This window comes from Zea mays, chromosome 9 (assembly GCF_902167145.1).
Source record: "Zea mays cultivar B73 chromosome 9, Zm-B73-REFERENCE-NAM-5.0, whole genome shotgun sequence".
NCBI classification, from domain to species: domain Eukaryota; kingdom Viridiplantae; phylum Streptophyta; class Magnoliopsida; order Poales; family Poaceae; genus Zea; species Zea mays.
The window spans coordinates 143,888,968-143,959,886 of record NC_050104.1 but is presented as its reverse complement, the minus strand read 5'-3'; the positions used below and the strand labels follow the sequence as shown (position 1 = coordinate 143,959,886).

Genomic DNA, 70,919 nt, shown 5'->3' with positions numbered 1-70,919 from the left:
ATGTACTATTTTGGGACAATTATAACAGTGTTTTCTATAGCTAGTACATTTAGTTTGTTTATTTGAATTTCTTCGGAAAATTCAGATTTGAACTGCAGGTCACTTGAAACTTGGAAAACCGTGCATGCAAAAATGATATCCATGCTACATAGCACAAGTTACGACCGATTTCAGGAGCGGACCGGAAACTTCGAGCACCATGCTCACTCAACATGGTCGTGAACTTGCCATACAGCTGTTTAAAAAATTTATAAAACACAAACAAACTTAGAAAATCATGAAACTTGTCCACATGTCATGATATCATATGTAGAGTCTGTGATAAAAAATTTAGAATGTTTGGAGAAAGTTGTGAGACACTATGTGAAGAAACCTAAGAGAACCACACATGAAATCATAGAGTTTCAATGTGGATCTCTTAGGTTTGTACACATAGTGTGTTACAGCTTTCTCGAAACTTTTTCAAATTTTTATCACAGCCTCTACATATGATATCATGACACGTGGACAGGGTTCATGATTTTCTAAGTTTGTTTGTGTTTTATACAATTTTTAAACACCTGAATGTCAAGTTTACGGTCATGTTGAGTGAGCATGGTGCTCGAAGTTTCCGGTCCGCTCCTGAAATCGGTCGTAACTTATGCTATGTAGCATGGATATCATTTTTGCATGCACGGTTTTCCAAGTTTCAAGTGACCTGCAGTTCAAATCTAAATTTTCCGAAGAAATTCAAATAAACAAACTAAATGTACTAGCTATAGAAAACACTGTTATAATTGTCCCAAAATGGTACATGTAGGTCTACATAGTGTAGAAACATACCACAAAAATTTTGGTGACCAAAATAAAAAAAATAAAAATATGCTTTGCCGAGTGTCTACAGAGGACACTCGGCAAAGACTATGTTTGCCGAGTGCCAGATATTTGACACTCGGCAAAGACTGACGGCCGTCAGTTGTAGACGGCCGCTAACGGCCCTTTGCCGAGAGCCATGTTTGCCGAGTGCTTGACCCTCGGCAAAGAAGTCTTTGCCGAGTGCTTGAGTATGCCGAGTGTCCTACACTCGGTAAACTAGCTCTTTACCGAGCGCAGGACGTTGCCGAGTGCGGCACTCGGCAAAGTCGGCTTTGCCGAGTGCCCGATAAAAAGCACTCGGCAAAGCCACCGGCACTCGGCAAAGGCGCGAATTTCGGTAGTGATTAATTTGGAAACAACACTTCATCTATATTTTACAAATTACCCCTATCATTTCACGGACCAGTTTTATCTCTTCTTTCCATAAAAAAAACATAAATAGATAAAAAATATATGCTATTTTCTAAACGTCTTTAAAACCCGTTGTTTTGTATATTCTCTCCCGCGGCGCCTGAGACTCGTCGCGTCGCGTACTCCAGCTCGCATGCATCACAATCTCGCTTGGACCACCCCGAGAGCAACGTCACCCGCGGACGGACGGACGGACGGACGGACGGCCGGCTCCAGATGCGCGGTGTCATACTCATAACTCATAACCTAACAGGAAACGGCGCGAGCAAGAACAATGTGTGCCAGATGCGCACCGCCCGATCGCGACGTGAGCCGGTGATGCGACGTCACGTCACGTCACGCGACGTGACCCCTCCCCGCGCCGCTCGCACAGCACGGCCACACCCACGGCACCCGCCGCTCGCGGCGGGAACGCGCGGCCGGTGCTGCACCGACCCTGCACTGGGCGCAATTGCAAGTTGCAACGTTTCGTTACGACGTCGCCATAGATTTTTCTTTGTGGTCAGACTCAGACGACGCCACGTTTCGATCGATCGGAGACCCGCGCGGTAGTTGCGGTGCGTGTGTTAACAGCGCCTATAAACGCGACATGACGTCTAGAAACTACACGTGCCTACCAGCAAATGGGTCGCGGTTATGCTGCAGCTCAGCAGCTATGGAGCTGCTCGCCGACCTAAAAGTTCCTTTTCCCAGCTCGCAACCAACTGTGCGCTGCGACAAAGACGCCATAATATTGCTGTCCGTGATCTTTTTTTATATATATATCCTGCACATGGGAAACGCATCCTGAAAAAAAACAGATAGGTACACGTAAAATGGTCTCATGGGTCACGACTGCATGCGTTTCACTTTTCTTTTGCAGATATCTTTTTCTGATCGCTCGTTTTCAGTCCAGAGACCTCGTGGGTGTACATGTCAATGCATGTGTGTAGATTGTTATTCCAGTCGTTGGCCGCGCTATGGCCTATGGCTGCGTCTTTCAAATTAGAGGAGAGACAGCAACAAGATGCAATTAAGCACAACTGATGTAAAGCGTCGTTGTAACTGTATAATATATATGATGCAAAACGTAATTGAGCATGTGTTCATATAGTCGTAGAATTAAGCACGACTTAAAACTGTTTAACATAAAGAAGTGCCAATTGTTGGAAACGGGTGCAGCATCTAGAATATATAGAGACTATATCATGGTTTGCAATTATCTATGACATAAATACTATGATTTACTTTCACTGCATCCGAGTCATAGTATATATTTTGAATCCGGTGCTTGATTGGTTCCATAGTTTTTGATAGATGGCACAGTCAAAGCAGTTTAAATAATAGTGGTACATGAGCGTCCATACATTACCAAAGTTCAATCTTACGTGATGAAGTTAACTAGCAACTCAAGCACAGGAGCACAATCTGTTACCGTCATACATGTCGGGCCATTCAAGTCATGCCGGAACCAGGCCCAACTCACAAGTCATTGGTTCTCGAGTGGCTACTGGCTAGCCGGCTTGCACACATCGGCCGCTGGGCAGTGCAATCAATCTTTGATCGGAAGTATTGGGAGCAGAGTTATTGGGCCCATGTTAGAGCCCAGATAAGTAGGAAGAAATTCGCTTTGTCTCTCTCGACTATAACAAAAGTTAACATTTTCTCACTCAATTATAAAGTTATATAGTTTTTTTCCTCATTTTCCAAAACTGAAATTATACTGTTTTTCATGTGGTTTTCTTTTATGTTTATTTTGGCTGAATCTTTGAAAAATATAGTAGATCATAGAAAACTATCTCTACTACTATGAAGAATGTAAGGGGGTAGGCTGCCACCCCGTTCTGCCCCTCCCTCACAGGCTCAGGAATTGAACCCTGGATGCCTTGAGCAGAACGCCTAAGCTTCCACCCACTAGCCAACTCGACCCATGTTGGTTTATATTCAACATCAACTACGATATCTAAGTGATGAGATAATTCATGCTTAGTTTTTCATTTGGTGACCCTGGTATGTATAATTTTTTACCCACTCAGGTATTTTTAACAACAACTTACACACTTGCAGGTGATAGACTATTGCATAAATTTAATAAAATCTCAAAAATTACGCATCAGGGGGCATAGTTCACATGGAAAATTGAGCATTATAAAAAATAGTTCACATGACAAACTTGCGCGGCAGGAAAAAAACGTGGATTAGTTCACATGGAAATTTTACTCGAAAAGGTGGTTTAGTTCACATGAAAAAAACGCAGGAGGGAAAATGTGGATTAATTACATGGTAGTTTTATATGTTTAGCCTCCTTCGAAATGCAGAAATTTTAGAGAGAAAAAAATCGATTTATGATAAAGCCAAAAAGATACCCCATTGAAGCTTAATTTTCTGCATTTTATCAAAAATTGTCTGAAATCATCTACTTGGAGGACTGTGTCCTTTGTCATCTATAGTCAATAATGGAGGGCATGTTTTTTCCTTGCCATTCACAACAGTCGAGGAAAAGCTTGAGTTGTATTGCAACATTAGGGTCGTAGTATATGATGTGATATCTGTCTCATAATTGTGATAGGTATTTTTAACAACAACTTACACACTTGCAGGTGATAGACTATTGCATAAATTTAATAAAATCTCAAGATCATCTAAAGTGCCAATCTGAAGGTCGTGTCCACATAGAAAATGCTTTTCAGTTCAACTTTCTAAAGCGAGACGGTGATGTTGAAACTAAAACGGACGAACTATATCCAATTAAAGACATGTCACAAATATGTAGTGCTGAATGAAGGGTTTTACTTTACTTAGACCATGACATGGTAAATATGAGTTTGAAATTTACACGGTTATTGTTTGTCTGTATTTTATTTTTTATGCAATATTTATAATTGTTTTGTAGGTGTATCCAATTAAAGACATGTCACAAATATGTAGTGCCTCCTTGTCTCCCTCTCCTCCTGCGGTGATAGCTTCCTCGAGGAGATGAGCGCACCGCCCCCACGATCGGCCTACCTCCACCGTCCCCGCGTGCACCACCACCATCGGGTGGGAGAGGTAGTAATGACTCGCCCGAGGCCAACCCTCTATGGGAGGGGCAGTTATGACTTGCCCGAGGCAAAGCCAAAATAGGACAGGCAGTCACGACTCTTCCTAGACCACTCTCAGGCGGGAGACACAGTCACGACTCGTCCGAGGCCAAGCCTAGGTGGGACAGGGACAAGCAGTAACGACTCGCCCGAGGTCATCCGCGGGTGGGACAGACAGTCACGACTCGCTCAACGCCAACCCCCGGGTGGGATACACAGTTACAGCTCGCCTGAGGCCAACCCCGGTGGGATACAAAGTTACAACTCGCCTGAGGCCAAGGCAAGACAGAACAGGCAGTCCTCCTGAGGCAACCCTCGGGTGGGAGAGGCAGTCACGACTCGCCCGAGGCCAAGCCTAGGCAGGACAGGCAGCCACGACTAGCCCGAGGCCATCCTCTAGCGAGACAGGCAGTCACGACTCGCCAGAAGCCAACCCCCGACGGGAGACACAGTCACGACTCACCCGAGACCAAGCCCTGGCTGGACAGTTATCCACGACTCACCTAAGGCCATCCTCGGGTGGGATAGGCAGTCACGACTCGCCCGAGGACAACCCAGGGTGGGAGAAGTAGTCGCCCGTGGCCATCATCAGATGGAACAGGTAGTCACCACTCACCCGAGGCCAACCCCCGGCGGGATACGTAGTCACGACTCGCTCGAGGCCATTCTCGGGCGGGAGAGGCTGTCAAGAATCACCCAAGGCCAAGCCCGGATGGGAGATGCAGTCACGACTCGCCCGAAGCCAACCTCGGGCGGGAGACACAATCATGACTCGTCCAAGGCCAAGCCCAGGCAGGAGACGCAGTCACGACTCGCCCGAGGCCACCTTTGGGCGTGAGACACAATCATGACTCGCTCAAGGCCATGCCTAGATGGGATAGGCAGTCACGAGTCGCCCGAGACCAAGCCCAGGCGAGAGACGCAATCACGACTTGGTCGAGGCCACTCTCGGGTGGGAGATGCAGTGACAACTCGCTTGAGGCCAAGCCTACACGGGACAAACAATCACGACTTGTCCTAGGACAGTCTTGGGCAGGAGACATAGGCACGAGTCACCTGAGGCCATGCTCAGGTGGGACAAGCAGCCACGACTCTCCCGTGGCCACCCTCGGGCAGGACAAGCAGACACGACTCGCCCGAGGACAACCCCGTGCGGTACTGGCAGTAATGACTCGCCCGAGGCAACCCTGGGCGAGAAAGGCAGTAATGATTCGCCCGAGGGCAACCCTGGGTGGGAGAGGCAGTCACGATTCACTCGAGGCCATCCTGGGGGGGAGAGGCAGTCACGAATCGCCCGAGGCCACCCTCAGGCGGGAGACACAATCACGGCTCGTCCGAGGCCAAGCCTGAGCGAGACAGGCAACCACGACTCGCCTGAGGCCATTCTCGGGCGAGACAGGCAGTCACGGCTCGCCCGAGGCCAACCCCCAATGGGAGACGCAGTCACGACTCAACCGAGGCCAAGCCCTGGCTAGACAGTCAGTCACGACTCGCCTGAGGTCACCCTCGGGTGGGACATGCAGTCATGACTCGCCCAAGGGCAACCCCTGGCGGGAGACGTAGTCACGACTCGTCCGTGGCCATCCTCAGGTGGGACAGATAGTCACAACTCGCCTGAGGCCATCCGCGGGCGGGACAGGCAGTAATGACTCGCTCGAGGCCATCTGCGAGTGGGATAGATAGTCACGACTGGACCAAGGCCAACCTCTGGTAAGACAAGTAGTCACAACTCGCCCGAGGCCATCCTCCGGTGGGATACGCAGTCATGACTCGCTCGAGACCACTCTCGGGCGGGAGAGGCTGTCAAGAATCGCCCAAGGCCAAGCCCGGCGGGAGACACAGGCATGACTCGCCTGAGGACACCCTCGAGCGGGAGACATAATCACGACTCGTCTGAGGCCAAGCCCGGGCGGGACAGGCAGTCACGACTCATTCGAGGCCAAGCCTGGGCAGCAGACGCAGTCACGACTTATCCGAGGCCAAGCTCGGGTAGCAGACGCAGTCATGACTCGCCTAAGGCCACTTTGGCAGAACTGTCCGCACCCGGCCTCCTCCACCTCTTCCCGCCTCTCGCTCTAATCGCGCCACGTTCCACATGTCGCAGCCTCCATCCACCTAACGCCCTCCAATCTGCCTCCCGACGCAATTCGCGGTCCCACACACCCGACGCCCCGCCCCCCGAGCCTGCCTCCCAATGTCACCTCCCTCGCATGTCGACCCGACGCATGAAGTTTGGTTGATAACATCACTAAACAATGATCTATACATACACAAGTGTCACCCTGCCGGTTGATTACCTCACTAAACAATGACCTATGCTTGCATTAGTATTACCCGTTGCAACGCACGGGCATATACCTAGTATATATATATAATCCAAATGTGTTGAAATCCACATGAGTAGATCTATATAGCAAACATATGATATGATATGGTTTAGTACAAAGTTTTTGTTATAGCTTTAAATATACATTAATTTGTATGTTAATTAATAGGTCAAAGTCAAAATATGGTAAAAATTTTATTAGGAGCTAATCATTGCATGCTTGATTTGCAGTAAAACTTCCATGTTTATTAATGGTGTGTGACTGAACTATAAATTAAACATGAAATTTTAACTATAACTCAAGCATGCAATGGTCGGTCTATAATTAAAAAAACTAACCATAATTGTATCATAGAAATTGTAGCTGTGAATTAATTATAAAATAATATATATTAAAAGCTATATAAAAACCATAGTAAAGTATATTATATCACATGTTTATTGTGTAGATCTACTCATGTGGAGTTCAGAAAAATTGAATTTTCTAGTTTATGCTTTTATGTGATTTGGACATATCCAACGAAGATCTGAAGAGGCACCAGTGCATATCGGAATAATTAGGCGTCCCGAGAATGTGAAGAGAGGTAGAGGTCGACCAACCTTGACGTGGACAGAGGCTGTGAAGAGGGATCTGAAGGAGTGGAATATTGATAAAGAGCTCGCCGTGGATAGGAAGGGGTGGAAGTGTGCAATTCACGTGCCAGAACCTTGATTTATAGTTTCGCTTTTCCTCTTTAATCGTTTGACTCTTTCTTGTGCCCATTTAGATCTTGCTGGTTCTTGTGGATTTTATCTCTTTTATGTGTTTCCCCGTTTCGTCGTTTTTCGGTTCTCCTTTGCCTTTGTTTCCCCTTTTTTTTCTTTGGGGGTTGAGCTCTGAGGTTTTCATACGGGGTTTCATCTCTAGCTATCGGCGTTTCGAGACAGGGGGGTCCCTAAGCCGACGAGTGAGTGTGCTGCGTGCCCCAGCCCAGATGGGTCGAGCGCGTGGGCGAGCGCGAAGGGGGGAGAGGCGAGGCGGCCGGAGCCGAGCGTGAGAGAGGTGGAAGTCCCGCGGCCTTCGTGTTCGTCCCGCGCCCAGGTCAGGTGCGCTTGCAGTAGGGGGGTTACAAGCGTCCACGCGGGTGAGGGAAGCGAGCGGCCCCAAGAGAGCGCCTGTCCCGTCCTCGGTCCCGCGCGGCCAACCTTCTCTGAGAAGGCCCTGGTCCTTCCTTTTATAGTCGTAAGGAGGGGATCCAGGTGTACAATGGGGATGTAGCAGAGTGCTACGTGTCTAGCGGAGGGAGAGCTAGCGCCCTAGGTACATGCCAACGTGGCAGCCGGAGAGATCTGGGCACCCTGCTGGCGTGATGTCGTGGCTGTCGGAGGTACGGCGGAGCCTGATGGAGGGACAGCTGTTGGAGCGGTCGAGTCCCTGCTGACGTTGTCCTGCTTCCGTAAGAGAGCTGGGGGCCGCCGTCGTCATAGAGCTTGTGGAGCGCCATCATTGCCTCTCTGGCGGAGCTGGCCGGATGAGACGTCGGTCTTGTTCTCCGTGACCCGAGTCGATTCGGGGAGGGATGATGATGGCGCCTCCTGTTGACGTGGCGGTCTGTGCCCTAGGCAGGGCGACGTGGGGTTTCCTCCGAAGCCGAGGTTGAGTCTGCCTTCTGTTGCCGTGGCCGAGCCCGAGCCAAGGGGTCGGGCGAGGCGGAAGTCGTTCGGCCGAGGCCAGGGCGGAGTCCGAGCCCTGGGGTCGGGCGAGTCGAAAGTCGTTCGGCCGAGGCCAGGGCGGAGTCCGAGCCCTGGGGTCGGGCGAGGCGGAGTTTCGTCGTCTTCCGGGTCTTAGCCCGAGTCCGAGCCCTGGGGTCGGGCGGAGCGGAGTTCGCCGTCTTCCGGGTCTTAGCCCGATTCCGAGCCCTGGGGTCGGGCGGAGCGGAGTTCGCCGTCTTCCGGGTCTTAGCCCGAGTCCGAGCCCTGGGGTCGGGCGGAGCGGAGTTCGCCGTCTTCCGGGTCTTAGCCCGAGTCCGAGCCCTGGGGTCGGGCGGAGCGGAGTTCGCCGTCTTCCGGGTCTTAGCCCGAGTCCGAGCCCTGGGGTCGGGCGGAGCGGAGTTCGCTGTGGCGCCTTTGGCAAGACCTGACTGCCTGTCAGACTTACTCTGTCGAGTGGCACTGCAGTCGGAGTGGCGCAGGCGGCGCTGTCCTTCTGTCAGACTGGCCAGTGGAGCGGTGGAGTGACGGCGGTCACCTCGGCTCTGCCGGGGGCGCGTGTCAGGATAGAGGTGTCAGGCCACCTTTGCGTTAAATGCCCCTGCAATTTGGTCAGTCGGTGTGGTGATTTAGTCAAGGTTGCTTCTGAGCGAAGCCAAGGCCTTGGGCGAGCCGGTGATGTGTCCGCCATAAAAAGGGGGCCTCGGGCGAGACGGAAGTCTCTCGAGGTCGGCTGCCTTTGGCCGAGGCTAGGCTCGGGTGAAGCGTGATCGAGTCACTCGTGTGGACTGATCCCTGACTTAATCGCGCCCATCAGGCCTTTGCAGCTTTATGCTGATGGGGGTTACCGGCTGAGAATTAGGCGTCTTGAGGGTACCCCTAATTATGGTCCCCGACAGTAGCCCCCGAGCCTCGAAGGGAGTGTTAGCACTCGCTTGGAGGCTTTTGTCGCACTTTTTTGCAAGGGGACCAGCCTTTCTCGGTTGCATTTCGTTCCGGTGGGTGCGCGCGAGCGCACCCGCCGGGTGTAGCCCCCGAGGCCTCGGAGGAGTGGTTACACTCCTTCGAGGTCTTAATACTTCGCTTAACGCTTCGGCTGGTCTGGTCGTTCCCTCATGCGAACTGGCCGTAGCCCGGGTGCACGGTCGGGGCCCAAGCTCTCGGGCTGGTATGTTGACGCTGTCAACGATTTGGCCGGAGCCGGTTTTTGCGAGAGCAGCCCCCGAGCCTCTGCACAGGGCGAGAGGACGATCAGGGACAGACTCGGCTTTTTACATACGCCCCTACGTCGCCTTTCCGCAAGGAGGAGGGGGGGAGTGCGCCATGTTACCCTCGATGGGCACCGAACATGGTGTCTCCGGTGAGCTGCAAGCGGGTAATCCGAGTGGGCGTCCGTGCCCCGTTCGTTGGGGGTCGGCTAGGGGCCCAGAGGCACGCCCAAAAGTACCTGCGGGTGATTTGCCGGACCCGGTCCCCTGGCGACGGGGTCCGAGGGCTCGATGCCTCCCTCCGATGGGATTCCGTTACAAGATCGTTCCCGCTGGTCTCGGAAATGTCCTAGGGTACCTCGGGAGCGCAGCCCGAGCCTCGGTTATGTATCGAACGTACCCCTGGTCATCCCTCGCTCGGTGTCTGAGGCGACTGTGAACCCTTCGGGGGCCAGCCTTCGAACCCCTGATCAGTAATGGGCGCGGAGCCCGAGTAGCCTGAGGCGGCCATGAAGCCCTTCGGGGGGCTGGCCTTCGAACCCCTGACCAGTAGTGGGTGTCGGGCCCACGCGATCTGAGGCGACTGTTGAACCCTCGGGGGGGCCAGCCTTCGAACCCCTGATCAGTAATGGGGGGCTCGGAGCCCGGTTCCTTCGCGGAGAAGGATCCCTTTCGAGGTATCCCCTTTCCCGGTCCCTGTTGCAAGAGATAGAGAAAGAGGAAAACGGAAAAGGATACGAAATCGGACGACGTGGCGTACCTTTTCTGACGCGGTTATTACGGCGAAGGTGAAGCGTCGCGCGCTCCTCCTGCCAGAAGCGCCGCGTGTCCCGCCGCGGAGTTAATGCAACGGGGCGATTGGTTGGTGGAGCGGCCGTTGCGCGCGCGCGATCCGTTCGAGGAACGGGTCACGGGTGCACCGTCTTCACGCCGTGAGAGGAGGCTCTCTTGCTGTCTTAGGATGGGACGTGAGCCTGGCTGACGACGTGACCGCTGCGCCCGCCCGCCTGCCACCGCTATTACTGCCGGCCCACTTTCGGTCGCTTTGACCGATGCGCCAGTCTGGCGCTGTTGGGTCGCCTCGAGTCGTGGCATAGGCTTCGCAACCGAAGAGGCGCGATGGTGGCACAAGTGGCGGTGCGGTTGCTTGCATGCAGCAACTGGCGCGCCGGTTGCTCGACGCGTGGGCCTGGGTTCCAAGCTGGCGTATCAGAAGTCGGAGAAGCGCGTCCATCTGGTGCGGTTGCATGCCGCCTGCATGGCTGCCCGCCCCTTCTGCCCGTTGGTCTGGGCGAAAATGGGGGGTCGCCTGTAACCGCTGGACGGTCGTGCGCACCATGCGCGGCGGTTTGGCTTCTTCTGCCCTGAGCCGGCTTGCATGACGTGCGGGACCCAGCCCCCGAGTCGCAGGGGAGGGCCTTGGAGCGTGTTGGAGAAGACTCGGCCCGCGGCGCCTGGGGGCGCACGCAGGGGAGTTGCCTTTAAAAGGTGGCGGGTGAGGTATCCGTATCCCGGAGGCGTAGGAATCCCTCGGCCCGTTCGGCCTTGTCGTCTGGGGCTCCTCTAGCTTAGTTGAAGAGACCCCTCGGCCGCCCTTCGATGGACCGAGGCCAGGGGTAGCGATATCAGTATGAACAGAGGCGGAGTTGGCTCGAGAATGGGAACCTGGTTGGCCGGAGCCTATCCGTGTTGTCCGTCAGCGGGGCCGACGCCAAAGTCGATCAGTCGAGGCCTCGGATCGGGCTGGCGCCCTTGGGAGCCGGTTGACCGAGGCCCCAGGGGTAACCGGTTGAGCCGCCTGCTCGGGCCGGATTCCCGGAGGAGCCCCTGGACCGCGACGCCGCCCGAGGCTGGGTCGGGCTTTGCTGAAGACGTCGTCGATGCCGAGGGTGCTATGGCTCCCTTCGGCGTGAAGACCTGAGCCTGCAGGATCAGATCATCTTGTAGCGTGTGCTTTCTGCGGCCGCCGAGGTCAGAAGAACACGCCCTCGCCGCGCTCGCGAAGCTGCGTCTTTTTTCCTCCTGTCCCGAGCATCTGGATTCTGTCGGTAACAGGGATGTTTGTGTGAGCGAGAGTTGCTTTTCGCGGAAGGGACGAGTGAGGTATCCGTATCCCAGAGGCGTGGGAATCCCTCGGCTCGGTCGGCCTTGCCGCTTACGCGTACTTTCACCCGTCCATGAGGCCCTGTCCCCGACTTAGTCGAGAAAGCTTGAAGGACTGCTTCGGCAGGAGAGCTTCCGAACGTGATGACTCGTTCGGTCCACGGAGTCGCTTTACCCGAGCGCAAGTTACTTATCGCAGAAAGGGACGAGTGAGGTATCCTTATCCCGGAGGCGTAGGAGTCCCTCGGCTCGGTCAGCCTTGGCTGCTTACGTGTACCTCGTCGTTTCCAGGATCCGCTTTCCGAAGTAGTCAAGAAGCACGAAAGAAATCCTGCTAAAAAGAGATCCTTTTTCGAGGAAAAATTTGACGCAGAGGGGGTCTCCCCCCTTTTAGCCCCCGAGGGAGGGTCGGGCTTTGCCGAGGCTAGGCCGACCCTTCCTTGACAACTAAACTTTGCGCAGGTACGAGGTATATGAACAACTTGAAAACATCTTAAGGGTAGAAGCGACGTAGCTGTTTGATGTTCCAAGCGTTGCCGTAGATCTCGCCTTGATTGCTGGCCAGCTTGTATGTTCCGGGCTTCAGAACTTTGGCGATGACGAATGGCCCTTCCCAGGGGGGCGTGAGCTTGTGCCTCCCTCGGGCGTCTTGTCGCAGCCGAAGCACCAGGTCGCCCACCTGGAGGTCTCGGGACCGGACCCCTCGGGCGTGGTAGCGTCGCAGGGACTGTTGGTACCGCGCCGAGTGTAGCAAGGCCCTGTCCCGAGCTTCCTCCAGCTGGTCCAGCGATTCCTCTCGGCTGGCTTGGTTGCTTTGTTCGGTGTAGGCCCTCGCCCTCGGGGAGCCGTATTCCAGGTCAGTGGGCAAGATAGCTTCAGCCCCGTAGACCAGGAAAAATGGCGTGAAGCCCGTGGCACGACTCGGCGTCATCCTTAGGCTTCAGACCACCGAGGGGAGTTCCTTCATCCATCGCCTGCCGAACTTGTTGAGGTCGTTGTAGATCCGAGGCTTGAGCCCTTGCAGAATCATGCCGTTGGCACGCTCTACTTGCCCGTTCGACATGGGATGAGCCACGGCGGCCCAGTCCACCCGGATATGGTGATCTTCGCAAAAATCCAAGAATTTTTTGCCGGTGAACTGGGTGCCGTTGTCGGTGATGATGGAGTTCGGGACCCCAAAGCGATGGATGATGTTGGTGAAGAATGCCACCGTCTGCTCGGACCTGATGCTGTTCAGAGGTCGGACCTCGATCCACTTGGAGAATTTGTCGATGGCGACCAGCAGGTGCGCGTAGCCCCCGGGCGCCTTCTGCAAGGGGCCGACGAGGTCCAGACCCCATATAGCGGAGGGCCAGGTGATGGGTATTGTCTGCAGAGCCTGAGCGGGCAGGTGTGTCCGCTTCGCATAGAATTGGCACCCTTCGCAGGTGCGGACAATTCTATTGGCGTCAGCCACCGCCGTTGGCCAGTAGAAGCCTTGCCGGAAAGCATTTCCAACAAGGGCTCGGGGCGCTGCGTGGTGGCCGCAAGCCCCCGAGTGTACTTCTTGCAGCAGTTCCCGACCTTCGGCGATGGAGATGCATCGCTGGAGGATGCCCGAGGGGCTGCGATGGGAGAGCTCATCTTCGTCGCCCAGCAAGACGAACGACTTGGCGCGTCGCGCTACCCGCCGAGCCTCGACTTGGTCGAGGGGTAGCTCTCCTTGACGGAGATATTGCAGGTACGGGGCCTGCCAATCTCGGTCCAGCGTGGCCCCGCTCTGCCCTTCCTCGATGTTCAGAGCCCCGCCCTCGGGGGCCGAGGGTACCTCGGGCTGGGCCGAGGGTACCTCGGGCTCGGGCGAGTCGTCGAGCTTGACGGAGGGTTGATGCAGATCCCGGGAGAAGACGTCCGGGGGAACTGTCGTTCGCCCCGAGGCTATCTTGGCCAGCTCGTCTGCGGTTTCGTTGTAGCGCCGAGCGATGTGGTTGAGCTCGAGCCCGAAGAACTTGTTTTCCAGGCGCCGAACCTCGTCGCAGTAGGCCTCCATCTTCGGGGTCGCGGCAGTGGGAGTTCTTCATGACTTGGTCGATGACGAGCTGCGAATCACCGCGGGCGTCGAGGCGTCTGACCCCTAGCTCGATGGCGATCCGTAATCCGTTGACCAGAGCTTCGTACTCGGCCACATTGTTGGACGCCGGGAAGTGGAGGCGCAGCACGTAGCGCAAGTGCTTTCCGAGGGGCGAGATGAAGAGCAGGTCCGCGCCGGCCCCCGTCTTCATCAGCGACCCGTCGAAAAACATGGTCCAGAGCTCCGGTTGGATCGGAGTCGTCGGCAGTTGGGTGTCGACCCATTCGGCCACGAAATCCGCCAACACTTGGGACTTGATGGCCTTCCGAGGGGCGAACGAGATCGTTTCGCCCATGATCTCCACCACCCACTTTGCGATCCTGCCCGAGGCCTCTCGGCACTGGATGATCTCCCCCAGGGGGAAGGATGACACCACAGTTACCGGATGGGACTCGAAGTAGTGTCGTAGCTTCCGCCTTGTCAGAATCACAACATACAGCAGCTTTTGAACTTGTGGGTAGCGGATCTTAGTCTCGGACAGCACTTCGCTGATGAAGTAGGCCGGCCTCTGAACGGGCAATGTATGCCCTTCCTCCTGCCTTTCGACCACAATCGCGGCGCTAACCACCTGAGTGGTCGCGGCGACGTAGACCAAGAGGGTTTCTCCGTCCACCGGCGGCACCAAGACTGGCGCCTTTGTAAGGAGCGCCTTCAGGTTGCCGAGGGCTTCCTCGGCCTCAGGGGTCCAAGCGAAACATTCGGCCTTCCTTAAGAGGCGGTACAGAGGCAGACCTCTTTCGCCGAGGCGTGAGATGAAGCGGCTCAGGGCCGCGAGGCATCCCATGACCCTCTGTACCCCTTTTAAGTCCTTGATGGGTCCCATGCTGGTGATGGCCGCAATCTTCTCCGGGTTGGCTTCGATGCCTCGCTTGGAGACGATGAACCCTAGGAGCATGCCTCGGGGCACCCCGAAGACACACTTCTCAGGGTTAAGCTTGACTCCTTTCGCCTTGAGACACCGGAATGTCACTTCAAGGTCGGAGAGGAGGTCGGAAGCCTTCCGTGTCTTGACTACGATGTCATCGACGTAGGCCTCGACTGTGCGACCGATGTGTTCGCCGAACACATGGTTCATGCACCGCTGGTACGTCGCGCCCGCATTCCTCAAGCCGAACGGCATGGTGACATAGCAGTACATGCCGAACGGCGTGATGAAAGAAGTCGCGAGCTGGTCGGACTCTTTCATCCGGATCTGGTGATACCCCGAGTAGGCATCGAGGAAGGACAGCGTTTCGCACCCAGCAGTGGAATCCACGATTTGGTCGATGCGAGGCAGAGGGTAGGGAACCTTCGGACATGCTTTGTTGAGACCAGTGTAGTCCACACACATCCGCCATTTCCCCCCTTTCTTCCTCACAAGCACAGGGTTGGCAAGCCATTCGGGATGGAATACCTCTTTGATGAACCCTGCCGCCATTAGCTTGTGGATCTCTTCGCCAATCGCTCTGCGCTTCTCCTCGTCGAATCGGCGCAGAGGCTACCTGACGGGTCGGGCTCCGGCCCGAATATCCAGCGAGTGCTCGGCGACATCCCTCGGTATGCCGGGCATGTCCGAGGGACTCCACGCAAAGACGTCGGCGTTTGCGCGGAGAAAGTCGACGAGCACTGCTTCCTATTTGGGGTCGAGCCCGGAACCGATCCGGATCTGCTTGGTGGTGTCGCCGCTGGGGTCGAGGGGGACGGCCTTGACCGTCTCCGCTGGCTCGAAGTTGCCGGCATGGCGCTTCACGTCTGGCACCTCCTTGGAGAGGTTCTCCAGGTCGGCGATGAGGGCCTCGGACTCGGCGAGGGCCTCGGCGTACTCCACGCACTCCACGTCGCATTCGAACGCGTGTTTGTACGTGGGGCCGACGGTGATGACCCCGTTGGGGCCCGGCATCTTGAGCTTCAGGTAGGTGTAGTTGGGGACGGCCATGAACTTCGCGTAGCATGGCCTCCCTAGCACGGCGTGGTAGGTTCCTCGGAACTCGACCACTTCGAACGTCAGGATCTCCCTTCGGAAGTTGGAGGGTGTCCCGAAGCAGACTGGGAGGTCGAGTCGCCCGAGGGGCTGGACGCGCTTCCCAGGGATGATCCCGTGGAAGGGCGCAACGCCTGCTCGAACGGAGGACAGATCGACGCGCAGGAGCTTGAGGGTCTCGGCGTAGATGATGTTGAGGCAGCTGCCCCCATCCATCAGGACCTTGGTGAGCCTGACATTGCCGACAACGGGGTCGACGACGAGCGGGTATTTCCCCGGGCTTGGCACATGGTCGGGGTGGTCGGCCTGGTCGAAGGTGATGGGCTTGTCGGACCAGTCTAGGTAGACTGGCGCCGCCACCTTCACCGAGCAGACCTCCCGGCGCTCTTGCTTGCGATGCCGAGCCGGGGCGTTCGCCGCATGCCCTCCATAGATCATGAAGCAGTCGCGGACCTCGGGGAACTCTCCTGCTTGGTGATCTTCGTTCTTGTCGTCGTCGCGGGCCCTGCCACCCTCGGCGGGTGGCCCGGCCCTGTGGAAGTGACGCCGAAGCATAACGCACTCCTCGAGGGTGTGCTTGATGGGCCCCTGATGGTAGGGGCACGGCTCCTTGAGCATCTTGTCGAAGAGGTTTGCACCTCCGGGGGGCTTCCGAGGGTTCTTATACTCGGCGGCGGCGACAAGGTCCGCGTCGGCGGCGTCGCGTTTCGATTGCGACTTCTTCTTGCCTTTCTTCTTGGCGCCGCGCGGAGCAGACGCCTCGGGAGCTTCTTCCGATGGGCGGCCCTGGGGCTGCTTGTCCTTTCGGAAGATAGCCTCGACCGCCTCCTGGCCGGAGGCGAACTTGGTGGCGATGTCCATCAGCTCGCTCGCCCTGGTGGGGGTTTTGCGACCCAGCCTGCTCACCAGGTCGCGGCAAGTGGTGCCGGCGAGGAACGCGCCGATGACATCCGAGTCGGTGATGTTGGGGAGCTCGGTGCGCTGCTTAGAGAATCGCCGGATGTAGTCCCGGAGCGACTCCCCCGGCTGTTGCCGGCAGCTTCGAAGGTCCCAGGAATTCCCGGGGCGCACGTATGTGCCCTGGAAATTGCCAGCGAAGGCTTGGACCAAGTCGTCCCAGTTGGAAATCTGCCCCGGAGGCAGGTGCTCCAACCAGGCGCGAGCAGTGTCGGAGAGGAACAGGGGGAGGTTGCGGATGATGAGGTTGTCGTCGTCCGTTCCACCCAGTTGGCAGGCAAGGCGGTAGTCCGCGAGCCACAGTTCCGGTCTCGTTTCCCCCGAGTACTTTGTGATAGTAGTCGGGGGTCGGAACCGGGTCGGGAATGGCGCCCGTCGGATGGCCCGACTGAAGGCCTGCGGACCGGGTGGTTCGGGCGAGGGACTCCGATCCTCCCCGCTGTCGTAGCGCCCCCCACGCCTGGGGTGGCGATGTCCATCAGCTCGCTCGCCCTGGTGGGGGTTTTGCGACCCAGCCTGCTCACCAGGTCGCGGCAAGTGGTGTCGGCGAGGAACGCGCCGATGACATCCGAGTCGGTGATGTTGGGGAGCTCGGTGCGCTGCTTAGAGAATCGCTGGATGTAGTCCCGGAGCGACTCCCCCGGCGGTTGCCGGCAGCTTCGAAGGTCCCAGGAATTCCCGGGGCGCACGTATGTGCCCTGGAAATTGCCAGCGAAGGCTTGGACCAAGTCGTCCCAGTTGGAAATCTGCCCCGGAGGCAGGTGCTCCAACCAGGCGCGAGCAGTGTCGGAGAGGAACAGGGGGAGGTTGCGGATGATGAGGTTGTCGTCGTCCGTTCCACCCAGTTGGCAGGCAAGGCGGTAGTCCGCGAGCCACAGTTCCGGTCTCGTTTCCCCCGAGTACTTTGTGATAGTAGTCGGGGGTCGGAACCGGGTCGGGAATGGCGCCCGTCGGATGGCCCGACTGAAGGCCTGCGGACCGGGTGGTTCTGGCGAGGGACTCCGATCCTCCCCGCTGTCGTAGCGCCCCCCACGCCTGGGGTGGTAGCCTCGGCGCACCCTTTCGTCGAGGTGAGCCCGACGGTCGCGTCGATGGTGCTCGTTGCCGAGGTGGCCCGGGGCCGCAGGCGCGGTGTTGCGCGTGCGCCCGGTGTAGACCGAGGCTTCCCGCATGAATCGGGAAGTCGCGGCATGAGGTTCCGAGGGATATCCTTGCCTCCGGGATGCAGTGCTCTCGGCCCGCCGGGCCGCAGCGCCTTCCAGGAGATTCTTGAGTTCTCCCTGGATTCGCCGCCCCTCGGTGGTTGACGGCTCCGGCATCGCGCGGATGAGCATCGCTGCGGTCGCCAGGTTCTGACCGACCCCGCTGGATGCGGGCGGCGGCCTGATCCTGACGTCGTTGGCGACGCGGTGCTGGAGACCTTGGGGCAGATGACGTATTTCTCCGGCCAGGGGTTGGCCCACCCATGCCTGTCCGACGTCCCGACGGATCGGCTCAAGCGCTCCTGTTCCCTCGTTGAGCCTGGCCTGCGCCTCGCGGACTTGCTCGAGTTGTGGGTCGTAACCCCCCGCCGGAGCGGGGACCACAGCTAGCTCCCGTGGGATGTCGGCGCGAGGCACCGGCCTAGGGAGATCACCATCCTCCGGCACGCCAAGATGGTTGCCTTCGGTGGGATCCCCTAGCTCGATGTGGAAACATTCGCGGCTTGGGCCGCAGCTCTCGTCGCCAAGGCTGCGGCTTCCATCGGAACAGTCGGATAGACAGTAGTCACATGCGGTCATGAAGTCCCGCACGGCACTGGGGTTGCCGAGTCCGGAGAAATCCCAACCAATGCTGGGATCGTCATCTTCCTCGGACCCAGAGGGCCCGTAGGTCGAGACGTCCGTCAGTTGGTCCCAAGGCGACCGCATACAGAACCTCAGTGGGGTCGCACTCGCCTCAATGAGAGCGCCCGCCAAAACGAGGTCGTTTGGCGGGTTGAGGCCGAGTCGAAATGACGCAAGATGGGAGTTAGTCGTTACCTTTTGGTCGACGAGGAGCGACGTAGTCACATCGGGGACTGGTTGCGCCGCCATCTCTGGTTCGAGGGCGACGTCCTGCAGGCTTTCCGCGAGCGCGCCGGCGTCGTCTTCTTGCTCGGGGTCAGCGTGCCGCGGGGGGACGGCGCTTGCCTCCGTCTCGAACGCGAGGTCGACGTCCGGCGTGCCTTCCGTCGGGGCGTCGGGGGCGTCGATTCGCTCGACGGCCGGCGAAGCGTGGCCTCCCGTCTGGCCTTGACGGCTCCGCCTCCTCCTCCGTTGGCGGGGGAGAGAACGGAGCGAGCCCGAATGTTGCTCTTCCACCACGCGGGGAAGATGTCGTCGATTCCGCCGCCGGCGGGCGGGTTGTCGGCCGCCATTGTCGTAGTCGCGCGGCGGTGGAAGAAGTGTCATGTCGTAGCTGCCGTCGAAGGACATGAACTCCAGAGTCCCGAAACGAAGCACCGTCCCGGGCCGGAGAGGTTGCTAGAGACTGCCCATCTGGAGCTTGACGGGGAGCTGTTCGTCAGCACGCAGCAGGCCCCTACCTGGCGCGCCAACTGTCGGTGTTTCGAGACAGGGGGGTCCCTAAGCCGACGAGTGAGTGTGCTGCGTGCCCCAGCCCAGATGGGTCGAGCGCGTGGGCGAGCGCGAAGGGGGGAGAGGCGAGGCGGCCGGAGCCGAGCGTGAGAGAGGTGGAAGTCCCGCGGCCTTCGTGTTCGTCCCGCGCCCAGGTCAGGTGCGCTTGCAGTAGGGGGGTTACAAGCGTCCACGCGGGTGAGGGAAGCGAGCGGCCCCAAGAGAGCGCCTGTCCCGTCCTCGGTCCCGCGCGGCCAACCTTCTCTGAGAAGGCCCTGGTCCTTCCTTTTATAGTCGTAAGGAGGGGATCCAGGTGTACAATGGGGATGTAGCAGAGTGCTACGTGTCTAGCGGAGGGAGAGCTAGCGCCCTAGGTACATGCCAACGTGGCAGCCGGAGAGATCTGGGCACCCTGCTGGCGTGATGTCGTGGCTGTCGGAGGTACGGCGGAGCCTGATGGAGGGACAGCTGTTGGAGCGGTCGAGTCCCTGCTGACGTTGTCCTGCTTCCGTAAGAGAGCTGGGGGCCGCCGTCGTCATAGAGCTTGTGGAGCGCCATCATTGCCTCTCTGGCGGAGCTGGCCGGATGAGACGTCGGTCTTGTTCTCCGTGACCCGAGTCGATTCGGGGAGGGATGATGATGGCGCCTCCTGTTGACGTGGCGGTCTGTGCCCTAGGCAGGGCGACGTGGGGTTTCCTCCGAAGCCGAGGTTGAGTCTGCCTTCTGTTGCCGTGGCCGAGCCCGAGCCAAGGGGTCGGGCGAGGCGGAAGTCGTTCGGCCGAGGCCAGGGCGGAGTCCGAGCCCTGGGGTCGGGCGAGTCGGAAGTCGTTCGGCCGAGGCCAGGGCGGAGTCCGAGCCCTGGGGTCGGGCGAGGCGGAGTTTCGTCGTCTTCCGGGTCTTAGCCCGAGTCCGAGCCCTGGGGTCGGGCGGAGCGGAGTTCGCCGTCTTCCGGGTCTTAGTCCGAGTCCGAGCCCTGGGGTCGGGCGGAGCGGAGTTCGCCGTCTTCCGGGTCTTAGCCCGAGTCCGAGCCCTGGGGTCGGGCGGAGCGGAGTTCGCCGTCTTCCGGGTCTTAGCCCGAGTCCGAGCCCTGGGGTCGGGCGGAGCGGAGTTCGCCGTCTTCCGGGTCTTAGCCCGAGTCCGAGCCCTGGGGTCGGGCGGAGCGGAGTTTGCTGTGGCGCCTTTGGCAAGACCTGACTGCCTGTCAGATTACTCTGTCGAGTGGCACTGCAGTCGGAGTGGCGCAGGCGGCGCTGTCCTTCTGTCAGACTGGCCAGTGGAGCGGTGGAGTGACGGCGGTCACCTCGGCTCTGCCGGGGGCGCGTGTCAGGATAGAGGTGTCAGGCTACCTTTGCGTTAAATGCCCCTGCAATTTGGTCAGTCGGTGTGGTGATTTAGTCAAGGTTGCTTCTGAGCGAAGCCAAGGCCTTGGGCGAGCCGGTGATGTGTCCGCCATAAAAAGGGGGCCTCGGGCGAGACGGAAGTCTCTCGAGGTCGGCTGCCTTTGGCCGAGGCTAGGCTCGGGTGAAGCGTGATCGAGTCACTCGTGTGGACTGATCCCTGACTTAATCGCGCCCATCAGGCCTTTGCAGCTTTATGCTGATGGGGGTTACCAGCTGAGAATTAGGCGTCTTGAGGGTACCCCTAATTATGGTCTCCGACACTAGCCTACCCCAACGTGCTTGTGACAAAAAGGCTTTGTTGTTGGTTGTTGGTTGGTATGCTTTTATGTGATTTATTGTGCTTTTTTTAAAAAAATCGACTAAATAAAGAAAAAAGGAAAAAAAAACACCTAGGAAACGAAATGTCATGTGTCCGATTTTAGGAGATTTGAGAGGAACTAATGTCTGGTTTTGTGAGCTGATTTTTTTTGTGTCCGCCTAAAGATTGTGGGAACATACGGGCTGCATTCGGCGCTCTGCCGGTCTGCCCGCGTGCGCGGCCTCCACTCGGCTCCGCTGGAAACTTCCCCGTCTCCTTGGCTCAAGTGCTCAACCAGCTGCCGTCGCCGCTCCCAGTTCTACAGGAGACACAAGGAAACGAACATTTGTATTGTATGTATCGACCACACGTTAAAACAACAGCTTATTACGGGAGGAGCAAGCACGCCGCAAAGAAACGTTCAAACCCAGCACAGTCCTAATGTCAAGGTCCAAAAGTTTTTCGCGGGCGACAAGAAAGGTATTAAGCGCTCGACACAGTGATTCTGATGTTCTTCACACTTTTCAATTCTTCAATTTCTTGTGGTTGGGGGAAAAACTGTTAGGAACGAAAGAATTCAGCAGATCAGAGAAACGATTGCTTTTGTCGGCGCCTTTCTTGCATGTTAGGGATGTGTTCGATACTTCAACTCATTCCCAGCCGGGCGGCGTCGTGCGCGTCGCTCTCAAACTTGCCGTCTTGGCCACACCATGAGGCCTTGTTTGTTTCTGTCGGATTGGTGGGTCGGAATGATTTCTAACCGAATTGCTTCTCTAATTTATATAAACTTTAATTAGAGCTTGTTCGTTTCACCGTTAATCCATATGGATTGAGTGGTATTGAGTCGGTTTAAATTCATAGCAAGTCAAAATACATCCCAATACATTCCAATACACTTCAATTCACATGGAATTAGAATAACCGAATAAGGCCTTAGGTGGAACGATTCCGGGTGCAATCCGACACAAACGAACAAGGCCTGAGGGCCTTGTCCGGTTTAGGCCCTGTTCGATTAGGTCGGATTGTGGTCAGAAATTATTCCAACTAATCAATATTATACAAATAAACTTATTATTCTAACCGGAACAGTTACAATGAAACAGTTCCGGAGTAAGCGAATATGCCCTTAGGCCTTGTTCGTTTGTGTCGGATTAGTGGGTCGGAACGATTTCTAACCGGATTGCTTCTCTAATTTATATAAACTTTGATTAGCCGGAACGATTTCGGGTGCAATCCGACACAAACGAACAAGCCCTTAGGCCTTGTTCGTTTCTGCCGGATTGGTGGGTCAGAACGATTCCTAACCAGATTGTTTCTCTAATTTATATAAACTTTGTTTATGCGGAACGATTCCGGGTGCAATCCGACACAAACGAACAGGGCCTTAAGTGGATTGGAGAGATTTGAGTGAGTATAGCAAATTAAGATCTATATTAATCTCTCTCAATATCCTTCCATCCCTACGAAATGGGGCCAAAGAGGGAGACAGGGACGCTGGATGGGACTCCGACCACGGCCAGTCGTGACAAACGTCAGGAACCCACTTGTATTGGAATGGATCCCACTGGGACTCTCAACAGCAACTGCCACCAGCCCACCACCATTCACGAGGGCAGCAAAAGACAGCTGACAGAAAAACATCGCTTTACTCTCTTTCATTTGCCAAGCGAATGCAATGTTAAAGAAGGCATTTCGCTATCCTATGATCAGGCTCATGTCGCACTCAGGACAGCTGAAACATATAAATAAGATATACTCCTCCGTTCTTTTTATTTATTTATCGCCGTTTAGTTCAAAAATGACCGAGCTGACGACAAAAATATCTGAGAACGGAGGTAGTACGTATAGAGCTCAGAAAGCTTTCTATGTAGCTAACTCTCTCTTTTTTTCACTCTTCACTGTAATAGTATACCTCTTGTCCAAAGAATCGCATGCTGCTACATCGGAAGCAGCATCCGCCTTGGACCATTGGAAAGAATTACATTTAACCCTCTCCATACATACATGGTACTACTTCGCCAGCTTACATTCTTCAGTCGACGTACCCACTCACGCTAATCAGAGGTGGAGGCTGGTCAGGTCTTCAGGCACAGCCCCTCCCCGAGAAAAATGAAGAACACGCTACGCTCTATACTCCCTGTCAATCGGATTTTAGTGCAGAGGTGCTCGTTTTCGACTCAGCTTGGTAGTAGACCACATCTCCGGTATCACTGACATAGTGGTCTTGCTTCAAGCTCTGTGCCAGCACCCGGAATAGGTGCCACGGCAGAGCACCCGACTTCTTCGGCTCTTTGTAGTACTTGCCAAGAACCGGCTTTGCTGCCTCGGTCTGCAGGCCACATCCAAAAAAAAGCAGGTCTTATGATCTAGGCGAAGAAACTTGCTGAAAAGAAAAGAAAAAAGGCAAGAGTAGGGGAAACCCTTACCGCCTCGATGAGATGGTAATGCGGGATCTGAGGGAAGAGGTGATGGATGACATGAGTTCCGATGTCGTGATGGATGTTGTTGATCCATCCGTAGTCCCGGTCGAGCGTCGTCAGTCCTCCACGCAGATAACTCCACTCCTAATATAGAAAAAGAACAATGTGGCATCAGTAACTAGTCTACTTTCAAAAGGAAGAATCTGGATAGAGTACTTTAAAATTAACAGTGGTCGATAATCTGAAAAGTAAAAGGCGAAAGGATAGAACTTTGATTTGCAATATCCACCACTAGGGTTTATATGATTCAAGGTGTCTCAAGTTCTAGCTGCCCGTTTGCAAACAAAGTGAGTCCAGATGTCGAATAACTATCAGTCTACCAAACATATGTGTACCAGCAATAACAGAGAACCTACAGACGCTGAAGTCAAGTGTTGTCGTGGAAAGCAGCCAGTTTTATCCAAAATTCAGGTGACTGAAACGATGAAGGCACTGTGCATCTAACATTTGTGGCATGGTGTGTCCTTAGGCATCTTCCATTTCTAGGACTAGATGTATTATGATTCTACAACTCGCTGCAATTAATAACATCCTGACTTAGCTGATGTAAGCATTCAGAAGCTTATAAGCAACCAAAAAATGGACGACACTAGTTTTTGAAGATTGAAACATCAACAAATTGGAAAACGGCTTTGCTAATGATCACCTTTCCACGGTACCAGGGAAGCTTGTCTTCGTGGCCATGATGGTGCAAGTATGTGACCATATCCAGCCAAGCAACAAATACCTGCACACACCAGCAGGAACATAAATTTACAGCACCACAGACACCACCCATTCAAATTATCTTTTTTTGCAGAAGTTGGGCCGAAGAGGAGGGCATGCCGCTCTTACCAAGTATGGGACTCCGTAGAGCTTTAGCATCGGAACAGGACCCATCAGAAAGGTGAGACCGGCCAGAACACCAACCATGGCCAGCCAGGACGCCGTCGATGTTATGATGTCATTCTTTTCAGTAGGTTGGAACAGATCACTGCCTGGGTTGAAGTGTGATCCTGACTTCCCTGGACTCCTCGCAAACTACATAACACACATGAACCCGCATGGCAGGAATTTAGCACCACTACCACGCTGTAAAACAGAAAACGTCCGATTCATGCGTCATCGATAGACATGTTCTTAGCCTCACCAAGTATAACGGGAACGCGAGCAAGGGGAACGGCATGGTGAACCGCAGTTTCCTAGTCATAAAGTCCAGGCTTTTGTACAGCCTCTCTGGTAGCTGCAAGTAATCGCAATCCGAGAAACCATCATTCATCGACATGCGCCATCAGCAATAACTTGTGAAGCTCCAACAAAAGAGGGAGAGCGACAGGAAACCTACCGGGTGCCAGGACTCGTCCTTCTCAACGTGACCGTGGTTTTGATGGTGCGTCCTGTGGCTAATCCTCCTGAAATTCCATTCACTTACAACATCAACGATGATCCTCGACAGAAACTAACGAGCATAGGAAACATGGGTAATCCTACCATCCGTGGTATGGCACAAGAATGGAGGAATGGAGTATGTGGCCGACGACGCTGTTTAACTTGGGGTTGTTCGAGAAGCTCCCGTGTCCACTGCAAACAGCAGATATGCAGCAGGAGTCAAAGGCCTAAAACTGGCATGAATGAAAATAACAGGACAAAAAAAAGAGTATCCAATGTTGGGCACGGGACCGTGGAGGGCTGGAGGCCTACCAGTCGTGGCCGAGGACGAAGAGCGCCCAGAACATGGTGCCCTGCGCGGCCCAGTAGAGCGGCCAGACGAGCCAGCTGTCGAGGCGCGCGGCCGCTGCGGCGAGGCCCAGGACGACGGCGACGTCGCGCAGCACGTAGCTCATGGAGCGCCAGGGGTCCTTGACCCAGCAGTGCTTGGGGATGGCGGCGCGGATCTCCGCCAGCCCGAACGGCGGCGGCGCCCCCGGGTCGAACTCCCCGCCGGCCGCCGCGCCCTCCTCCTGCCCCGGCGCGGCGCTCGGCTTGTCCTCCTCGACGGCGGCGGAGGCGAGGCGGGTGGGCGCGGAGACGCGGAGCGCCCAGTCGCGGTGGATGGACGCGGACGCGGGACGACGGCGCGGCGCCGCGGAGAGCGCGGGGGGTGACGGCGCCGCAATGGCGCCCCGGCCGGCGCGCAGGCGGCGGAGCGGCGCGAGGCCGCAGCACTCGGAGAGCACGAGCCGGGCCATTGCCGCCGTCAGCGGGGCGGGTGGATGGATGGATGCCTGGATTGATGGCAATTGGTTACAGTCCAGTCCACACACACACACCCCCGCCGCTGCCGCCGGTCTTCTGCGTTCGGGACGGGGGTTTGAGTTGAGCGTGCGGTGGTAGAGTGGCCTGGCTTGTCAGGGCAGGCTGAGAGAATCCAAGTACTTTTATACCGGGCGCGCGAGGCCACCGTAACAGGCGAGCCGGAGATCGGCACGCCGCCGCACGCGGTGCGGTGGACTCGGACCGGAGAACCGGAACGCGGTACCGGACTGGAATGTGGGTCGGGCGCGAATCGAGAGGAGCTGAGGCACGTGTGAATCGTTGCGGGTCGGGTCAGGGGAGCTTCGACGCCGGCGAGCGTGCCTGCTTTTTAATACGTGTTGACTCCCTTGGGTTGGGTTGGGTTGGGTTGGGCCTCGTGTGGAAATCGCATGGTATCATGGTATGCGTAGTGCTCTGCTCATCCATAGCAGCTAGCTAGCAAGAGGAGACAAGTCCATGATCAGTTCTTAGTTGGTCATATCCCCCAACCCCCAACGAAGTACACTGTACACGTACAACAAAAGTACATGTTAATGTCGAAGCGAAGAATGATGCATGGTGGTTTGTAAGCTTTTTTTTTTTTTTGTAGCCAACTGACGCACAAGCTCTATCTAAAGAACATTACGAGCTAGTAACAAGTTGGCCTGTTTTTTTAATGATAAAGTCGTCTCAGTAGCCAACAACTTAGCTCGGTTATAAATGTACGTGTAGCAACTTATCAAGGAGTATATATATTTTGAGTAGTCATGTTCTCACAGCATTATTATATATTTATATTGAACTCTGAGAGACATATACAAAATGCGTCTCCGTTTTCGATGGTCCCTATGTTCCGTACCAGTACAGTACTAGGGCCTGCACTGGTCAAGATATACGACTTCTTTGCAACAAAGCAAACGGGAAAATAAAAAAGAGACGGCTTGTTACCTTACTAGTACGGTGCATGTGAAAGCCTGTAACGTGCCGTGGTGCAGGTGCGCCCACGTAGCCGGGCGCTCTTGGCTGGTGGTGGTGGAACTCGCGGCCCCCGGGCACCGTCGATCGACCAGAGGACGGTGGTGGCGCGCCGAGATATTTTTCCTCTCTCCAAGAGATGGACGGACGTCGGCGCGCGGTGCGATCTGGCTGACACGGCCAGCCCCCGCGCGGGGGAAGGGAATCTTGGGCGGATCCTACCTTTTTTTGGTGCGACGTGGTGTGGACCTGGTGGTGGGGCTCGGCTCGGATCCTAGTCCGTGGCCGGAGCAGGATCTAACGACCGGTAGGGTCAGGTTTTGATTAGGCTTGTCGTTAAATAAAATTAAATAAAAATACTAATATCAGTAGGTCATGGAAGCTTAATTATTATACTAGGTGTGTGCCCGTGCGTTGCCACGGAAGTCAAAATTTAGTTCTAAAATAGTAATCATTTTAGAAAATTAGTGAATTCAAACAATACTGATGTATATGTTTTATAGTTACATACTCGTGCATTGCTATGGTTTCTATATATATCACACAGGTAGACATTATAGTCTTTGATGATTCATTCACGCACTCCATCTACATGCATAAGTTTTAATAAAATATATAAAGACTATCTTAAACTCTTTGATGCAATAGCTCAAAGTATAACAACTTGGATCTCCACGGAGATGCATGCTACATGCAAGCAATAGACCAGGCAACCATCAAAGCAGTTTAATACTGATAATATTTCTCAATTGGAGCTACACAGTGACAGCTACACAGTCCTGCAATAGCGAGCAGCCCAGTAGAACCTTGACCTTACCTAAGATCAAAAGATTAATCACAACCGACCTCACATTTCTATTTGGTTTGAGGAATGGATCAGCACATTCTATCAAATACAAGGTCTTTTTTCATCTTTGTCTATGGAGGAACTCTCCTCGTACGATCAGTCTCATTCTTTTTGAGTCATCCCAGAGCAAGTACCTATTATCCCTTGCCTAATCACAACATTGTTCAAACCATTCCTACATAAGAAAGTAGAGAATCAAATGTAGTGCCAATTTATTAAAAAAACATCATGGAGCACAGTAAGCGAGTGCTCTGTATATGTTTTCCAGATATCCTTGGGCAAGGATGCGTGATAAAGATAATAGTGTGTTTACCTTGCTAGGAAAATCTCCGTATAAGTATGATGGAATCATCTCAACCCTGTTGTAGCCAGTTTGCCTCATATTTTCAGAATTACTAATGTATTGTACATTAATAAAACATAGTAAGCGATGGTTGGTCATGATTCTTACCTGATCTGTGACACTCCAGGACAGCAGGTATATTGTTCAGATGCTTCCTTAGAATAGCTCACCATTCTTGATCAATTGCAAAGGATAGTAGACATCTAAACCTCGCAAAAGAGAAGCGTTCAAAACAAAATTATTGCTGCTCAGATGTCGATTTCATGCAAAAAATGAAAATGAAAATGAATACAGGTCACAAGAGTACAGGTCACTTTGCAAACATAAGCACAAAAACCAAACCATATAGATTGCCTTACATGGTAGTGCTCAATCTAATGATCTTCAGCAGCTAAATTATACTTGTACTCGCTTCTGTAAAAGATCGTGATGTTACATATAAATAACAAGTAGTTAAGAATAGTCCCAGCGAAGGCTAATGTATTCATTTGCAGCTTCCAAAAACAGATAGAGGAGCACTGACAAGATAAACTTACAGAGAAGGTCAGCCAAATCGAATGATCTTGGTCCATGAATCTGCCCTCTTCTTCATGTGTGTCTCATCCAATTTCGGGCGGAAGAATGTCATGTTCTCCTTATGCAAACATGCAAATACCTACTCCTTGGTCCAAACTCCTGCAGCTAACCCGACAGCGTATGCAGGTCCACTTGAATTATTGGCAGGTTTCAGCTTGATCAAGTGTGTACAAAAGCCTAGAATGACTATGTAAGCAAGTTACGGTGACGTGCCAATGCAATGACAATATATAACAGTACACCAAGGTCAAGAGTGTATCCTGATGTTTGCCATTATTCCTTTAGATTGTCTTCTACACTTCCATATAACATACAAGAGAAGTGTACATTTATGTGTGTTTACACTTGTGATCTATTTACAACAAGAAAATTAGTCCATACGATTTGCTCTGGAATGCTCAATTTAATCAAGTTACAGTAACGTGCCAATGCAATGACAGTATATAACAGTACACCAAGGTCAAGAGTGTATCCTGATGTTTGCCATTATTCCTTTAGATTGTCTTCTACACTTCCATATAACATACAGGAGAAGTGTACATTTATGTGTGTTTATACTTGTGATCTATTTACAACAAGACAATTAGTCCAGACGATTTGCTCTGGAATGCTCAATTTAATCTGCAGGTTATACTCTAAGTTGTAAAATTGTATAGGGAATAGTTCATACCTGATCAAAGAGGTGGTAGAGGGCTGGGAAAGTTTTCTTCTTAGCAAGGTAACCAGAAGCCCCAAGTACAACAATAGATAGACCACCTTGCTCTGAAGGAAGGTCTAGATCTTTAGACAAAGAATTAAAGTTGTTTCGCCTAGATGGCAATGAAGATCCACTTGACATGACAAATGGTACGATTCTCTTCTACTTCTACAATAACACACCTATCCAAGTGAGGAAGATACTAATGAACTTGAAGTGACCCAAATTTATCACAAACATGTCCGTATTGTTAATGAAATGTCCAAGAACAGGTAAGGTAGCACAACAAATCAGTTCGTCCTGTTGCATGCAACACCATTTTTATGCTAAAAAGAGCACATCTACTCCGACCTAACTTGAGACAAAAACTGGACATTATCAGAACATGTAACCATGACACCAAAACAATATATGTCAAGTAGGGTAATTATGGCAAGACCGACATGAGCAAACCTGGAAAAATCAATAGCACATGTATGAAGTAGCAGACATAACAACTTTGAATAGACATTTATATTTTTTTACTGTGGCAATGACTTCTAAAAGTTTAAAGTTGGTGTCTTGGAACAAGAGTAACTAATAACAAAAATTACAAACCCTATTTTTTTATTAAAAACAGCAAAGTTGGGCTACACGGGGCTTAATAATACAACTAAATGTGACCAGCTGTGGCTTATAGAAGCATAGCATAAGGCACATATAACAAAAGGAGGATGTAATCCAATAAGCATTCAGTTCAACAGCAGTACCTTTCCAAGGCATGCCCAAGCTTCAGACAATGACATATCGAGATGAAGTGCCCTAATAAATCATAAATGGATGTTGCTTCAAAGCCAGATAACTTGACATTAAACCCAAAGTAACCCCAAAAATCCTTATTAACTGGTTCCAACATCAAGGCATCCAGTGACATTTTCTTTGGCAGCTCCCTGTTGCACAAAAAAGAAAATTTTAATACTCCTAGACAACTCATAAAATACCATCTGAAAAGTAGTATGGTATTATACTATGCAAAGAAGCCTACCAAACATTGGGGTTGAATTTTTTTATCATCCATGGAACAAATTAGATCAAGACAAACGGACATATCATTGTGAACATCAACTTTCGAAGGAGTAAGTTGCAAAGCATGTTGATATGAGAGTTTTGCACCATTTGCTGCTAACAAACACGTATTTCTCCACTCTTGAATAGAATATTTGAACATTTGTGCATCCATGACCCTTTTGATTTTCCCCTCCACCTATGGAAAGCATCTCGCAAGCGCGAGCTGACACGAAGCAGGCAAGGTATATAGTAGAATATAATATTGTAACTCTTCACATTATAAGTAGATGACAAGGAGACTTAATGATGGAAAATCAAATACCTGAACATGTCCATGCAATTTCCAGATGCATGAAAGGTTTCCCGTCAAAGAAGTACAAATTCTAGAAGCTTCTAAAGCTTCATATGAGAAAACAAAATATATGGTGATGCTATACAACTATGGTCTATTCAATGATATTTAAAATGCTAGTATCAAATCAAATTACCTTCAACGGGCTAGCAGACCAACCAAAGGCCCTAGTAGTTACACAATTCCTTGCCCATGCAAGCAATGCAGAAGCAAGGCCAATGTATGCTAAATGATTACATGGAGCTCAGTCAGTTCTTACATTTCTTTTGGAAAGTTACTTTAATTTGTAAAACCTCTAGTGAAACTGTGACTTTGCAGACAACCAACGAAGGCATGGAGTATGTGATGTGAGTAAGGCACTGAAACGTTGATTGGTACCGCGGCCAAAAGGCACCTGCACCACATGCACGAATCTGCCAATCATCCCAAGGCCCCAAGTACCCAAACGCTTGAAAACCTACAACCAATCCCAAAACCTCTAGCATCAGGTTAGATTCGAGTTGGCTTACTCGAGGTAGTTGTCGTTGAAGAGGTCCTCCCCATCCAGGTCCTCGTCGGTGGCCACTGCAGCGGCGGGGTCCTCATCATCGGAGAATGCTATCGACATCTATTGTGGATCAAATCGTTTCTGTACAAAAATGTACTAATTATTAGCAGGGATCACCATCATCCTAAAATATCTAATTGGACCGGGCCACAATTTTAATTGATAGCTTGGTCTGGTCAAGCATGGGAACACCAGATAATCCTAGGTCTGTCGACAAGGGCTTCAAATCAAACAAAAGAAAATAACAGGGCTGCTGGCAAGTGACAATAAGACTGCAACATAATGATCCCGATGCACTCTGTTCTGCAATGCATCACATTATTATCACCAAAATCATCCTAGAACTGTAGGGCAAAATATTTGTTCTAAAAAATTTGTGCCCGTTCAGAACATTAATATTTGTTCTACGAACATTAATATTTGTTCTCCCAAGAACTGTAGGGCATCAACACACCAAGGTGAAGAGATGCTACTCCATAACATCGAATAGGAGCCAGATGGCAGTGGCACCAGCAAGTATCGAGCATGAGATCTTCTTGTTCATCCACAGGACAAGATCGACAGCTGCAATCGCATTTGCAAAGAAATAACCACACCAGTCCAAAAACCCCTAACAAATATTCCAGATCTGTTAAAAAATCCCTAATAAATAGAGCATGTTAGGGTTCAACGGTGAGCACGACTCACATGTAGGTCGGGGTCGGAGAAGAAATCTTTGGCTGGGGGACTGGTTACGGCGGCGTGATGGAATCCTAGGGCTCTCCATCAATCCTATGCTCTCGGAAGACATCCATCACGGTGTAGCAACGCGGAAGGGAGCGGGGACTGCAGTGCACCGGCTCACCGACGCTTGGAGAGGAGGACGAGCGGCTGGGGCGCGCCGGCGTTGGGGAGCAAGCGGAAGGGGGGATGTCGGGAGGAAGTTGATGGCGCGCATTGGGGTGCGGTGGGGATGAGGGGGCGCCGGAGCCGTGCGGTGGGCAAGGTCTAGGGTGCGCGGGCAACACACACGGTCAGTGCAAGCGTCGTGGATGGGGGCATGTGGGGTGAGGATAGTAGGGAAGGCAGGAAGGACCACCATCCTCGGTGATGGGCGAGCGATTTGGGGTGATGCCGAGGCCGCGTGTTGTCGACGGTGTCGGGGCTCACGCGCGCTGGCGATGATGGAAGGCGCCGCACGTTGTCGACGGTGTTGCCCCCCCCCCCCCCCGCGCGCTGGCGATGGTGGAAGGCGCCGCGATCTGGGGAAGGCCAGGGATTACGGTGGAGGCAAACAAGGCAGTGATGGCGGGCCCCACGCGCGCTGGCGACGGTGGAAGGCGCCGCGATCTGGGGAAGGAGCGCGTGGCGGGGGCGGGCCGCGAGATTAGCGGGGGCGGAGGGAGGGCGGAGCCACGGTGAAGTGGTGGACGCTGACACTCCGTTCTTAATAGAGTAGTATAGATGAGAATGCGGTGTTCTACCAAAACCAAACTACAAAAATAAGCTGGATCTTATATTGCAACACATGTCCTACAAAAAATTTGAAAACAATGCATGCATAATCTGTTCAACCGAAGATAGCAAAAAATAATTTGTAAAATTGCAGGCTACTAAACAAGCCTAAGCATAGTAAGAAGCTTCAACCGCAAAATATGTATCTTCGGAATATGACAAGAGAAATACCATAAGTAATAAATACGCCATATCTATTATTTCTACTTTCCCTCAAAGATGACCATACCAAAAGGACGGATGATATCAAATAAAAAAGAACATTACTAATTATATTCCATGCTAAATAATCTAGCCAAACAGCAAGATGCTATCGGAAGATCAGAAATTCACCCCTAACATCCTAAAAGTTGAATCTTTATGGTGTCCAGCATAAAAATTGCCAACCTTAACTTCGATTCATACACCATATACACCAAAAATATCCAGTAATCGGCTGCTAGCAGGTAGCCATCAGTTCACCGTACCTGTGAGCATTGCGAGAGCAGCTTTGCCCATGGCGCTGCGGGTTGATGTTGCTCCGGCTCCTTTCTCCTCTTCGAACTCTCGGCCACAGCGGAAGAAGGCTTATCCGCTCCTTGATCTGCATCAAAACCCCATGAACGCGATTCCAAACCAGCCCCCACATATAAACATTGAGCATTGGATAAATTACCAAATAAATTACTATTACAGTGATGTTTATATCTTACTATTACATCAAAGAGTTCTCGGAAGAAGGCTTATCCGCTCCTTGATCTGCATCAAATACAACATAACTCTTGTGTGTCACAACAACTCGGGCCTTTTGAAAGAGAGATGTGTACAGGCTACCAAGCGACGGATCGGAGGTTGGAATGTTGCGTACCCTTTGGCGGATCTCGAGCAGCTACTGGTCGAGTAGCTCTTGCTGCCAGAAACAAAACAAAGTGTGTGCTCAGCGTTAGCACTGAGGGTGAGGGATCTCCCAAGACTATTTTTTTCGTCTTCTTTTTAGGATAAAGAACTACAAGAATCTACAAGGCTACTCCATCAATCAATATGTCGGCGCGCTAGTTAAAGTCAGTGCATAGTTACCTTCCTGAGGCGAACTTTGTACAGCGAGAACTCGATCTGCTGCTCAAGGTTGCTCAGATCCTGCACGGAGAACGAGGCCAGGTCCTCCGCCATGTACTGCGCCATGATCATCCTCAGCCTGTTCCTCTCATCCTTCATCCTAGTCATCTCCTGGACGATTTTCTTCATGGGAAAGGAGGGGGCGATTATTAGGTGGTTATACATCACTGGAAAACAGAGATTGCAACATATTGGTTCAAGAGAATCAGCCGCACCTGCTGGATGTCCATCTCCTCGAAACGGGTGCTAGGGGCTTTCAGGTACCTGTCAAAGACGCTTGCTATTCTGCAACCAGAAGCAGCAGTGATATATAGCACGGTATAAAAACGTCGTAAAACCCCTCATGGGTGCTCAGTCATAAATAATAACTATTGAAACTATTAACCGCTGGCAATAAGAATATATGATACCGGTCTTATACCACACACATAATCATCATCTCTTCTTTTTTTACTGAAGGCTTCAAACTGTATATGGTAAGTTAAAAGGTTCCATGATGCATGCCAAGCTATAAGATTGTAGTTGGCAGGAATAATTGCAAATCAGTTCTGAAGCTCTCATGAATTTTTTGAACTCATTACTAAAGTCTAAAACCTTATAGCAGAATAAAGCTGGACCTTATATGTTACTGTACTAAACAAGCTTCAGAAATAAATAAATAAATAAATAAATAAATAAATAAATAAATAAATAAATAAATAAAGAATGCTTCACGCACCTCCATGGAGGGCTGGAGTACTCGTACATCCTGCCACTGCCAGAGAATATGATGACTCCGATTTGCGCATCACAAAGAATGGCTACCTCGTTTGCCTTCTTGAACAACCCCATCCGCCTCTTGGAGAAGGTAACTTGGCGGTTTGTTGGATTCTCAATCTTCTTCAGCTCTACTTTTCCATGCCCCATTGGTACAGCTTGGTGCTTCTACTCTTCTCTTCTATTCAACCTACAAGAACATATGCTGCGAACATTGACAGTCATGATTCAGGACACCAAAGCACAACCATGATAAGAAACAAATAAATAGTTCATATGCGTGAGAGGAGGTAGAAGCAAATGACTTCAAATCACCAAGGCCATGAAATAAAATTAACAGACATTTTCAGTCTTTCAGTTTCATGAAGATCAAATGAATTTAAGAGCTCGAGAAGATGAAAAGATTTGAAAAGCATGAGAAGATGAAAAGATTTCATATGTATGACCAAGAGATGACAACAAATGGCTAAGCCACGAGAGATGAAAGCAAATAGGTTCACATGCATGATACAATAGAAAGTTATCTATACAGGAACAAAATCATCAAAAACATATGGTTGGAGATAGGCAGATGGAGAAAAGATAACGGGGAAAGAGATAGGAAACTTTACTTTCATTGATATCCCCATTAGAAGGAATATTATGATCTCTAAGAGTCATGACAACTGCACCACCTTCCAAAACCTTATCAAGGCCATGAAGAACCTTGACACCAGACAAGTGGTATGTTTCTCGCAAAACAAAAAACAAAGGCACTTGTAACCATTGCAATTCACGACATATTAAAACAAACAATTATATCACTATAGCCGTTATCCATCTATTAACTAAAAAGATTTGTATATCAATACCTCCCACTTATGTATCTTCCTCATCATCGTCATCCCTTGGAGGCGGACATGGTCGATGATGCCAGAGGTGTAGTTCGAGAGGCCCTCGAATTGGTAGAGCTAGATGTACATGAGCAACTCCTAGGTGGTCTCATGGACGTGGGAGTCGACGACGAGGCTGTAGCGCAAATCATAGAACTCTCAGAGCAACAAATAATACAAACTTCGTTATCATTAGACGCAACAAGAAAGACCAAAGCAACAGGGGGATGAAATACCCTTACTAACAACGACCTGATCACCATAAGCTCCTCACCTCCACAGTAATACACTGGTAGATAGAATATGTTGAGATTCATAAAGTCCTGAAGCATCGGCGTGATGGACTGCTCCAGCGGGATCGCCATGCTCATCCGCTGGCTTGTCGCAGCACCCTGCTAATTTAAATAGGACGATTAAGCGAACACCCAAATGTGCGTCGATGGTAGGTCTGCGTCGATTTGGGGCGAGGTTTTGGGCCCTCCTTACATCCTTATAAAAACATGTGTAAGTACAATACAGCAGAAATCATTTTATTCAGGGCAGAATATACCTCCGTTACGACGACGAGGGTTGGGAGGGGTCGTGGGGCACGACGGGGGCTGGGAGCACCCTTCCCTGCAAACGGAGATTCAAAATTGACACATACATTCAAAATTGAAGTGTCCTTGGTTCTAGACTATTCTCAATAACCATCCTAGTGTTCCCAAAAATGGGCATAAAGGAGTGCAATGTAGGTGAAGTACTTGCACAGTAGAACTATGTTCAACACTAATAGCAAACATCAAACTTAAGGATGAGATGAGCAGGATTTTTTTGTCCCTTCTTTAATTATCAAAGGAAGTAAGATGCTAGTCTAAAATAGATTGTTTCATAGGATTAAACCTATGGAAGCTTTTACTATGCTTTTAAATGACTCATATAAAATGATCAACTGAAGTCTAAAAGTGATCAACTGAAGTTGTTAAAATTCAGGTGCCTTAAATTTAGATACCTGAGCACAAACATATTACTTTTCATACACTGTGTCTAAAAGTGACTACTTATCCTCTATTCATTGTTGCTACATATTCCAAAATCAATCCAGTGTCACAGACGGTGCGACGGCGTCGGCGGACGGCGCCGCGGAGGAGAGGAACGAGTGGCCCCACGGCGACACCAGGGAGAGGTCGAGCCGCTCCAGCGCCGGGAAGCAGAAAGTCGGCCTGAGGAAGAGGAACGCGTTTGACCGTGGGTCCCCGCGCAGAGAGAGCGCGGCGCGCGTGGCCCGCTCCGCCGCGAGGAGTCGGTGGCACGCCAGCGCGGCGCGGTGCCGGGACCGCGCGTCGTCGAGGAAGCCCAGGATGTGGAGCAGCAGAGGCTCTAGCAGGTCTAGGATGGGAGAGCCCACCGCGGCCGCCGCGTCGTCCTCAGCCATGCGATGCGACGCGGCGCGACGATGTTGGGGGAGGGGCGGTGGAGGCAAAGGGAGGAGGGGAGGCGGAGAGAGCTCGCGTCGGTGGTGGAGGGTGATCCCGCATCGGGAGAGAACGCATGGAGGTGGGGCGGTTGCGCACGGGGAGTCCGTGGACGGTTGCGCACGGGGAGGCCGACGCACGAAGTGAACGCGGGGGCAGCTCGCGTGGGGGATGTGGGGAGGCAGCGGCTGCAGACGGACAAGCGAGAGGAGGGGCGCTGGGCTGCACGCTGGGCAGCTGGGCCTCACGTCCAATTGCTGGGCTGCACGAACGATAGGACACAGGCGCTCGTATGAGATTTGTTTGATTAGTACCATATCGGCCACTGAGAGAGACAGAACGTGGCTTATAAGTGTTGTTGTGGACCATCCATTGTTCACAACTCTTCCAGCTCTAGTGCTACACTGAGGTGTGTATTTTTGCTTTTGCGTGGGAGGGTGTGTACCGCCGTTGGGGGCCCACTTGGCAGAACAGGTCCGGCCGCTGCGTGGATCGGATGCACGGCAGAATGGACGGCTGAGATCACAAACAGCAGAATGGACGACTGAGATCACAAAACGGTAGAACGGCAGGCTACCCTTACCGTCTTAATAAGTAGTAGAGACTACTATTCCGATGTCTGAAGTTTAAGGATTTTCTTACGGGTAGGTATAGATTGTTTTCTATATTCCGTCTGTTCTTTCCCTTTTCTTTTTTATTACCGGAAACCAAGATAGGCATGTTTGGTTGCATGCGTGACGTGCCAAAAATTACCCAAAAATTATCATATATTTTCTACCACACTAGGGCATGTTTGGTTGCATGAATGACATGCCAAAAATTATCTTATTGCTGACGCCTTTTCGGAGCGCCAAATACTCAAGAAGAACCGGCGGTGGTGCCCTCTGGTCAGGCGCGGACGGTCCGCGGCACAGGGCCGGACGGTCCGCGACCTGGCGTGAGGCGGCGCTGCTCTCTGGTCAAGCGCGGACGGTCCGCGGCGCAGGGCCGGACGGTTCGCGACCTGGTGTAGGAGCTCGGGTTCCCTGTCTGACGGCCGGACGGTCCGCACGTGCGCAGGGGCGGCGGAAGATCGCCGGCGGCGCCTGGATCTCGCTCCCGGGAGGGACCCCGTCGGGGAGGAGAGATCCTAGGAGTTGTCTAGGCTCGGGCAGGCCGACCTAGACTCCTCTAATCGGCGTAGAGTCGAGGAGAGGCGGAGAATTTGGGGATCGAGAGGCTAAACCTAAACTAGACTAGAACTACTCCTAGGATAAAATGCGAAATAGAAGTGTTTGATTCGATTGATTGTTACAAATCGGCCGTATACCTCTCTATAAATAGAAGTGGGGCTGGACCCTTTACAAACTAATTTCCGAGCTTTTCCCGTGATTTTAGCTAACAACCGTAACACAAAACTTGGAACCCTAATCTGCTCTGCGCACGCGCGGACCGTCCGGCCCCCAGGCGCGGACTGTCCGGACCACGGACCGTCCGGCCTCAGGGCCGGACCGTCCGCAGGCTCAATTCGGTGCTCAACATATGCCCCCCTACCTTTTGGTGGAGCTGAGCGAACCGAAAGCAACTAACTCGATGTGATCACATCAGTTTTCTTAGGCATCTTGACACTTACTAGGATGACACGCAGTGGCCTTAGTCCCGATGGTTGACTCAACGGACTTGACCCCTTTAGCTTTAATCGAACTGTTAGTCCCAATACCGCCGAGCGCCATACTGGTCCTGGCCAATTCGTCACCTTGCTTTCCTAATTTTCTAAGTGTTCTGGCGTAGCTTTGTAGTCGACCAGGTCTTCTCCTTGCAGGTCGTCTTCCTCCATGGGTGTTGGTACGTCGTTGCAGGTGTCATGGTGTATTGCGGATGAGTCGGCCTCAGGGGTCGGACGGTCCGCGCCCTGTACGGTTGGTCCGTTCTTTATAGCCGGATTGTCTGCTATACCTGCAAAGAGCTGCACAGTTGTTGTTTTATTTTCTGTCTTTATGGCCGTTTGATTTTCCTCAACAGCCTTTGGTCTCCATCTCTTTTGTGGTGGCGGATACTGTGGATGTGTGTCATTGAATAATTTTTCCGCCTCCTTCTCCTGATTCTCCTTTGCTCTAAGGCGTTGTAATTTTCGCTTTTGCGATCGTGTCAATCCCGATGGGCACCATCGGGGCATGGAGTATTTTGGATCAGCTATTTTATTGACAGTCGTACTTTCTTTTTTGTTTGTGTCGGCCGATTCACCAAAAATCATCGGCCCTTCGTTATTTTGTTGTACGACGACATCTGTCGTTCCTATTTTAATGGCGTCTCCCTTTTTCGTAGTGTTGGAGGTTGTAGCTGTATGCCCCCCTGCCGTATTAGTCAGCCTTTGGGGCCGAGTTGTTCGGCAATCTTGTTGGGCCTGTGCTCGTGGACCAGATTGAGGGGCTCTCAATTGGTCTTGTACTGGAGGTGTCAACCTATTGAATACAGATGTTTGGGGTGCCCCCCAAGCGGGGTATTGTGGCATCCCAAATGGGTATGGTGGCATGCCCCACATTTGATTTGAGACATATGGTGGAGGTATGTATGTGTATGGATATGGCATAGGTGGATATGGTGGTGGAGGTATCCATGCAGGCACGTTAGGTATTTGTCGGGGACCATAATTAGGGGTACCCTCAAGGCTCCTAATTCTCAGCTGGTAACCCCCATCAGCATAAAGCTGCAAAGGCCTGATGGGTGCGATTAAGTCAGGGATCGGTCCATTCGAGGGACTCGATCACGCCTCGCCCGAGCCTAGCCTCGGACAAGGGCAGTCGACCCCGGAGGATCTCCGTCTCGCCCGAGGCCCCCCTCCAGCGACGAACATACTTTCGGCTTGCCCGAGGCCCTGTCTTCGCCAAGAAGCAACCCTGACCAAATCGCTCCGCCGACCGACCAACCAAATCACAGGAGCATTTAATGCAAAGGTGGCCTGACACCTTTATCCTGACGCGCGCCCTTCAGTCAACAGAGTCGAAGTGACCGCAGTCACTTCGCCGCTCCACTGACCGACCTGACAGAAGGACAGTGCCGCCTGCGCCGCACCGACTGCAGTGCCACTTGACAGAGTGAGGCTGACAGGCAGTCAGGCCCGACCTCAGGCACCATAGGAAGCTCCGCACCGCCCGACCCAGGGCTCGGACTCGGGCTAAGCCCCAGAAGATGGCGGACTCCGCTCTGCCCGACCCAGAGCCCGGACTTGGGCTAAGCCCCGGAAGACGGCGAACTCCGCTCCGCCCGACCCAGGGCTCGGACTCGGGCTAAGCCTCGGAAGACGGCGAACTCCGCTCCGCCCAAACCAGGGCTCGGACTCGGGCTAAGCCCCGGAAGACGGTGAACTCCGCTCCGCCCGACCCAGGGCTCGGACTTGGGCTCAGCCCCAGAAGACGACGAACTCCGCTTCGCCCGACCCTAGGGCTCAGACTCAGCCCTGGCCTCAGCCGACGGTCTCCGCCTCGCCCGACCCAGGGGCTCGGACTCGACCACGGCCACGGAAGATAGACTCAACCTCGACCTCGGAGGAGCCTCCACATCACCCAACCTAGGGCGCGGACCGACCACGTCGACAGGAGGCGCCATCATTACCCTACCCCAAGCTGACTCGGGCTACGGGGAACAAGACCGACGTCCCATCTGGCTCGCTCCGCCAGATAGGCAATGATGGCGCCCCGCACGCTCCCTGACGACGGCAGCTCTCTGCCCCCTTACGAAAGCAAGAGGACGTCAGCAAGGACTCGATAGCCCCGACAGCTGTCCTTCCGCCAGGCTCCGGTGCTCCTCCGACGGCCACGACATCACACGAACCGGGTGCCAAAACCTCTCCGGCTGCCACGACGGCATGTACTTAGGGCGCTAGCTCTCCTCCGCTAGACACGTAGCACTCTGCTACACCCCCCATTGTACACCTGGATCCTCTCCTTACGCCTATAAAAGGAAGGACCAGGGCCCTCTTACAGAGGGTTGGCCGCGCGGGGACGAGGACGAGACAGGCGCTCGCGTGAGGCCGCTCGCTCCCTCTCCCGCGTGGACGCTTGTAACCCCCTACTGCAAGCGCACCCGACCTAGGCGCGGGACGAACACGAAGGCCGCAGGATTTCCACCTCTCTCACGCCCGTCTCCGGCCACCTCACTTCCCCCCTTCGCGCTCGGCCTCGCGCCGACCCATCTGGGCTGGGGCACGCGGCGACATTTCACTCGTCGGCCCAGGGACCCCCCGGTCTCGAAACGCCGACAGTTGGCGCGCCAGGTAGGGGCCTGCTGCGTGTTGACGAACAGCTTCCCGTCAAGCTCCAGATGGGCAGTCTCCAGCAACCTCTCCGGCCCGGGACGGTGCTCCGTTTCGGGAGTCTTGAGTTCATGTCCCTCGACGGCAGCTACGACATGATACTCCTTCCACCGCCGTGCGACATCGACAATGGCGGCCGACAGCCCGCCCGCCGGCGGCGGAATCGACGACGTCTTCCCCGCATGGTGGAAGAACAACATTCGAGCTCACCCCGTCCTCTCCCCCGCCGACGGAGGAGGAGGCGGGGCAACCAAGGCCAAGCGGGAGGCAGCGCCTCGTCGGCTGTCGAGCGAGTCGACGGCACCAGCGCCCCAACGGGGGGCGCGTCGGGCATCGACCTCGCGTTTGAGACGAAGACGAGTGCCGTCTCCCCACGACACGCCAATTCCGGGCAAACGGACGACGCCAGCACGCTCGCGAAAGGCTTGCTGGACGTCACCCTCGTACCTGAGACGACGGTGCAGTCAGTCCCCGACGTGACTTCATCACCGCCCGTCGACCAAGAGGTACCGACCGATTCCCATCTCACGCCTTTCGGATTCAGCCTCGACCCGCCAAGCGGCTTCGCTTTGGCGGACGCTCTCGTAGAGGCGAGTCCAAACCCTCTGGGGTATCGTATGCGGTCACCCTGGGACCGGCTGATGGACGTCTCGACCTACGGGCCCTCTGGGTCCGAGGAAGACGACGCGCCCGACTTTTGTTGGGATTTCTCTGGACTTGGCAACCCCAGTGCCATGCGGGACTTTATGACCGCATGCGACTACTGCCTTTCCGACTGTTCCGACGGTAGCCGTAGCCTCGGCGACGAGGACTGTGGCCCGAGCCGCGAATGTTTCCACGTCGATCTAGGGGGTCCCTCTGAAGGCAACCATCTCGGTATGCCGGAGGACGGTGATCTCCCTAGGCCGGTGCCTCGCGTTGACATCCCACGGGAGCTAGATATGGTCCCCGTTTAGGCGGGGGGCCATGACCCACAGCTCGAGCAAATCCGCGGGGTGCAGGCGAGGCTCGACGAGGGAGCAGGAGCGCTTGAGCCGATCCACCGGGACGTCGGGCGGGAATGGGCGGGCCGACCTCTGGCCGGAGAAATGCGTCATCTACCCCAGGGCTTCCAGCACCGCATCGCTGACGATGTCAGGGTCAGGCCACCACCCACATCCAGTGGGGTCGGCCAGAACCTGGCTGTAGCAGCAATGCTTCTCCGTGCGATGCTAGAGCCATCAACCACCGAGGGGCGGCGAATCCAGGGAGAGCTCAAGAATCTCCTGGAAGGTGCCGCGGTCCGACGGGCCGAGAGCTCCGCCTCCCGAAGGCAGGGGTACCCCTCGGAACATCATGTCGCGACTTCCCGATTCATGCGGGAAGCCTCGGTCCACACCAGGCGCACGCGCAACACAGCGCCTACGGCCCCGGGTCGCCTCGGCAACGAGCACCATCATCGCGACCGTCGGGCCCACCTCAACGAGAGGGTGCGCCGAGGCTACCACCCCAGGCGTGGAGGACGCTACGACAACGGGGAGGATCGGAGTCCCTCGCCCGAACCACCCGGTCCGCAGGCTTTCAGCCGGGCCATACGACGGGCGCCGTTCCCGACCCGGTTCCGACCCCCGACTACTATCACAAAGTACTCGGGGGAGACGAGACCGGAATTGTGGCTCGCGGACTACCGGCTGGCCTGCCAACTGGGTGGAACGAACGATGACAACCTCATCATCCGTAACCTCCCCCTGTTCCTCTCTGACACCGCTCGCGCCTGGTTGGAGCACCTGCCTCCGGGGCAGATCTCCAACTGGGACGACCTGGTCCAAGCCTTCGCCGACAATTTCCAGGGCACGTACGTGCGCCCTGGGAATTCCTGGGACCTCCGAAGCTGCCGACAACAGCCGGAAGAGTCTCTCCGGGACTACATCCGGCGATTCTCGAAGCAGCGCACCGAGCTGCCCAACATCACCGACTCGGATGTCATCGGTGCATTCCTCGCCGGCACCACCTACCGCGACCTGGTGAGCAAGCTGGGTCGCAAGACCCCCACCAGGGCCGCCGAGCTGATGGACATCGCCACCAAGTTCGCCTCTGGCCAGGAGGCGGTCGAGGCTATCTTCCGAAAGGACAAGCAGCCCCAGGGCCACCCACCGGAAGATGCCCCCGAGGCGTCAACTCAGCGCGGTGCCAAGAAGAAGGGCAAGAAGAAGTCGCAAGTGAAACACGATGCCGCCGATGCGGATCTTGTCGCCGCTGCCGAGTACAAGAACCCTCGAAAACCCCCCGGAGGTGCCAACCTCTTCGACAAGATGCTCAAGGAGTCGTGCCCCTATCACTAGGGGCCCGTCAAGCACACCCTTGAGGAGTGCGTCATGCTTCGGCGCCACTTCCACAGGGCCGGGCCACCCGCGGAGGGTGGCAGGGCCCGCGACGAAGACAAGAAAGAAGATCACCAGGCAGGAGAGTTCCCCGAGGTCCGCGACTGCTTCATGATCTACGGTGGGCAAACGGTGAACGCCTCGGCTCGGCACCGCAAGCAAGAGCGCCGAGAGGTCTGTTCGGTAAAGGTGGCGGCGCCAGTCTACCTAGACTGGTCCGACAAGCCCATCACCTTCGACCAAGCCAACCACCCCGACCACGTGTCGAGCCCGGGGAAATACCCGCTCGTCGTCGACCCCGTCATCGGCGACGTCAGGCTCACCAAGGTCCTCATGGATGGAGGCAGCAGCCTCAACATCATCTACGCCGAGACCCTCGGGCTTCTGCGTGTTGATCTGTCCTCGGTCCGGGCAGGCGCTGCGCCTTTCCACGGGATCATCCCCGGGAAGCGCGTCCAGCCCCTCGGACAACTCGACCTTCCCGTCTGCTTTGGAACACCCTCCAACTTCCGAAGTGAGACCCTGACGTTCGAGGTGGTCGGGTTCCGAGGAACCTACCACGCGGTACTGGGAAGGCCATGCTACGCGAAATTCATGGCCGTCCCCAACTACACCTGCCTCAAGCTCAAGATGCTGGGCCCCAACGGGGTCATCACCGTCGGCCCCGCGTACAAACACGCGTTCGAGTGCGACATGGAGTGCGTGGAGTACGCCGAGGCCCTCGCCGAGTCCGAGGCCCTCATTGCCGACCTGGAGAGCCTCTCTAAGGAGGTGCCAGACGTGAAGTGTCATGCCGGCAACTTCGAGCCAGCGGAGACGGTTAAGTCCGTCCCCCTCGACCCCAGCAGCGACGCCTCCAAGCAAGTCCGGATCAGCTCCGAGCTCGATCCCAAATAGGAAGCGGTGCTCGTCGACTTTCTCCGCGCGAACGCCGACGTCTTCGCGTGGAGTCCCTCGGACATGCCTGGCATACCGAGGGATGTCGCCGAGCACTCGCTGGATATCCGAGCCGGAGCCCGACCCGTCAAGCAGCCTCTGCGCCGATTCGACGAAGAAAAGCGCAGAGCCATAGGCGAGGAGATCCACAAGCTAATGGCGGCAGGGTTCATCAAAGAGGTATTCCATCCCGAATGGCTAGCCAACCCTGTGCTTGTGAGAAAGAAAGGAGGGAAATGGTGGATGTGTGTAGACTACACTGGTCTAAACAAAGCATGTCCGAAGGTTCCCTACCCTCTGCCTCGCATCGATCAAATCGTGGATTCCACTGCTGGGTGCGAAACCCTGTCTTTCCTCGATGCCTACTCCGGGTATCACCAAATCAGGATGAAAGAGTCCGACCAGCTCGCGACTTCTTTCATCACAGCCTTCGGCATGTACTGCTATGTCACCATGCCGTTCGGCTTGAGGAATGCGGGTGCGACGTACCAGCGGTGCATGAACCATGTGTTCGGTGAACACATTGGCCGGACAGTCGAGGCCTACGTCGATGACATCGTAGTCAAGACGAGGAAAGCCTCTGACCTCCTTTCCGACCTTGAAGTGACATTCTGATGTCTCAAGGCGAAAGGCGTGAAGCTCAATCCCGAAAAGTGTGTCTTCGGGGTACCCCGAGGCATGCTCTTGGGGTTCATCGTCTCCGAGCGGGGCATCGAAGCCAACCCGGAGAAGATCGCAGCCATCACCAGCATGGGACCCATCAAGGACTTGAAGGGCGTATAGAGGGTCATGGGATGTCTCGCGGCTCTGAGCCGCTTCATCTCACGCCTCGGCGAAAGAGGTCTGCCTCTGTACCGCCTCTTAAGGAAGGCCGAGTGCTTCACTTGGACCCCTGAGGCCGAGGAAGCCCTCGGGAACCTGAAGGCGCTCCTCACGAATGCGCCTATCTTGGTGCCCCCAGCTGCCGGAGAAGCCCTCTTGATCTACGTCGTCGCGACCACTCAGGTGGTTAGCGCCGCGATTGTGGTCGAGAGGCAAGAAGAGGGGCATGCATTGCCCGTTCAGAGGCCAGTCTACTTCATCAGCGAGGTACTGTCCGAAACCAAAACCCGCTACCCACAAGTTCAGAAGCTGCTGTACGCGGTGATCCTGACGCGGCGGAAGCTGCGACACTACTTTGAGGCCCATCCAGTAACTGTGGTGTCATCCTTCCCCCTGGGGGAGATCATCCAGTGCCGAGAGGCCTCGGGTAGAATTGCAAAGTGGGCGGTGGAAATTATGGGCGAAACAATCTCGTTCGCCCCTCGGAAGGCCATCAAGTCCCAGGTCTTGGCGGACTTCGTGGCTGAATGGGTCGACACCCAGCTACCAATAGCTCCGATCCAACCGGAGCTCTGGACCATGTTCTTCGACGGATCGCTGATGAAGACAGGAGCTGGCGCAGGCCTACTCTTCATCTTGCCCCTCGGGAAGCACCTACACTACGTGCTACGCCTCCATTTCCCGGCGTCCAACAATGTGGCTGAGTACGAGGCTCTGGTCAACGGGTTGCGGATCGCCATCGAGCTAGGGGTCCGATGCCTCGACGCTCGCGGTGACTCACAGCTCGTCATCGACCAAGTCATGAAGAACTCCCACTACCGCGACCTGAAGATGGAGGCCTACTGCGATGAGGTTCGGCGCCTGGAAGACAAGTTCTACGGGCTCGAGCTCAACCACATCGCTCGGCGCTACAACGAGACTGCAGACGAGCTGGCTAAAATAGCCTTGGGGCGAACAACGGTTCCCCCGGACGTCTTCTCCCGAGACCTGCATCAACCCTCCGTCAAGATCGACGACACGCCCGAGCCCGAGGCACCCTCGGCCCGGCCCGAGGTACCCTCGGCTCAGTCCGAGGCACCCTCGGCTTGGCCCGAGGTACCCTCGATTCAGCCCGAGGTACCCTCGGCCCCCGAGGGCGAGACGCTGCACGTCGAGGGGGGGCGAAACGGGGTCACGTCTGATCAAAATTGGCAGACCCCGTACCTGCAATATCTCCACCGAGGAGAGCTACCCCTCGACCGAGCCAAAGCTCGGCGGTTGGCGCGGCGCGCCAAGTCGTTCGTCTTGCTGGGAGATGGGAAGGAGCTCTACCACCGCAGCCCCTCAGGCATCCTCCAGCGATGCATCTCCATCGCCGAAGGTCAGGAACTCTTACGAGAGATACACTCGGGGGCTTGCGGCCACCACGCAGCACCTCGAGCCCTTGTCGGAAATGCCTTCCGACAAGGTTTCTACTGGCCGACGGCGGTGGCCGACGCCACTAGAATTGTCTGCACCTGTGAAGGGTGTCAGTTCTACGCAAGGCAGACCCACCTGCCCGCTCAGGCTCTGCAGACAATACCCATCACCTGGCCTTTCGCTGTGTGGGGACTGGACCTCGTCGGCCCCTTGTAGAAGGCACCCGGGGGCTACACGCACCTGTTGGTCGCCATCGACAAATTCTCCAAGTGGATCGAGATCCGACCCCTAAACAACATCAGGTCCGAGCAGGCGGTGGCGTTCTTCACCAACATCATCCATCGTTTCGGGGTCCCGAACTCCATCATCACCGACAATGGCACCCAGTTCACCGGCAGAAAGTTCCTGGACTTCTGCGAGGATCACCACATCCGGGTGGACTGGGCCACCGTGGCTCACCCCATGACGAATGGGCAAGTAGAGCGCGCCAACAACATGATTCTACAAGGACTCAAGCCTCGGATCTACAACGGCCTCAACAAGTTCGGCAAGCGATGGATGAAGGAACTCCCCTCGGTGGTCTGGAGCCTGAGGACAACGCCGAGCCGAGCCACGGGCTTCACGCCGTTCTTTCTAGTCTATGGGGTCGTGGCCATCTTGCCCACAGACTTAGAATACGGTTCCCCGAGGACGAGGGCCTATGCTGACCACAGCAACCAAGCTAATCGAGAAGACTCGCTGGACCAGCTGGAAGAGGCTCGGGACAAGGCCTTACTACACTCGGCGCGGTACCAGCAGTCCATGCGACGCTACCACGCCCGAGGGGTCCGGTCCCGAGACCTCCAGGTGGGCGACCTGGTGCTTCGGCTGCGACAAGACGCTCGAGGGCGGCACAAGCTCATGCCCCCCTAGGAGGGGCCATTCGTCATCGCCAAAGTTCTGAAGCCCGGAACGTACAAGCTGGCCAACAGTCAAGGCGAGGTCTACAGCAACGCTTGGAACATCCAACAGCTACGTCGCTTCTACCCTTAAAATGTTTTCAAGTTGTTCATATACCTCGCTCCCACGCAAAGTTTAGTCATCAAGGAAGGGTCGGCCTCGCCTCGGCAAAGCCCGACCCTCCCTCGGGGGCTAAAAGGGGGGAACCCCCTCTGCGTCGAATTTTTTCCTCGAAAAAAGATCCTTTCTGCCAGAATGTCTTTCGTGCTTTTCGACTACTTCGAAAGTGGATCCTGAAAACGACGGAGTACACGTAAGCAGCCAAGGCTGACCGAGCCGAGGGACTCCTACGCCTCCGGGATACGGATACCTCACTCATCACCTTCTGCGATAAGTAACTCACGTTAGGATAAGTGACTCTGCGGACCGAACAAGTCTTCATGTTCGAAAGCTCCTCTGCTGAAGCGATTCTTCGAGCCTCCTCGACTGCGTCGGTGATAGAACCCTATGGACGGGTGAAAGCATCTAGGCCCCTGGTTGGTTTTAGTGATTAATGACAACGTAATATTATATGTGACTAACGTGTGTTTTGCAGAGACAAATGGTAAGTTAGGTCGCATGACAGGTAAAAGCACTACAATGTGAAAGCAATCCCGGAGATAAGAACTCGAAGCGACGGCTAAAACAACGGAACAAAAGGTGAAGGTCTACGGAGTCCGAGTGTCAAGGAGATGTGGACACTCGCGATTTAGTTAGGTCTTTTATTCTCTTTTAGCCGTACTATAAAGAGGGGTTGTCGATGAGTAGTTTGACCAAGGGAGTTCTAGTGTAGTGTTGGTGCTCAATCACACTCATACACAGTGCTAGGTGTCACTCTAGAACTCACACACAAGTTAGAGCGAAAACCGATTTGAAAAACAACTGAAAAACAGGACTTAGGGTTTCTGGCTTAGGGGCACCGGACTGTCCGGTGTGCACCAGACTGTCCGGTGCACCCTCTGCCAGGTGGGCCAGGCTGGTCCACTGCAGGGACTCTCCCAGTCGCAGAAACCCGAGAGCACAGCCTTCGGAAATGAATTTTAGCGGCACACCGGACACCGCACCGGACTGTCCGGTGTGCACCGGACAGTGAACTGTTCAATGTCCGGTGCGCCATGAGTCCAACGGCTAGCTGTCAGAACTAGCCGTTGGAAGTGACCGTTGACGCACCGGTGGCGCACCGTTGGCGCACCGGTGGCGCACCGGACTGTCCGGTGCGCCATCGCACAGCACATTGCCTGTAACGGCTAGTTGGTGGGTGAGGGCTATTTATACCCCCTCCACCCACCATATTCAATGTCTTGCACTCCACATTTATTCCAGCACCTTGGTAGAGTATTGCAAGCACCAAAAGCCTAGTGAGGAGATTAGAGAATCATAATCCGCGCTTGTTCCTCATTAGCGCTAGTGAGAGCCACCTAGAGCACACACCACTTGCATTAGGCTTCTCTTGGTCAAGCGAAAGTCTATGGCTTGTTACTCTTGGTGATCGGCATCACCTAGACGGCTTGGTGGCGTTGGGAGCTCGGTGATCACCGTGAAGATCTTGTTGGTGACCCGGCTCAAGTTTGTAAGCGGTCTCGAGGGATCCACCGCGCCGGAGTGGCAAAGGATCATCTCGTAGTGAGCACTTGGTTCTTGCGAGGATCAAGGGGGAGCGATACCCTTGCGCGGGTGCTCCAACGAGGACTAGTGGAGAGTGCCGACTCTTCGATACCTCGGGAAAAATTGGAGGAGTCTTCTAAACTTTGCTTTACATTCCGCACTTAATTTAAGCACTTTACATTGTGTATTTGTTTAGCAAGTATTTGAAGTATTATCTTAGCGTTGTTACATTTCTAGTATTATATTCTTAGTGCTAGTTGTTGGGGTGAAGTTGGGCTCTTGTTTAGCTCTTGCTTAGGTTTTAATTAGTGTTGATTTTTAGAAAAGCCCAATTCACCCCCCCTCTTGGGCATCGTGATCCTTTCAATTGGTATCGGAGCCTTGTTGCTCATAGATTAGCTTAACCGCTAGAGTTACGATGTCCGGTGGGGATGGACCTCCTCCCGTTTTTGATGGTGACGATTTTCCTTATTGGAAAATTCGTATGGAAGCATACCTAGAGGCTATAGACATTGGTGTCTATAAAGCCGCCACACAAGGGTTTCCCCAACCTAGAGATCCCACAAATCTTGTAGGTGATGAGTTCAATTATGAGAAATGGAATGCGAAGGCCAAAAACACCCTTTTTAGAGGCCTTTGCAAAGATGTGTTCAATAGAGTTCGAAATCATAAAAATGCTCATGATTTGTGGATGGACATTTGTGCTCTACACGAAGGAACTAGAAGTGAACGTGAGGAAAGATATCACATAGCTATGCGAAAGTTAAATTCTTTTGAAATGCTTGCTAATGAAAATGCAAACGCTATGTACTCACGACTTAATATTCTTGTAGAGGAAGTCAATGGATTGGGGCTTACTCAAATCTCACAACCGGATGTTGTGAGGAAGATTCTCAGTGTCCTCCCAATAGACAAATATGGACACATTGTCACTGTGCTACATCAAATGGATCTTTCGGTTACCACACCTACACAAATTTTGGGAAAGATCAATGCCCATGAAATGTACATGCACATCAACGACAAAGAAGAATCATCTTCCAAAAGAAAGGATTTGGCTCTCAAAGCAAATCATGAAAGAAAAGGAAAAGCAAAAATGCAAGTTGAGGAAGAATCCTCAAGTGATGATGACCTTGATGCAAACATTGCCTTGATGGTAAGGAAGACCACCAAGATGTTGAAGAAGCTAAATAGAGAAGGCATCAAATTTGATTCAAGAAAGAAGAAGTTCTTTTCCAACAAAAGAAAGCCCATTTCTGAGATGGACTGCTACAACTGTGGTGAGCTTGGTCATCTTGCTCATCAATGCAACAAGCCCAAGAAGAACAAGTTCAAGGGCAAGAAGGAAGATGACAGCGATGATGAAAAGAAGGAAAAGAAATTCTTCAAGAGAAAGGATGGGAAGCAAAAGAGGTTCCACAAGAAGAAGAATGGAAAGGCATATATTGTTGGCGACTGGCTCACCGACATTGAATCATCAAGTGGGTCTTCTTCAAGTGAAGAAGAAAATGATGAAAAGGTTGCTGCCATCGCCGGGGACTTCTCTTCACCACCACCATCGCCATCATCCACCTCTCACCTATGCCTCATGGCTAGGGGTGAACGGAAGGTACAAAATGATATTAATATTGATGATGATAGTGATAGTGATAGTGATGAAGAATTTGCTTCACCTTCATATGATGAGTTAGCTGACTTACTTAAAGAATATACTCAAATCATTAGAAAGTCAAAAGCTAAATGTGATAGGTTAAAAAATGAAAATGAATCTTTAAATGCCAAGTATGACATAGTTATAAAGGCTAGTGATGAAATAAAAGAAGAAAATAAAACTATGTCATCAACCATAAATGAGCTCACAAACTCCCTAAAAGATGCTAAGGAGAAGTATGACAAATTAAATGAAGCTAATAGGGAGTTGCAAAATAGACTAGTTAAGATCAAGGAAGACTATACTCAAATTAAATTTGATCATGACAATCTTCTTGTTGAAAATGAACTTTTATCTTGCAAAACACATGAGGCTATTAACCCCGTTGTTAAGCTTGATGTAGCAACCTCATGTGATGATTTGATTCAAGAAGAGCAAACTAGTCTACATGCTGAATTGACTGAAAAAGTTGAAGTCCTGACTTTAGACAACCAAAAATTGAAGAATTATTTGACTGATGCAACTACTAGAGGAAAAGTTGCTATTGAGAACAATGATTTCAACAATGAGTTGGCAGTGGATAATCAAAGGCTTAAGAATGAGGTCAAGAAACTAAAAAGTGAAAATGAACATCTTGCAACAAGTGTGCAAAAGTTCAACAAGGGTCAATACCTCCAAAATGAGCTGCTTATGAACACTGTTATGAAAAATAACAAGAGTGGTATTGGATACAATGCTTTTGTGCAAAAGAAAGCTATCACTCAATACAAGCCAAAGCAGACTCACAAGCCTATCAAATGCTTTGAGTGTGGAAATGAAGGTCATTTTGCCCACAACTGCAAAGCTAAACCACCAACTCCCTTGCCTAAGCACTCAAGACCATTTGCTTTCAATGCTCACTATGTTCTAAGAAAGGTTGCAAATGGAAAGATTAAGGTTACATTCCTAGGTCCACCAAATAAGAGTAGACCTAGACAAATCTGGGTGGCAAAGTCCTTAATTGAGAGAGTCACTGGTCCTATGCAATATAGGGCTCTCAAAACTCAAGCTTGAATTGTCTGTGAATGTAGGTGAACTACAAGACCGGTGGGAGCCATTGGGTTATTGACAGTGGATGCACACAACATATGACAGGCAACCCACGGATGTTCACCTCATTAGATGAGAATGTTGATGGTCAAGATAAAATCACTTTTGGAGACAACTCAAAAGGAAAAGTACAAGGACTTGGCAAGGTGGCAATCTCAAATGACTTATCAATATCAAATGTTCTCTTAGTTGCACCTTTGAGCTTCAATTTATTATCAGTGGGACAACTCTGTGATCTTGGACTTCAATGCTTATTCACTCCATTAGAGGTTATTGTAACAAAAATGGATGATGAATCAATGGTATTCAAGGGATTTAGATACAACAACCTCTACTTAGTGGATTTCACTTCAGAAGATGCAGACTTAAGAACTTGCCTCTTCACCAAAGCTTCTCTTGGATGGCTTTGGCATAGGAGGCTTGCACATGTTGGGATGAGCACACTCAAGAAGGTATTAAAGAAAGATATGGTTAGAGGATTAAAGGATGTGGTATTTGAAAAGGACAAGCCATGCAGTGCATGTCAAGCTGGAAAGCAGGTTGCTAATACACATCCCACTAAAGCTTTCATGTCAACATCAAGGCCACTGGAACTACTTCATATGGATTTATTTGGACCTACAAATTATGTCAGTGCCGGTGGCAACCTCTACTGTCTAGTGATCGTTGATGACTTCTCAAGATACACTTGGGTGTTCTTTCTCCATGACAAATCTGAAGTTGCATCTATATTCAAGAAGTTTGCCAAGAAAGCACAAAATGAATTTGATTGCAAGATTAAGAAGATTAGAAGTGACAATGGCAAAGAATTTGACAACACCAACATTCATGAGTACTGTGATGAAATTGGGATCAAGCATGAAGTATCTGCCACATATACACCTCAACAAAATGGAGTTGTTGAAAGGAAAAATAGGACCTTGATCACTCTTGCAAGAACAATGATTGATGAGTATAACACACCGGAGAGGTTTTGGGCCGAAGCTGTCAACACTGCTTGCTATGCATCAAACAGGCTATTTCCTCACCGGCTACTTGCGAAGACTCCTTATGAACTGCTAAATGGGAAAAAGCCAGACGTCTCTTTCTTCCGGGTGTTTGGGTGCAAATGCTATATCTACAAAAAAACGCCATCATCTAGGGAAGTTTCAAAGACGTTGTGATATTGGTTTTCTTTTGGGTTATTCATTAAAGTCCAAAGCATATCGAGTATTCAACCATGCCACTGGCGTGGTAGAAGAAACATATGATGTGGAATTTGATGAGACTAATGGCTCCCAAGGAGCACTTGAAAATCTTGATGATGTAGGTGATGAGCCACTTAGGGAAGCAATGAAGAACATGCCTATTGGAGCTATCAAACCAAAAGAAGATGAAGAAGAGGTGCAAATCATTGACAGGCCTTCTTCATCAAATGTACCACAAGATGATGAAAAAGATGAGAGGCATGCAAATGAAGATACATTTGTCTCTCATGAACAAGCAAGGGTACAAGCCGAAGATGTTGATGCTCCAGGATCTTCTTCCCAAGTGGTTGACAGGAGAAACTCATCACTACTTCAAGCTCATCCTCAAAACCAAATCATCGGGAGTCCTTCACAAGGGGTTATTACTTGATCACATAAACATGCTAATTTTATTGAACATCACTCTTTTGTTTCTTGTGTTGAGCCTACTTGTATAGATGAGGCGCTACAGGATCCGGACTGGGTGAATGCCATGCATGAAGAACTTAACAACTTCACCCGTAACGAAGTTTGGACCCTGGAGAAGCCCCCACAAGATGCAAGAATCATTGGAACAAAGTGGGTGTTCAGAAACAAACAAGATGATCAAGGTGTGATTGTAAGAAACAAGGCAAGACTTGTCGCAAAGGGATTCTCTCAAGTTGAAGGCTTAGATTTTGGAGAGACCTTTGCACCGGTTGCTCGACTGGAAGCCATCCGTATCCTACTTGCATATGCATCATGCTATGATATAAAACTTTATCAAATGGATGTAAAAAGTGCATTTTTAAATGGCTTCATAAATGAACTTGTATATGTTGAGCAACCGCCTGGATTTGAAGACCCTAGATATCCTAACCATGCTTACAGGTTGTCCAAGGCGCTATATGGGCTAAAGCAAGCTCCAAGGGCTTGGTATGAGCGTCTTCGCGACTTCCTCATCGAAAAGGGCTTCAAAATCGGGACCGTCGACACAACTCTCTTCACAAAGAAACATAACGGTGATATTTTCATTTGTCAAGTATATGTTGATGATATAATCTTTGGCTCGACAAATGACTATCATTGCAAGGAATTTGGTGAGTTGATGTCGAAGGAGTTCGAGATGTCAATGATTGGTGAGCTAACATACTTCCTCGGCTTCCAAGTCAAGCAAATGAAAGATGATAACTTTCTCTCTCAAGAGAAGTATACCAAAGACTTGTTGAAAAGATTCAACATGGAGAAGTGCAAACCAATCAAGACCCCCATGCCTACAAATGGACATCTCGACTTAGATGAGGGAGGTAACCCGGTTAATCAAACTCTCTACCGTTCTATGATTGGTAGTTTATTATACCTTACCGCATCTAGGCCCGATATCATGTTTAGTGTCTGCATGTGTGCTAGATTTCAATCTAATCCTAAGAAAGCTCATCTTCGCGCTGTTAAGAGAATTCTTAGGTATCTCAAGCACACCACAAGCGTTGGTCTGTGGTATCCCAAAGGAGCTACTTTTGATTTAATTGGCTATTCCGATTCGGATTATGCCGGTTGCAAAATTGATAGGAAAAGTACTTCTGGGGGATGCCATCTGCTTGGTAGATCACTAGTTTCATGGACATCCAAAAAGCAGAATAGTGTTGCCTTGTCAACTGCCGAAGCGGAATACATTGCCGCAGGTGCTTGTTGCACACAAATTTTATATATGAAACAAACTCTTCTAGACTATGGCGTAGTTCTAGAAAAAGTACCTTTGTTGTGTGATAATGAGAGTGCTGTTAAAATTGCTAATAATCCTGTACAACACTCTCGCACCAAGCACATTGATATCCGTCATCACTTCCTTAGAGATCATGTTGCTAAAGGAGATATTGTTTTAGAAGGAGTGAGGTCGGAAGATCAATTAGCGGATATTTTCACTAAGCCACTTGATAAGACCCGCTTTTGCATGTTGAGGAATGAACTAAATATCCTTGATCTCAGAAATTTTATGTGAAATGTCAAATGGTGTTGTCAAGCTTGCATTGCATATTTAAATTCCTTGTATTGCATCTAGGGCTTGTCTAACCTAGTTGAGATAACCGCCAATAAAGCGAGTGAAAAAGCTTAACTCGGGTCAAACTTGACAAGTCTTAGTTTTAAGCTTTTAGCACTTAAATTCTTACTTTCATGCAATTATTGGTTCTTGAAATATGCATGAGGTACTGCACTTAGGGGGAGTATTCAAAACTCAAATCACTCTTGAAAACCCCCAGTGCAAGCCCAAATGCAAATTTCACCATTTGCCTATTTTCTCTAAAAATTATCTAGCCTATGGCAAAATATTTTGAAAAGTATATGAGGATGCCAATACCTGTCCCAACAAGTGTTATTTTGTGTGATTATAAGTTGGGATTTGGTTTGGTTAAGAGTTAGATAGAAAAATTCAAAATTTTCCAAACTCCCCTCTGTCTGGGCTCACCGGACAGTCCGGTGTGCACCGGACACTGCACTGTGCAATGTCCGGTGCACCGGCAGCCGCGTGTAAAATTCCTTTTTCCTGTGCGCTGTCCGGTGGTTCACCGGACAGCTACTGTGCGCTGTCCGGTGTGCACCGGACAGCCACTGTAGACTGTCCGGTGTGCCCATCTCGCGTTTTAAAAAACAGCCTCCAGCCCGAGCCGAGCCAGAGGCCCTCTGGTTGTTCTTTTCTCCCAGCCGCCCAGTCTCTGTTCTTGGCGATTCCTGGCGCCCGCCGTCGCCTCTGCTCTCCGGCGGCCTCCATCTCCGGCGGCGTCCATCTCCGGCGACCTGCGCACCCCTTCTGCTCCCCCTCCGTGAGCAGCCCCCTGTCCTCCCTCTCTCTCTCTCTCTTTTCTCTGTAAGTGAGGCAGTAAACACCACCTTTTGCAAATCTTCAAATTCCTGTGAATCCAATTGTTGAAATGTGTTTATGTACCTCCATTGTGTATCCCTGCAAACCTTTAGCTCCTTCGGGAGGGCATTCCCACCTCAAATGGCCATTCCCTAAAACCCTAGATCCCCGCACACCAAGTGTTCGGTGAAATGCCCAAACCAGCCAAACTTGCTCCAATTGAACCCAAATTTTTCAGGCACCTTCACAACACTTCCAGTAACCTACTTGCCAAATTTCACGCCAATCCGAGATCCCAGGCTTAAATTTCACCAAAATTCCCGATTTGCGCGATCGTTTCCGAGCCGAGTGCCCCAAACCCTATTTCTTCGCCTAAATTCAAACCAAGCACACACTTCACTCATATTGACCTATATAAACCTATTCGTGAAGTATCGGCTCAATCCCATATCGTTTTGTGCCTCAATTTGAATTCCAATCATCCTATGTCTCTATTTGTCCGTCAAACGTCGTTTTCACGGCTTTTGACTTATCGATCGCCCCGTCTCGTGCCATATCTCTTTGTGTATGTATTTATTCACATTTCATATGCTTATGACTATGTGACTAATACGTGCTCACCTCTTCTGTCATTTCAGTGACCGTGTGTGATCGTGTGCCGTCTCCCGTCCTGCCTGGATCGTCACCTCTCGTGTGAGCCTTCCAGACCTTAGTTCAGGATGCCGCGCACGAAGAATGCGTCGGCGTCAGGGGGTGGCGATGACGAGGACCCTCGTCGCCCCTTCAGGCAGGTGAAAGGGAAGACTGTCTTTTTGGAGCAGCAGGAAGGCCGCAAGAAGCGGCGTTCGGACAGAGAGGCTCGTGCAGCAGCAGCAGCTGCAGCAGCCGCTGCACAGGCAGCACTTGGAGATCAGCCAGATGTTCCATCAGATCAGATTGCTTTCCGTGCTCGTCGTCTCGCCTCCCGGTCCCGCTCCTCCGCTCACACCTCCGCTTCCACTCCGCCACCCACTCTGCCTGCTCCAGTAACTCCTATTGCTCCATCCACCTCCACTGCCATACCCACTACCAGCACTACGCCAGCTTCCACTGCTACCCCTGCACCCGCTCCCGCTTCTGCTCCACCTGTCCCTCCACCTCGCTTCCGGGAGCGTGATGAGACTGAGGTTCGTCCTCTGGCTTCGGATCCTCGTCTGTTTGATCTTCAGCGTGCTACTGCAGCCCGGGTACGTCGGTTCAGGTACGTACCCGTGGAGTCTTGGCTGCCAGCTCAGAGAGACCCAGCAGCAGGAGTTCTTTTCAGCACACGGATTCAGGAGTCGTTCTTCAGGGCTCAGATGTCTGCTCAGATTGCGCTGCGAGTGCACCGCCTATTGGATCTTCCAGCTTTCTTGCTTGCAGCCGGTGCTGAGTCTGAGGCGCATCTCACCTATCTGCCAGGCCTCCTGACCCTTCTGACTATCAGCGGCAGATATGTTGAGGAGTGGGTCCGCGTCTTCTATGCCTCTGTTTGGATTGACCCGGATCATCATTGGATGAGGTTCCGCTTTGAGCGCGAGGATGTCACGATCACTGCCAGTCAGATCAGACAGCTTTTTGGATTCCCTGAGTCGTCTACTCGCCTCCACAGTCTCTGCTACGGCACTTCAGATCCTCCACGTCGCCCTCACGGCGGTGTGGCTCCAGGGACAGCTCACGTCGCGGCTCTGTTCCGCCCGCCTTTCACAGATGGGTCGCGACGTTCTCCAGCAGACTTCACTACTGCAGCGAAGTACTTATATGAGCTCGTCAGACGGACACTCCTGCCTAGGATGGGATACAGGGAGGCTACCACTCATATTCAGCTTTGGCTCCTTGGTGCCCTGGTATCCCACTCTGAGTTTGATGTTGTGGACTTTCTGATCTGTGAGATTGAGGACACTGTTCTGGATGGGATTCGTGCTCGGCGGCAGCTACCCTATGCTCACTACTTATGCCACATATTTGCGCAGCTGATCCAGCCACCTCGTTTTCAGAGTACCCTTGAGGCCTCACGCCTTGTGTTTGGATCTTACCGTCCTGCTCCAGAGATTCCAGTGCCAGCTTATGCTCCTGTGTTTGACACTCAGGCCGAGGATGCAGCACTTCGACAGTTTGACACCCAGGGTGCAGCAGCTGATGATGATGATGATGATGATTTTGGGATTCCTCCTCCGCCTCCGCCTCCTATGCCTCCACGCTCCCATGATCATGAGGCTGGGAGCTCTAGTGCTGCCCCTGCTACCCCTCAGGCTATGTACCCTGCTCTAGCTTCGATCCTTCAGACTCTCACTCAGCAGCAGGCTCAGCTAGCAGCCGAGCAGGCCCGTATGTCCGAGAGGATGCTCTCAATGTTTCAGACTATGCAGGACAGGCAGGATTCACTTCAGCAGCAGCTTATTCAGGATAGGGCAGAGAATAGGGCATTCATGGCCCTCATGCTTCAGCATTCTGGTATCTCAGTACCTCCAGTTCAGTCTGCTCCGCCTTCTTCGCTTCACGCTCCAGTGGTGCCTTCGATCTTGTCTGCACCCCCTGCTGTTACCTCTCCGCTCCGGCCGGTCACCTTGGCGTTCACTTCTCCGGTTCTCAGCTCTGTCTGCCCGCAGCCGCCAGTGCCACCAGCATCTGCTGTTACCACTACCGCTGTGGCAGTATCTGTGACCGCTTCTGTTCCGGTAGCTCCTGCAGCGCTGCCTGCGTCCGAGTCAGTACCAGCTCCAGCTTCTACCGCAGATCCTGGATCCGAGACTGACTCTGACCCTCCGTCGGCGTTCGCTCTGCTACCTCGACCTCGACCGGATGCGCCCCCGCCGCCTCCTCCTGCTTCAGATGTTTAGGTTTAGGTCCCTTTTGGTGTTTGACGCCAAAGGGGGAGAGATATGAGTTGTGAGAGCTAGGGGGAGTTAGAGAGTTAGTAGAGAGTCAGTGTCCTTTTGATGTAATATTTGTGCCTGCTACTCTCTGTTCTAGCTTTATGTTTTTGGCTCACAAACTCGTCATATACTCTCGTTGCTTATGGTTGACTGTGTGTATTACGTTTTCACCTTATATCATATCACCAGTCTTCTAGCTCTTGTTCCATTAATTTACTTTCTCTTTAATATGAACAAGAATCTTATGATGTGTATGCACTCACTCTTATTTTATGGTACACATTCCTTCTGTCAAAGATTACTGAGTATAACTAACCATTCTTTCTATTGACAGAATCTTCAAAAACAAACTACTCTCTCAAAACTTGTAGGGTTGTCATCAATCACCAAAAAGGGGGAGATTGAAAGCATCTAGGCCCCTGGTTGGTTTTAGTGATTAATGACAACGTAATATTATATGTGACTAACGTGTGTTTTGCAGAGACAAATGGTAAGTTAGGTCGCATGACAGGTAAAAGCACTACAATGTGAAAGCAATCCCGGAGATAAGAACTCGAAGCGACGGCTAAAACAACGGAACAAAAGGTGAAGGTCTACGGAGTCCGAGTGTCAAGGAGATGTGGACACTCGCGATTTAGTTAGGTCTTTTATTCTCTTTTAGCCGTACTATAAAGAGGGGTTGTCGATGAGTAGTTTGACCAAGGGAGTTCTAGTGTAGTGTTGGTGCTCAATCACACTCATACACAGTGCTAGGTGTCACTCTAGAACTCACACACAAGTTAGAGCGAAAACCGATTTGAAAAACAACTGAAAAACAGGACTTAGGGTTTCTGGCTTAGGGGCACCGGACTGTCCGGTGTGCACCGGACTGTCCGGTGCACCCTCTGCCAGGTGGGCCAGGCTGGTCCACTGCAGGGACTCTCCCAGTCGCAGAAACCCGAGAGCACAGCCTTCGGAAATGAATTTTAGCGGCACACCGGACACCGCACCGGACTGTCCGGTGTGCACCGGACAGTGAACTGTTCAATGTCCGGTGCGCCATGAGTCCAACGGCTAGCTGTCAGAACTAGCCGTTGGAAGTGACCGTTGACGCACCGGTGGCGCACCGTTGGCGCACCGGTGGCGCACCGGACTGTCCGGTGCGCCATCGCACAGCACATTGCCTGTAACGGCTAGTTGGTGGGTGAGGGCTATTTATACCCCCTCCACCCACCATATTCAATGTCTTGCACTCCACATTTATTCCAGCACCTTGGTAGAGTATTGCAAGCACCAAAAGCCTAGTGAGGAGATTAGAGAATCATAATCCGCGCTTGTTCCTCATTAGCGCTAGTGAGAGCCACCTAGAGCACACACCACTTGCATTAGGCTTCTCTTGGTCAAGCGAAAGTCTATGGCTTGTTACTCTTGGTGATCGGCATCACCTAGACGGCTTGGTGGCGTTGGGAGCTCGGTGATCACCGTGAAGATCTTGTTGGTGACCCGGCTCAAGTTTGTAAGCGGTCTCGAGGGATCCACCGCGCCGGAGTGGCAAAGGATCATCTCGTAGTGAGCACTTGGTTCTTGTGAGGATCAAGGGGGAGCGATACCCTTGCGCGGGTGCTCCAACGAGGACTAGTGGAGAGTGCCGACTCTTCGATACCTCGGGAAAAATTGGAGGAGTCTTCTAAACTTTGCTTTACATTCCGCACTTAATTTAAGCACTTTACATTGTGTATTTGTTTAGCAAGTATTTGAAGTATTATCTTAGCGTTGTTACATTTCTAGTATTATATTCTTAGTGCTAGTTGTTGGGGTGAAGTTGGGCTCTTGTTTAGCTCTTGCTTAGGTTTTAATTAGTGTTGATTTTTAGAAAAGCCCAATTCACCCCCCCCCCTCTTGGGCATCGTGATCCTTTCAATGGGTAAGAGTGCGCGTAAGCGGCAAGGCCGACCGAGCCGAGGGACTCCTACGCCTCCGGGATACGGATACCTCACTCATCACCTTCCGCGAGAAGCAACTCTCGCTCACACAGACAATTCTGTTACCAACGAAAAAGTCCAGATACTCGAAACAAGAGGAAAAGAGACGCAGCTTTACAACACGGCGAGGGTGTGTTTGGGCCTCGGTGGCCGCAGAAAACACACGCTACAAGATAATCCGATCCTGCAGGCTCGGATATTGACGGTTGAAGGGAGCAGCAGCACCCTCGGCGTCAACTACACCTTCGGCGAGGTCCGACCTAGCCTCGGACGGCGACGCAGTCCAAGGATCTCCACTCTGAAGGACGACGTCATCACCATGCCCCGGCCGTCGCCGCCAGGGTCTTCTCCGAGAATCCGGCCCGAGCAGGCGGCTCGGCTGGTCACCCCGAGGCCTCGGCCAGCTGTCCCCCGAAGACATCAGCCTGGCCCGAGGCCTCGGCAGATCAACTCCGGCGTCGGTCCCGCTAACGGACGACCCGGTCAGGCTCCGGCCGACCAGGTCTTCTTTTCGAGCCAACTCTGCCTCTGTTCGCGCTGACACCGCTACCCCTGGCTTCGGCTCATCGAAGAGCGGCCGAGGGGTTCCTTTAACTAAGCAAGAGAAGCCTCGGACAGCAAGGCCGACCAAGCCGAGGGACTCCTATGCCTCCGGGATACGGATACCTCACTCTTCACCTTTACACGGGGCGACTCACGCTTGGTGAAGTGGTTCAGACAACCGACAGGCGAGTCTTAGTGCTCGAAAATGAGGAAAAAACACGGCTCCGTGCCAAAAATACATATATGTTCAGGCCTCGACAGCCACAATGAACAAAAACACTGGCATTCAAAGTGCCATACAAACAGAACTCCGGTTCCACCTCCGCAGGTACGAACAACCCCACTCGATGGGGAGGCCTGCGGAGCAACAGAAGACCAACGGGTGGCTCGCCGTCGCCCGCTCCGGCAGCAACGACAACGACCCCCGCTTCGGGTGGCCGAACTGCAGCAGCGAAGGCCTCGGGGCAGACGCTGCTGCAACCTTGCCCTCGCCCACGCCGACGCTCGAGGGCGAGGACAAGTACAAAGAGCTGGAGGCCCGAAGCGCGGATGGTGGCGGTGATCCCGTCGGCAACGGGGACTTCTCGAGCCGCCTCCGCCTCAGCACCGACGACAGGGGCCGTCAGCCCTCTGGTAGATCCCCACTCAAATCCTCCCGGACGAGTGGGGCACCGACCTCCGCGTGGAGGCGCCGTACCGGTGCAAAGGCAGGACCGCCCTTGAACACGAACGCCGCCCTAGCAGCGCGCGATATCTTGGGCGGTCCCCCCGCGCGCACGGCGCGGCAACCGCCTTCCGGCAGGAGGGGGCACCGGGAGCCAAGCTGACGAGCCCGACGTGCTGAGGCTGACGACGCCCGCCGTCGACCAGCCCCGCGTTGTCGAAGTCCGACCCGCCCGCAGGGCCAGTGAGCACCCTCTCCCTCAAACGCCGAAGGAGAGGCCGACCCACGAACCCGCGCGGGAAGTAGAGCTCCGGCTCAGCCCAGCCTCCACCCCAGCGAGGATGATGAACATCCTTGAAGCTGAGGGTGGGACCAAGATTGCAGCCCGGCTTGCTTCTCCCCACCCAGGGGCTGGTGGTCAACGTCTCGGGTGACCGCCGGCGGAGGGGTGCAGCCGGGCTGACTGATGAAAATCCTTGAAGCCGAACGATGGCTGAAAGGTACCAACTCCCACGGAGTTGCGTTCCTCCAACGACAAGGCGAAAGGACTGCGGGCATCCCCCATCCGGAGGCTTGGAAGGTGGAAAGACACGATGCATAAGGGAGCGCGAAGACATGGTCGCCTTTTAAGGGGGTCACCCTCCTTTTAAAGGCGACTCTCCCTACTTGCGTCCCCAGCCGTCGTGGGCTGAGTCTTCTCCAACATGCTCCAAGGTCCTCCCCCTACGGCGCGGGGGCTGGGTCCCACACGTCATGCAAGCCGGCCCAGAGCGGAAGAAGCCAAACCGCCGCGCGCGGTGCATGCAACCGCCCAGCGGTTACAAGTGACCCTCCACTTTTGCCCAGACCAGCGGGCGAAAGGACGGGTAGCCATGCAGGCGGCATGCAACCACGCCAAATGGGCGCGCTTCTCCGACTTCCAACACGCCCAGCATGGAGGCCCAGGCCCACGCGTCATGCAACCGACGCGCCGGATGCTGCGTGCGAGCAACTGCACCGCCACCCGCGCCACTGCCACACCTCCTCGACTGCGGAACCAGTACCGCGACTCGAGGCAACCCTACGCACGACCCAGCAGCGCTAGCCTGGTGCGATGGTCAATGCGGCCAAAAATGGGCCGGCAGTAATGGCGGTGGCAGGCGGGCAGGAGCAGCGGTCACGTCGTCAGCCGGGCTTACGTCCCATCCGGGGGCAGCGAGAGAACCCTCTCTCACGGCGTGAAGACAACGTGCCCGTGTTCCGTTCCTCGAACGGCTCGCGCACGCGCAACGGCCGCCCCACGAACCGCACGACCCGTCGCATTAACTCCGCGGTGGGAAAGGCGGCGCCTCTGGCAGGGGAAGCGAGCGACGCTTCGCCTTCGCCATAATGACCTCGTCAAAAAAGGTACGCCACGTCGTTCAAATTCCGCATCCTTTTCCTTTTCCTATTTCTCTCTCTTACAACAGGGACCGGGAAAGGGGGATACCCCGAAAGGGATCCTTCTCCGTGAAGGAACCAGGCTCCGAGCCTCCCTACTGATAAGAGGTTCGAAGGCTGGCCCCTCGGAAGGGTTCAACAGCCGCCTCAGAGCGCGTGGGCTCCACGCCCACTACTGGTCAGAGGTTCGAAGGCCGGCCCCTCGGAAGGGTTCAACGACCGCCTCAGGCTACTCGGGCTCCACGCCCACTACTGATCAGGGATTCGAAGGCTGGCCCTCGCAGGGTTCACAACCGCCTCAGACACAGAGCGAGGGATGACCATGGGTACGTTCGATACATAACCAACGCTCGGGATGCGCTCCCGAGGTACCCTAGGACATTTCCGAGACCAGCGGGAACGATCTTGTAACGGAATCCCATCAGAGGGAGGCATCGAGCCCTCGGACCCCGTCGACAGGGGACCGGGTCCGGCAGATCACCCGCAGGTACTTTTGGGCGCGCCTCTGGGCCTCTAGCCGATCCCTAGCAAATGGGGCACGGACGTCCGCTCGGATTACCCGCCAGCAGCTCACCGGAGACACCATGTTCGGTGCCCACCGAGGGCAACATGGCGCTTTCCCCCCTCCTCCTTGCGGAAAGGCGACGCAGGGGCGTATGTAAAAAAGTCGAGTTTGTCCCTGATCGTCCTCTCGCCCTGTGCAAAGGCTCGGGGGCTGCTCTCGCAAACCCGGCTCCAGCCAAACCGTTGAAAGACTCCAAGCGAGTGCTATCACTCCCTTCGAGGCTCGGGGGCTACTGTCGGGGACCATAATTAGGGGTACCCTCAAGGCTCCTAATTCTCAGCTGGTAACCCCCATCAGCATAAAGCTGCAAAGGCCTGATGGGTGCGATTAAGTCAGGGATCGGTCCATTCGAGGGACTCGATCACGCCTCGCCCGAGCCTAGCCTCGGACAAGGGTAGCCGACCCCGGAGGATCTCCGTCTCGCCCGAGGCCCCCCCCTCCAGCGACGAACATACTTCCGGCTTACCCGAGGCCCTGTCTTCGCCAAGAAGCAACCCTAACCAAATCGCCGTGCCGACCGACCCAATCGCAGGAGCATTTAATGCAAAGGTGGCCTGACACCTTTATCCTAACACGCGCCCTTCAGTCAACAGAGCCAAAGTGACCGCAGTCACTTCGCCGCTCCACTGACCCACCTGACAGAAGGACAGCGCCGCCTGCGCCGCACCGACTGCAGTGCCACTTGACAGAGTGAGGCTGACAGGCAGTCAGGCCCGACCTCAGGCACCATAGGAAGCTCCGCACCGCCCGACCCAGGGCTCGGACTCGGGCTAAGCCCCGGAAGACGGCGGACTCCGCTCCGCCCGACCCAGGGCCCGGACTGGGGCTAAGCCCCGGAAGACGGCGAACTCCGCTCCGCCCGAACCAGGGCTCGGACTCGGGCTAAGCCCCAGAAGACGGCGAACTCCGCTCCGCCCGACCCAGGGCTCAGACTCGGGCTAAGCCCCGGAAGACGGCGAACTCCGCTCCGCCCGACCCAGGGCTCGGACTCGGGCTAAGCCCCGGAAGACAGCGAACTCCGCTCCGCCCGACCCAGGGCTCGGACTTGGGCTCAGCCCCAGAAGACGACGAACTCCGCTTCGCCCGACCCCAGGGCTCGGACTCAGCCCTGGCCTCAGTCGACGGTCTCCGCCTCGCCCGACCCAGGGGCTCGGACTCAACCACGGCCACGGAAGACAGACTCAACCTCGACCTCGGAGGAGCCTCCACATCACCCAACCTAGGGCGCGGACCGACCACGTCGACAGGAGGCGCCATCATTACCCTACCCCAAGCTGACTCGGGCTACGGGGAACAAGACCGACGTCCCATCTGGCTCGCTCCGCCAGATAGGCAATGATGGCGCCCCGCACGCTCCCTTACGACGGCAGCTCTCCGCCCCCTTACGAAAGCAAGAGGACGTCAGCAAGGACTCGACAGCCCCGACAGCTGTCCTTCCGCCAGGCTCCGGCGCTCCTCCGACGGCCACGACATCACACGAACCGGGTGCCAAAACCTCTCCGGCTGCCACGACGGCATGTACTTAGGGCGCTAGCTCTCCTCCGCTAGACACGTAGCACTCTGCTACACCCCCCATTGTACACCTGGATCCTCTCCTTACGCCTATAAAAGGAAGGACCAGGGCCCTCTTACAGAGGGTTGGCCGCGCGGGGACGAGGACGAGACAGGGGCTCGCGTGAGGCCGCTCGCTCCCTCTCCCGCGTGGACGCTTGTAACCCCCTACTGCAAGCGCACCTGACCTGGGCGCGGGACGAACACGAAGGCCGCGGGATTTCCACCTCTCTCACGCCCGTCTCCGGCCACCTCACTTCCCCCCTTCGCGCTCGGCCTCGCGCCGACCCATCTAGGCTGGGGCACGTGGCGACATTTCACTCGTCGGCCCAGGGACCCCCCGGTCTCGAAACGCCGACAGTCTTAATTGAACATTATGACCTCCTGTCCTTTCCGATTGGTGTGGTGGTCCAATCGGCTTAACCTGCCGTCGCACCTGGGTGAGTAAGCGAGGTCCCTTTGGTGGCCGGTTGTTGGGGCCAGCCTTCTTTTTCACATATTTAGACAATAATTGATCAAAGGTCGGGCTAGATTTTACCAACTGACCAGTTGCCTTGAACATGTTAGTTTTCCACGTACCTATTTCTGGTCGTCGTGGTTTGAAGGTACGTGGTCGCCACGGCTCTTCGGCGTTGTCGGACCGTCCGCTGGAACTCTCCGGACCGTCCGGTTATGTTACGGACCGTCCGCGCCTGGGCACCGGACCGTCCGCGATGTGTAGTATGGGTTCTCGCGCATATCCCCTTGTCTGCGCTTGCCCCCCAGTGCCGGAGTTTGTGATGGTCACTTTCAGCGTCTCTCCTCCATCAGGAGTCTCTCGGCCACCACTTTCCTGCAAGAGATTTTGTTGTTTCCATCGGCCTCTCTTGAGTTGCCGATGATGACTTCTTTGTCTTTGCCCTTATCGGCTGTGTTGGACCGAATTAGGACCTTTTTGCCCTTGAAGTCGATCATATTCATTGGAAAGGGTTCCGTGTCCTCCTGAAATTTCAATCGTCCTTCGTTAATGGCCGATTGGATTTGTCGTCAGAACACATTACAATCATTAGTGGCATGGCAAAATGAGTTGTGCCACTTGAAGTATGCACGACGCTTTAGTTCGTCGACAGGTGGAACGATATAATCAATTTTAATGTTACCATTCTTTAGTAATTCATCGAATATCTTTTCACATTTGCCAACATTAAATGTAAACTTAATCTCTTCATGTTGTTTCTTTTGAACTGGCTGCAAGGAGGAGCAAGCCGAAGATTTGGCCTGCTCAGGCCAAACTATTTCGGCAGTGTAAATTTCCTTTGGTTCACCGTCCGAACTATTTTGATTGTGTTCTACTATATGGTCATTATGATGAACAGTTTTGACTAGTTCTTTGCTTCGGCTTTCACAAGCCGAAGCTTTCTGATGTAATTGTGCTAGCGTAAAGAACTGGATACCTTCTAATCTTTCTTTTAAATAATAGCGCAATCCATCAAAGGCTATTCCTGCTAGTTGTTTATCTGTTAAATGAATTTGAAAGCAACGGTTTCTCGTATCCCGGAATCTCCGGATGTAATCACTAACCGATTCACCCTTTTCTTGTCATAGGGCCACTAAGTCTACTAAATCTAGCTCATAATCGCCAGAGAAGAAATGTTCATGAAATTTTTGTTCTAAATCTCCCCACGACAAAATGGAATTAGGAGGGAGCGTGGCATACCATGTGAATGCAGTCCCTGTTAAAGATAATGAAAATAAACGTACACAGAATGCTTCGGTGTCGGCCAATTCTCCTAGCTGTGCTAAGAACTGGTCTACGTGCTCACGCGTGCTCTTTTCTTGGTCACCCGAAAACTTTATGAATTCGGGTATTCTGGTCCCCTGTGGGTATGGGAGCTGGTCAAACTGGCTATCATAAGGTCTCCGATATGACTGCCCCCCAGGGACTATACTAACTCCGAGCTTATCTCGGAACGCCCCAGCTATTTCCTCCCTTACTATATCGATGGCAGCCGGTGGGAGACCACCGGTTCTTTGATCCAATATGGGGGAGTTTGTTTGGATGTTGATATATTGTTTTCCTCCCCATTGATTTGGGTTTTGCGGCGCGTTAATGCATGCCCTATGAGGCTCATAGGACTGGCCATTCCTTTCTGGCCTTCTAGGGGCTGGAAAGTACTCACTCTCACGGGTTTGATAGATTATTTTATGGTGCTGGTGTGTCATATGGTGAGATGGGGAGCCTAGCTAGGACGGATACAGAGTTGGATATCCATCCTCCTTAAAAAACTCTGCGCCGGACCGTCTGGTTAAATATGCGGACCGTCCGGCCCCGTGCGCGGACTGTCCGGTCACATGGCCGGACCGTCCGACATTATATTCGGACTGTCTGGCGCCATATGCAGACAGTCCGAATGGGCTATCTAGGGTTTCCACGACATGTGGCGGCTTGGGTGCAAGTCTCGGTAATTCGCTTCTAAAAATGGGATTGGTCGTCGCTGGCCCGGACGGTCCGCGCCCACGTGCGGACGGTCCAGACATGCGCAGATCGGCAAATTTATCGCTGATGTGCGAGGGAGGCTGTCGTTGCCTAGAGTATATGTCCATCGGCATCCCATAAAGGGGTTGTGACTGGTCGTGACAACCTGTAGCCGATGAATTATGTGTGTATTCCCTCAATTCAACCTCGTGCGAAGGAAGATTTGCCATAGTAGACTTATCAAGCACACGCACTAGCCTTTTATGATCATTTTGTATATCCCCTACGATACGTTGCAATTGTTCTCGCTGCTTGTCTATGTAAGCTTTAAGAGATTGGAGTTCGTTGGTGTTACTTACATTGGGGGTAATCGTAGTAGATCGGAGCGAAGCCAGATCCGTCGCCCGTTGCCGAACAACTTTGTTGTTCCTGTCCACTTTGAAGTCGGCCAGGAACTTCGCCTTTGCTTCTTGGATCAGCTGCTCCTGACGCTCCTCGAACAGGAGTTGTTCTTCAGCCGGCAAGGTTTCCCATGTCGGTGTGATGATATTGCTGGTGGAAACTTCAGAGCTATCCTTTGAACCGGCCATTGAGAGCCGATTTGATAGGTCTATATGTGTTGTCCCCAGCGGAGTCGCCAAAAAGTATGTTGACGCCTTTTCGGAGCGCCAAATACTCAAGAAGAACCGGCGGCGGTGCCCTCTGGTCAGGCGCGGACGGTCCGCGGCACAGGGCCGGACGGTCCGCGACCTGGCGTGAGGCGGCGCTGCTCTCTGGTCAAGCGCGGACGGTCCGCGGCGCAGGGCCGGACGGTCCGCGACCTGGTGCAGGAGCTCGGGTTCCCTGCCTGACGGCCGGACGATCCGCGCCCTAGGGCCGGACGGTTCGCGCGTGCGCAGGGGCGGCGAAAGATCGCCGGCGGCGCCTAGATCTCGCTCCCGGGAGAGACCCCGTCGGGGAGGAGAGATCCTAGGAGTTGTCTAGGCTCGGGCAGCCCGACCTAGACTCCTCTAATCGGCGTAGAGTCGAGGAGAGGCGGAGAATTTGGGGATCGAGAGGCTAAACCTAAAGTAGACTAGAACTACTCCTAGGATAAAATGCGAAATAGAAGTGTTTGATTCGATTGATTGTTACAAATCGGCCGTATACCTCTCTATTTATAGAGGAGGGGGGCTGGACCCTTTACAAACTAATTTCCGAGCTTTTCCCGTGATTTTAGCTAACAACCGTAACACAAAACTCGGAACCCTAATCTGCTCTGCGCACGCGCGGACCGTCCGGCTCCCAGGCGCGGACTGTCCGGACCGCGGATCGTCCGGCCTCAGGGCCGGACCGTCCGCAGGCTCAATTCGGTGCTCAACACTTATATTTTCTACCACACTAGGAGCATGTTTGGTTCGTTGTCTCATATACCATAATTTGCCGCGTCTAAGATTAGACTCTCTGCAGCAGCGGTGTCCGCAACCCCCCCTCCTCTTCGCGCCGGTGGAGACTACAATTAGGGGTGGAAACGAGCCGAGCCGAGCTCGGTTCGGCTCGCCCAACTGGCGAGCTCAAAAAAACGGCTCGGCTCGGCTCGCTCCGGGCTCGCGAGCCGGCTCGCCGAGCCAACGAGCCTAGCCATAAATATAAATATGCTCTCTAAATTATAATATAAAATCTTAAAAATATTTTAAATAACATATTTTAAATTAGTAAAGTAGATATATCACTAATATAATATAGAAAATAGATTAATTTTGTATAGTAATCTCAAATAACATAAATTATTGTCTACTCGATACTAATATTATATGCTAAATAACAAATTGTTGTTGGGTCGAGCCACAAGCCAGCTCGCGAGCTACACCGAGCCGAGCCGAGCTGACTCGCTCTTTTCACGAGCCACAAAAACAGGCTCGACTTGGGCTCGTTCTGAGCGTCGAGCCAGTCTGAGACGAGTCGAGCTGCTGCGAGCCCAAGCCAGCTCGTCGAGCTCGAGCTTTTTTCCAGCCCTAGCTACAATGTGAGAGCACCTAGAGGGGGGTGAATAGGTGATCCTGTAAAAACTTGAAACTTAATCCGCAAAACTTGATTAGGAGTTAGCACAAATAAGCCAAGTGGCTAGTGAGGAGAACTTGCACAACACGATAACCACAAAGAGATAAACACAGAGATGGCACAGTGGTTTATCCCGTGGTTCGGCCAAGTCCAACACTTGCCTACTCCACGTTGTGGCGTCCCAACGGACGAGGGTTGCAATCAACCCCTTTCAAGCGGTCCAAAGACCCACTTGAATACCACGGTGTTTTGCTTTCACTTTATTATATCCCGCTTGCGAGGAATCTCCACAACTTGGAGCCTCTCGCCCTTACACTTTGATGTTCACAAAGAAGCACGAAGTAAGGGAGGGATGAGCAACGCACACAAGACACGAAATCAGAGTACCAACACGCACATAAATCACAACAAGAGCTCACAACACAACCCGACGAGTTCACAACTCAAATGGAGCTCTAGTTGCTATCACAAAGAATCAAATGCGCGGAATCGAAGTCTTGGTGCTTAGGAATGCTTATAGAATGTTTGGTGTTCTCCTACATGCGCCTAGGGGTCCCTTTTATAGCCCTAAGGCAGCTAGGAGCCGTTGAGAGCATTTCAAGAAGGCAATTCTTGCCTTCTGTCGCCTGGCGCACCGAACAGTCCGGTGCACCACCGGACACTGTCCGGTGCGGATCTCTTTCCTTATTTGGCGAAGCCGACCGTAGTAGTTTCCTAGCCGTTGGCGCACCGGACAGTCCGGTGCACCTTCCGACCGTTGGCACTTGCCACGCGTCGCACGCGGATTCCGCGACCGACCGTTGGCCCGGCTGACTGTTGGCTCACCGGACAGTCCGGTGCACCACCGGACAGTCCGGTGAGTTTTAGCCGTACGCCGTCGACGAAGTCCTGAGAGCAGCAAGTTCGCAGATGC

General features: G+C 53.1%; 2 protein-coding genes across 2 annotated transcripts; both read right to left on the bottom strand.

The window, feature by feature from the left end:
* Positions 1 to 22,843: 22,843 nt before the first annotated feature.
* On the bottom strand, positions 22,844 to 25,729 carry LOC542222 (fatty acid desaturase 7). Its single transcript, NM_001279611.2, has 8 exons — positions 25,134 to 25,729; positions 24,924 to 25,013; positions 24,778 to 24,844; positions 24,583 to 24,675; positions 24,288 to 24,473; positions 24,100 to 24,180; positions 23,400 to 23,537; positions 22,844 to 23,302 (listed from the first exon to the last, which is right to left on the bottom strand). The coding sequence occupies exons 1-8, from the start codon at positions 25,619 to 25,621 to the stop codon at positions 23,114 to 23,116; spliced, it is 1,332 nt and encodes a 443-aa protein (NP_001266540.1). The 5' UTR covers positions 25,622 to 25,729; the 3' UTR covers positions 22,844 to 23,113.
* A 7,684-nt stretch (positions 25,730 to 33,413) lies between these two features.
* Positions 33,414 to 34,596, bottom strand: LOC103639271 (MADS-box transcription factor 31). Its single transcript, XM_020544767.1, has 4 exons — positions 34,359 to 34,596; positions 33,856 to 33,925; positions 33,602 to 33,763; positions 33,414 to 33,434 (listed from the first exon to the last, which is right to left on the bottom strand). Exons 1-4 carry the CDS (start codon positions 34,544 to 34,546, stop codon positions 33,414 to 33,416), a joined length of 441 nt encoding a protein of 146 aa, XP_020400356.1. The 5' UTR covers positions 34,547 to 34,596.
* Between the last annotated feature and the right edge of the window lie 36,323 nt (positions 34,597 to 70,919).

Coding starts and splice junctions, on each gene's coding strand:
- LOC542222 (NM_001279611.2), bottom strand. CDS start 25,621: ATGGCCCGGCTCGTGCTCTCCGAGTGCTGCGGCCTCGCGCCGCTCCGC. Junction 24,474..24,582: donor TCGCGTTCCCGTTATACTTG/GTGAGGCTAAGA, acceptor TGTGTTATGTAG/TTTGCGAGGAGTCCAGGGAA. Junction 24,181..24,287: donor TCTACGGAGTCCCATACTTG/GTAAGAGCGGCA, acceptor TGGTGTGTGCAG/GTATTTGTTGCTTGGCTGGA.
- LOC103639271 (XM_020544767.1), bottom strand. CDS start 34,546: ATGGGGCATGGAAAAGTAGAGCTGAAGAAGATTGAGAATCCAACAAAC. Junction 33,926..34,358: donor TACTCCAGCCCTCCATGGAG/GTGCGTGAAGCA, acceptor TTCTGGTTGCAG/AATAGCAAGCGTCTTTGACA. Junction 33,764..33,855: donor AGGAGATGGACATCCAGCAG/GTGCGGCTGATT, acceptor TTTCCCATGAAG/AAAATCGTCCAGGAGATGAC.